Consider the following 72,089-nt stretch of genomic DNA (forward strand, 5'->3'; position numbering starts at 1 on the left):
TGTGATGATCGTAATAGAATAAGTGTCATTTGGTATAAGTATTTATTGGGTCATGTTTAGTAGAGCTATTGTTTTCGATTATTTTGGTATGTTAAGTTATGATTATTTTTGAGTTTTTAGTGAGTTTTTAATTTATTTTATTGAGAATTGTTTTGTTGTCTTAAAAAAGAATATGGATATTCATATTGAGTAAATGAATTAATATTTTATAAAATTTTTTAAATTTTATAATTGTAATATTAGAGTTAATATTAAATAATAAAAGTTAACTCTCGGGGCATTACATAGTCAATCTAGAATATCCTATGTGATACTATTAATAGTGAAAATGATCTTCAGATTTCCTTCGTACTGACAGCTATCCCACTGCTACTTTGCCGTTGACTTATACATAATTTACTTCCCACTGATGGTTGTTTTTATCTACTTTCGATGTAAACGTGTAGGAAGTTAGCTCCATGCTATTTGAGAAGCTTGTCGCTGCAGGCATTCGGAATTGACCCGTTGTGATTGTGACTGACAGTTTTTTTTTTTTTCCTTCTTAAGAAGGAGAGTGTGGGTTCATGCCAGCCTGTGCGCATTCATTTGTTTGCTTGGTCGTACTGTATGGTCTTGATATTTTCTTCATTTTGATAGGTGTTGATGTGTGACATGATTATTTGATTAGGGAGTCTTTCTTTCCCTTGATTCGTTGCATGTTGAACAAATAAAAAATAATGTCACACATTATTTACATGATGAGAATTGAAAAGGTTTTTCGGGAGGTAAGGTTGCTAAATTCCTGCAATTAGATGCACATTATGAAAGGTGCCCACATTTTGGCAGCAAACTAGCAGACATGCCTTGGCGATTGGGCCTCGTGTTTCGCCCTGCCCCCACTGTTTGTATATTGTCTTCAGAGACGAAACTTTTTTTGTACTTGAAATTGATCTGAATTGATATTAAGAAAAAATCTACTCAATTTTTTACTATTTATATAGTCTTCACATACCACATTTTATTTATTTTATTTATTATTTTTTAAATATTTAATATATGAATAACGAATAAAAAAATTGAATTAGTTTAAAAAGAATAAATTCAAAAAAAATTGTAAAAAAAATATTAAAAAATTAAAAAATTTAAAAACAGTGTGATGTGTAAAAATTGTGAGGTTGTATAGCATTGCTCTGATATTAATAGCGTTTAGCTTGTATTGTTTATTAGATAGGGGAGTTAAGAAGTGGGTCTCCTATATTAATAGAGCTCAATGACTTCTTTTGACACCTTCATAAGAAAGGGATGCTTGATGTTCTCAGTTTCTCCGAGGAAGTCCACTGCCAGTTATATTATTGTATTATTCCCGTGTCTCTCACTGTAAATTTAAGAGGTAGTTGGTGACTGTTTTGCAGACCAAGGTAACTCCAATTGTTGAAGGTTATGGGGGATGGGCTTTCCGAATGGAAGTAGTAGCCATTGAGTCTGCATATCCTGGATTTGATGATCTTGTTATAAGTATGACGTTGATAAACATGTCATTAAAAAAAAAAAAACACAAAAAGAGACTTCTTGTTTTTGTCCCGGACACCCGGTGTTAATAAAAAAAAATTAAAATAATTGGGGATGAGTTTAAAGTTTCATTGCAATTAGAGTGTTAGCTGCTCAATATCACTACATGCTCTATATCCCTCACCTCTAGCAATTGTTAGATACAATCCTCTATTGGAATTCATGTTGTATGTACTTGTTGGCACAGCAGGACTCGGGGATTTGATCCTGGCCTGCATGAGATTCTTTGTGAATACAGTAGCTATCCAGTATATCGAATAAATTTTGGTTTTAGTAGAAAGGAGAGATGGTTGGCATCTTCCGACGTATGTGAACAGCCTTTGGGCTTACCCCTTTTTTTTTTTTTTATACGAAGATGACGGTACCCCAATCTTATTAATAGCCCAATCCTTACTTATAGCGGAGGAAAACCATAGTTACAACTAAGAACCTGGAGATTACAAATATTCAAGAAAAACCAAAATCCAGGCCTAAAACAAATCAAAACACCAAGCCAAAAACAAGACAAATAACTAGGGGTTACAAATATTCAAAAAAACCCCAAACCCAGGTATAAAAAAATACCATAAACCAACCAAACACTATATCATATATATACCCAGAAACCAGAATAAGTCGACCCAAAAAAAAAAAGATAAACATTAAAACATGTGAGGCAAACAAAACAGATCTAGTAACATAATAAAACAATCCTAAGTAGATCGAATAATAGGAAGACATAGTCTTTCTATAGGCAAAGAGCCCTTAAGGCGGGACGGAATATCCATAGAAGACCACCATAGGCCGTTGCTTCCCTCCGCTCCCATCCTTGCCAGGAAATCTGCCGAAGCATTTCCCTCTCTAAAAATATGAAATACTCAGACCACGACCCCTTGATAATATCCATGACTTCATCCCAGTAGTCGTCTAGGTACCAGTTATCACATCTATGTTCCTTTACCCACTTGACCACTAACAAAGAATCTAACTCCACATCAATATGCACAACACCCATATTTTTAACAACTCGAAGACCATGTAATAAACACATCAATCCAACATAGTTATTAGTGCTTGTGCCAATAGTAGTCGAGAATTCCATAATTAATTTACCATCCGAATCTCACAACACACCTCCAGCACCTGCCAAGCCAGGATTCCCTCTTGAGGCCCTATCAACATTGAGCTTCAATCTACCAGTTTGTGGACGCTGCCAACAAACTAAGTGAGAAATAGGCCTTAATAGGCCTTTTTGGAAGTTGGATAGGAATATTAAGCTCTCTCAGAAGAGCTTCATCCCATGGAGTAAACAATTTTGTAGCCTTTAAGTTTACCCCAATTCTCGCCATCCAAAACTTAACTTGCATCCAAATTGACTCCGACGACTGGAGCATCCCTTCCATCCTAGCATGACAACCCTACGCCACAAATGCCAGGTAATAATAGAGGGCAATATGCCTAGAATCTGCCCCATTTGAGAATTTCTTGATGCCCTAATTAACCAGGCATCAACAATGTGTTTCCACGTAGAACTTGAAACTCTTCCTAACCCAACCTGAGCTGCCACATATTGCCACATTTTACGTGCAATTTCTCCAGTCGCAAGTACATTGTTTAAGTTCTCATACCCACCATTCAAACAACAACTACATTTAGAAACCACCTAAATGCCAACAGACTTCAATTTATCATCAACACTAGAGAGTTGTTAAAAGCTTCCACATGGTGACCGAAATATTCTTTGGAACACAAGGGTGCCAAACCCACTCAGCCCCATGGATTTTGGGAGCTCGAAATATTGCTTTGGTAGTGTGTGTTACCAAAGCATTGATAAATATGTTGAAGAAGTTGTGTTATGATGAGTTGCAGATGGTGTTGTGTTAATCCAAAATTTCTACCTTAAGGAGATGAAATCACATATTTAGGATGAAAATATTTGTAGGATGCATCCACTGCTAGGATAGCTCGACGCTTTCCGAGATGGTCGGTTAGGGGATTGATCTTGGTAGATGTTGTAGTCTTTTATTCTGTTTTAAACGATTTACCACACATGCTTCATTTGGTTTTAGGAACTTGGCTTCAAATTCTTACTGTTTAAACATGACAAGCTTGAATCTGCTATCTTCTTTGTCAAGCTTGTTGTTTACCACGCTCCCTTTCCATCATGCCTTCATTGATATGTTTATATCTTTCATTTAGGTTTTAGAGTCAACCAATCATATTAATTCATGCAAATTGATCAGCCGCTCTGATCCTTCATATAAAGAAACACTAGAGTTTTTGTGGAAGATGAAAGCTCGTTGAAGAGATGCTTTCGTTATGGATTCTTTGCATAAAATTTGCCGAAGTGACCATGGCCAACTTCTGGAGCTGGGTTTTGAATGTTGTATTTAACACATCTAAACACAAGCATAGAAGCTGCAGAAGAAAAATTTTGACAATTCTGATTACAATTCATCGGGCAAGTTTGGCAGCCTATTTATCAGAATACTCGAACTTCCATTGACGATGCCCTTAGACATGGTGTTGTTTATCATTGTCCAATACACAACATTTTTTTTGTAAATAAATCACAGATGTTCAGAATCTCATATCAGTTTCCCCTGTTTTTGTTTAGTTGTCTTGCTCCATTCCTAACAATTTTTTTGTTTTGTTTTCTTCTTAGTTTTACTACTGTCATTCTTTGGTGGTGCATCTGTGTGCTTGCTCCATTCCTAATGGTTCATTTGTTTTATTCATTTTTTCCTAGTTATTTTTCTCAACTCATATTGGCAAGCCTACTTCGATTAGGTATACAAAGGTGGTGCACGTACTTGAAAAGAGAAAGCAACAAGGCTCGTGCTTATTACTTTGGTGGCAGTGTAATAAGTAACTACGATCTTAACCTAGTGTTAAAAATAAAATGCAACCCACGAGCAGATAATGCGTAATATATCAGTCAAATATAATTTTATTACATCTAATTGAGTAATGTTAGATATAAGTTGCGAAGGTTGAGCGCTAGGGGTGAAAATCGAAGGTCTTGGTGCAGTTTTTGTCCAAAGTTGAAACTGTACCGATGCACTGAAAATATATTTATCTCGACCGAAACTGGCCAGAGAAGGGGAAGAAAACCTTGACGTTGGTCTCGATTTTCTTCCGATCGGTTACCGGCGTTGTCGGTGGCGCGAAGAGAGAGAGAAAGGAATGAGAAACACAGATACAGACTCACAGATTCACATAGTTACAATAAACTTGAACTCCATCATCACAGATTCACAAAATTACAAGATACACAACAAATATCAAACGATTCACAACAAATATCACACTATCACAACACTATTGGTACCCTCTCTATAAAAATTAAAAGAACCCCAGTCCCCATCAACAAACCTCAAATGAATCGTCGATGAGCTTGAAACAACACAAATGGATGGAGGGAGAGAGGGACAACAACGAAAGAGGAACCCAATGAAACCGGCAATGGATCGATGGCATTGACATCAACGAGAGAGAGCTAAGAGTAGAAAGGGAGATGAGAGAATCAGAGAGAGAGAGAGAGAGAGAGAGAGAGAGATGAGAGATGAGAGAATGGTGCAGATAATGAGAAGGGAGAAAGGGGTGAGGGGGGGGGGGGCGATCTTAACCTAATCATGAAATGATGCTGTTTGGTCTCAATTGAGTTGCCCCAAAACGATGGCGGTTTTATATAGGTATAAAATGAAAAAAAAAATATTGTAGAACTGGTTGGCCGGTTCAGCGGTTTTTCACTTGGTTGAATCGGGACTAGGCCAACTTCATTTTGAGCAAATATCTGCCACATGTCGGCCGCTTCTTCACCAGTTTGGGCCAGTTCCTGTCTCTGGCGCCCGGTTCTAGTCGGTTTCAGCCGGTTTGGTCAATTCTTGTACACCCCTATTGAGCATACGCCATTTGAAAAATGTAAAAGAAATAAGAGATTCATATGAAAAAAATCAACTTCTTTTATGGTAGATTCTGTTTTTTTTTTTTTTTTTTTAAGTGAAGTCTATGGAACTTGCACTCTAATATTATTAATTACAATCTTTTTATACTCCCCGATTTGGATTGGAAACTCAACTCAACTCATCTCATCATTACAACTTTCTCAAATTTTCGCACAAAATATAATAAACAATTCAACATTTTCAAATCCTAAAATAATAATAATATTAAAAAATAATATTTTAACAATATTTTATTCAATTCATCTAAAACCATCTCAATTCATGTCTGAATCCAAATGGGGCAAATTTTTTAATAAAATAATATTGTCGTCTAATTTCAAACAAAATTTAAAAAATAGTAGTATTTTTATTAGAGTTAAAAAAATTATATTTTAAATTTTATTAGGAATTATGCTTTCTGGGCAGAAACCTCATATTAAACACCATTTCAAGTAGCGTAGCCCAACTCGAACACCAGATGGCAAAACATAAAGCTCAAAATCGAAGTAAATTCACATCGAGTTCGAGTAGATGTTAGCGTTTTGCCCTGAGACTGCAGGCGGGCACCATCAGGGAATTTCAGACTACCATTGTCCCTCTTTCCTCCAGAACGATGTCATTGATGGAGACAGCCATGCGACAAGCTATTCTTCTTCCTCTATGACAAATACCATCTCTACCACCATTGAGTTCATCGAGAGTTGCAAGCGAATTCAATGTACGGGCAGAACAAGAACGAGAATTGGGGACTGAAAGAGCCTTAATTTTGTGTTGCTCTGATTCCTCGCTTGTAAAGCCTTTGAGCGGCATAGGGGCCAGGCGTAGTCAGTCTGGGCTGATCCCCATCCTGACAAAGGTTTCACAAAACAAAATGTCTGCCGAACTACCATTGCCAACTAGGATCCTTGGGTTGTCTGCCGAACTACCAAACTACCATCGTGGTGGGGGTCTTTCGCGCTTTGTCAGCCATAGACGGACTCCTAGGCTAGATTCCCCCAGAAGGGCTACCATGGTGATCTTCTCGTCTTTTTCGTCAATGTTTAGGCATTCTCGATTGAATTGGGAGAGATATGACTTCAGGCTTTCGTCGTCTCATTGTTTCACTGTAAGGAGGTAAGTAGCCGGACGCCTTCTTTTCCAGCTCGCCATGAACTGCGTTATGAAGAGGCGAGCCAGCTCGTTGAAGCTCTCTACGGTCCCAGGCCATAGAGACCCGAACTAGGTTCGGGCGGCTCCTTTCAGTGTTAGTGGGAAGACTCGGTGGGCGATCTCTCCCGAGAAGCCGTGCAAGGTCATGTGAGTCTTGAACGTCACTAGGTGCTCCAGTGGGTCCTTGGACCTATCATACACTTCCATCTGGGAAACCTTTAACTTGGGCGGGAGGGGTACCACCATAGCCCCCGCGCTGTACGAGAGGTCGATGCTGATGAGTAACTAGTCTACGGTGGACGGCATGCCGATCCGCTTAGTCATTTCAACAAATTTGTCCCCAAGCTCTCGGAGCTCGAGGTGCATCTTGCACCTTTCCTCCTCTACTGTGGCGTTCGCAGGGACTCGTCACGAATCCACGTGTTAGTTGCCGCTAGGTTCGCCTCCTCCTACCAGCTCCTCGTTGGTCCTCCTGAGCGCTACGTTCTCTTGGCGGAGCGTCCAAGTTTCCTCCGTCAACTTCCTTATCGTCTCATCCATTCATGCGAGTCTTGCCTCCATTGCTCCATTCTGGTTCTCCTCCCTTCGTGTAGTTTGGGACCGTGTCATTACTGGAATGCCAAGTACATGCTTTTATGGAAAATGTCCCATAGATGGCGTCACTATTGATGTCGTGTTTCATAGCCCGAACAGTACCACATCAGCCAACTCTCAGGACCTGCGGCTAAGAGGAAGAATAAGCTCCAGTGACGTTCAGGGTCACTCTGATGCCAAAGTCAGTAGAGAATATTTGAGTGATGAAGAAAGCTAAGTGAGTTGAATAGTAGAAGAGTTCAGAGAGCCTTTCCCTGGGAGGGATAATTGTATTTATACCTGGGTTGGACTTGACTGCCAATGGAGATCGTGGGGTGTCAGGACGTGCTCGGGTCAGACCTGCCACCACCCTCCTGCCATGGCAGTATGTTAGGCCGTGGTTGTGCCGTCCTACGACACCTTTGGCAGCACGTCGTTGCGTGTTGGGCTCCCTAACACGCATTGAATGCGGCATGTCTCTGACCTAGTACACCCTCGACCCGACACGCCTAGCCGCCTGTGCTCTGTTGCAATTGTCCGCTACGTACCCTATTGCAAGGCTTGGTAGCCCACCAAGGTCGCAGGAGATCGTTGCCTTATGATGGGCTCCTTGACCAGGCCGAGTCTGGTGCCAAGGCCTGTTCGGATGGGTAGGCGGGTTGTGGGCTCGGCACACCGCTTCCTGGGCTCTTGGCCTGCTTTGGGTTTCCGCCTGAGGGGCCTGGGGCCTTCACGGCTTGATCTTTTTGGGCTTGAGCCACTCTCCGAAGGGGCCCCTCACAATGGTGTTGTTAATCATTGTCCAATACACAACAATTTTTTTGTAAATAAATCATATATGTTCAGAATCTCAGATCAGTTTCCCCTGTTTTTGTTCAGTCGTCTTGCTCCATTCCTAACATTTTTTTTCTTGATTAGTTTGGTGGTGCATCTGTGTGCTTGCTCCACTCCTAACGATTCATTTGTTTTACTAATTTTTCCTTGTTATTTTTCTCAATTCATATAGGCAAGCCTACTTTGATTAGGTATACAAAGATAGTGCATGTACGTGAAAAGAGAAAGCAACAAGACTCGTGCTTATTACTTTGGTGGCAGTGTAGTAAGTAACTACGATCTTAATCTAGTGTAAAAAAATAAAGGGTAATACTAGGGCCACCGTTGTTAGACACCGTTTTGAGTCCCACTTGACGTGTGCACTCTACTGTGGCATTTTTTTCCTTTTTTTATTCATTTGCTTCCCACGCCTGTGCCCAGCTTTATTCCCCTCTGCACCCATTTTGTTTCCCCCAAGCTAGTGCTACCCCCGATTAACTGCCCCCAAACCTAGTACAAGACTAATTCTTTGTGAACGGTGTGATCCTTTTCCTTTTATGTTTATCCTCCAATCACAGGAATGATGAACCACTAGACATAAGCCAAAAGAAACAAACCATAGGACAGTAAGAATGAAAGTAGAAGCACCTGTAAATCCAACAGACTGCAGATGGTGGTTAAAATATTAATGAATACAAATCAACAACAACAAAACAAGAAGACGGTTGAAACATGCAGAAAATACAAACTGAAAATAGAAGACTTGAAACCAAAGGCGATCGGCCCTTCTTAAGAGATATTGTGGATATGCTTGAGTCTTTGATTGGAACCAATATTTTATACACCAGTGGATGAATTCTAGTTGACAGGAGAAGAATACCAGAAAAAATAAACAAAGTAAAAACAGATGTATTCCTCTTCAAGTAAATTTTAAAATATTGGATGAATTCTGCTAAATTACTAATTAAAATATCATTAAATTTTAAAATCCTATATAAATAACTATATATTATCACTATAATACTACGTTCTATAATATATATATATAGTATATTATATAGTACTATATAGTATATTATATGTGCTATATACAATATATCGAAAAAATCGGACCCAAACTGGTAAAACTGGAAGGGTCGGAGAATCACTACCTGGCTCTGATACCAACTGTAACGTCCCATACCCGGAAGGGTCGGAGAATTACTATTTGTCACTTACAAACTTGTCTCTCCAAGCACCTAAAACTCCAAATATTTCATAAATAACACACAATCCCATATTTCCAAATAACCATATTTCCAAATAACCATAATACAAACTCCATGAATCATCATTACAAAATAGCATAAACCAAAGGGGTTCACAATTTTCCAATAATCTCAACGAAATAAAATGATACATATTTAAATCCCAATGGTCCAAAGAACTCAAAGTACTTCAAATACTCAAGTTATACCCTTCTACTAACAATGAGACTCGACCTTCTATTCATATCTAGTCAAGCTCCAATTTCTAATCTAGACCCCCAACTGGGAAATCAATGTCATATGAAAATATATGAAGATAAGGAGTAAGTTATCTACAACTCAGTAAACAGAGAACAAATACTAGTATGTAAACATGAGCCCTTCTTTTTAGAAAGAATGGTATGCAGAAATAAAACATTTCATTTTCATATGCACATCTCGAAACATGTTATTAGAAAAATCAGAGCAACTTTTCAATTTTTTTAATATTCATAAACCATTTTCATATTCAAAAACCGCTTTGGCATAACATAACTGCACATCTTCATCTTATCATGTCATATCGTATCATATTATGTCATATACCATGTTTAACCCCCGTGATAGGGTTGTGCTATCCCATGTGGCGAAACCAGGCAGTATCATGTTATGAAACTTCCCCTTTTGTTCAATCTTGTAGTTTATGTTTGAACAATTAATGCTAGATACAGTCATAGGTTGTGCAAGCATATGCACACTCATTTTGAAAAAAATTAGGATCCACTATTAAAAAATTAATTTTTCATCTAGGTCTCATATTTACTTTTTTTTTATTTATTTAAAAAGAGTGTGCGGTGCTTAGGCACTTTATCATGACTACAAATATTATTTTTCTTTATGTTTCGTTCAATCTTACAGTTGGATTAGAACCCTAGATCACTGGCTGATTAGGAAAGAATCTCTACAATTTTATTTGCGGCAAGCATAGTAACGTTGTATTTTAGCTAGAAGTCCTTGACAAAGAATAACTACAATTAAGTATCTAATGGAGAAATTAGGTTGATTCTTCTATTTTTCTGCACTCTCCCTCTGTTGCTCGTATTGTGCCTTTGGTTTCTTCGATCAGCGAAATGATTGATAATTCTCCCAAAAATGCTCATGCACTTGCTTTATTTTCAACAGTTTGCAGCAGGAAACACAAATGCTCTGCCACAACCATTAGTAGTGGTAAAAAAAAATCGGTGAATCGGTTAACCGAACCAACCAGTGAGTTCGATCCCATTCTAAATCAGTTTCAGTCCGGTACCAGTTCCATCTTTTTCAAAATTGGTCGAAATCAGTCCAGTTCCGATTTTCCTTTTTCTAACACTGGATTGGACTAGACCGGTTGTGACGCCTCGACTCCCACGTACAGAAATAAGGGAATCGTGACGTCAGGATAATGACAACACGGGTCATGCATCCCAACGAAATGTGCTCAAGTGTGTGCAACATGCAAAAGTGCACAATAAAAATCGCAGTGGATAATATAAATAAGTCATCTAAGTACCAGAAGTTTAAATACAAATATTCAAAATAAATTACCTTTAAAAGTTATACAATCATCCCAAAATATATTACAAAGGCATATACATAAACAATTGATTAAACGAGTCTCCACACACGAGAGCAATCCCAGATCACTCCTCCAACGGAGCCAAGCTTAAGGCTCATCATCCATATCTGTATCAAAAGCTGCAATACCATAAAATGGTACCACAGGTAAGTAATAATCCAAATAACTCTTGGGATAAAACGCATTAATACAATCAACAAACAGATCCCAAAACCTCATTTTTCTCGAAAATTATTATTTTCCAACATACGCCAAAATCCCAATTTGGCCCAAAAATATAATTCATCATTTTTCCAGAAAATGATTCACACAAAAATCAACCATTTATCAGACACTGTAAGTGGGACTATACCACCATCCCTGCTTACCACCATCCATACCGCGTGCACCGTAGGCGGGAATCACAGGCGGGAAACAACCATCATCCCTGCTTACCACCATCCCTATCGCGTGCACCGTAGGCGGGAATCGCAAGCGGGACTCCACCACCATCCCTACAGTCTCTTTTCCTTTTTCTCAAACCAGTCTATTTAGTCATTTCAAACACACTCATAATCATTTCACATGAAAATCCAATTTTCAAATAAACATATGAAAACTCAGTTTTCAATAAACACATGAACATGAATGTATGTACACGAAAACCCAGTTTCATTTACAAACATGATCATGCGTGCAATATGCCATGTACATGAACAATGCCATAACAACAACCAACAATGCAAACCAAACACACAACAATTCCGTCCACAATCCACTTGACCCCCAAACTCCTCGGACTCAGTCCAGTATAACCAACCAGTTCACAGATAAAATGAGTTAGTGTAAAAATACATTTAAATCACGAAAATTCTTTGAAAAAATATTTACAGCGCTATATAGTGATTTCCGAAGGATCACGGAGATGCAAAAGGTGGCAACATAGCAACGTAACAGTGTAAAATACACTGTGGTCGTGGGTCTCAAAAACTCACTTTTGAATGAGGACAAACCAAGACTCGAAATTGATAGGATAGGGCTTAGGGATGTCGGTGAAGCTAGTGGTGGTGGTGGTTTGCCGTGGGTGGCGGCGTAGGAGGCGGTTTTAGGCCAAAAATGTCAAAAACAGAAATGGAGTTGGATGTACTTCACCGGTGACGGATCGGGGCTAAGGATGGTGCTTTGGGTTGCTAGGAGGTTGAAGATGATGTGATGAAGAAATGGTGGCCGGAGGTGGCGCGACGGCGGCGCAACGGCGCAAGGAATGCCGCGGCTTTGCATCGTGCGTGGATAAGAAAGACGGAATGAGAGGAGCTGGAATTTGGGAGGTGGGGTCGCCGGCCAATGAGGAAGCGAACGGTAAGGGCAGTGATGGACACGAGCGGCGCACGACGGTGTTGTGGGTGGAGGAGAAAACGGACGGGGGAGAGAAGAGAGCAGGTCGCGCGTGCGGGGGAAGAGAGAAAGAAGAAAAAGAAATGGAGAGAAAGAAAAGAAAAAGAAAAGAAAAAGGGGAAAAAGAAAAGTGAAGGGAAAAAAATGAGGTTCAATCCTCACATCTTGGGTCACAAAAATGAACCAACGAAAATAATTTCAAAACAATAAGTTAAATAAAATAATTTAAACGTAATGATAAAATGAAGATAAAATAATTAAATCCAATAATCAATTAATTTAAAATAAAGAACAATTTAAATGCATCACAATAATAAATATTAAGAAAACAAAGCAAATTAATTTTTACAATTTAAAGATCATAAAATAAACCATTTAAAATATCCGATAATTTTAAAACAAAAGAATAAATTTTTGAATTAATAAAAATAATCATTCAATAAAAATACACTAAAATACGGGGTGTTACACCGGTTCATATAATATATAAACATATTTTAATTTTTTTTATTATATAAAATATTTTTATTTGATTTTTTATATTATATATAATTTTTATATCTAAAATATATAATTATATATAAAATAATCTTGTATTATATGCCAAATTACCAATTACAATATCATTAAATTTTAAAAGCCTATATAAATAACTATATATTATCACTATAGTCTATAGTATTAGTGGTTATACTAATGCAATATCACTATATATTATGATATAATGTAATATATCACTATATTATATCACTATATTATATATTATAATTACTACAATATATTATCACTATATTACTATGTACTATAATATATATATATATATAGTATATTATATATGCTATATATAATATATTGGAAAAATCAGACCCGAACTGGTAAAACTGGAAGTACCAGTTTAGGGGTGTAACCGGTACAATTTCGGTTCTAAAAAATTCGATTTTAGATATATTTTAAATTTTAAAATATATTTAAAATCATATTGAATCGGACTGATTACACCCCTAACGATTGGCATGTAAATCATGTGCATATACCAAGACAACAAATTTTGATATTGATGGGACATCTCTCTCATGATTTTTTTTTCCTTCTTCTTACTACTTTTGTCTTTATCGGCAGGACAGAAGAGATTGTGTAATTGTTATAATGCACCAAAAACCAGGAAATTATTAGGTAATTATTAAGTACTATATAATGCCCTCATCTTATTACAAAATGTTATGGATTAAAATTGCTTATATAAATACAAATTCTTATCAAGTGGTTGTATTTTGTGACCACCTAATTAGAGCATTGGCAATGGCCTAGCCATTAGCCAATGCAAGTTCAAATTAGAAAGAAATATGAGAAAAAAACTCCAGCATTGGTCTAGCTAAACTTCATAAATTTTACATTTCTGCTACAGTAAATATTAGCAGCTCTCTATACTTGGCGAGGAACTGTACACAGGCCAAGGTATTTTTTTTATCATTTCTGCCTCCCGCTCTTTCTTTCCCTCGGTTTTATTCTTCTTCATCCCAAAACCCTCATTTCATCTATCTTGATTTTTTTTCTCCCAAAACTCTGTCTTCGCCCTTTTTCCCCCGAAGCTCCCTTCTCTTCTTTGCCCTTTTCTTCTTCAATCCGCAAGCCATAATCTCCCTTTTCTTCTTCAACCCGCAAGCCATAATCTTCTAGCCCCATTCTTGCTGAGACGTCGCTCTTCCCCAGCCCGCAAGTGTCCCCTTCTCTCCAGCGGTCGCCTTCTCCAGCGGTTGCTGTCGTCTTCGTTCTCTCCAACGTAAGTCCCTCTTCCTCGCTCTTCTCTCCCTCTTCTCTCTGATTTCTTTTTTATTTTTTGCCCTTCTCTCTGTTCCTTCTTCTTATTTTGTGCTTTTGATTTGTGGGTTTTGTTTTGATTGTATGCGTTTTGCTGGAAATACTGCTCCTGCTTGGTTTGTCAAGAAAACACAAAAAAATAGTGAAGTTTCGTGGTGCTTTCCAAATCCAAATTAGTAAAGGGATGGGCTAGATGGCCTTGCCTTATCTTTCTCGTAATAAAAAAAAAAAAAATTAGGCTGCAAAACTTTGATTGCTCATAGTCCATGGGTTTTTCTTTTTTTTCTATATGCATTCTGGTTTATTGGAGATGTATCGATTTCTATGACTTTCTTGATTCTGGTTTTGATTTCATGTCGATTCTGGTTTTGATTTGTTGGGGAATGGTTTCCTTCCAATTCTCCAACAATCTAAGCAGATTTAATGTTTGGGTGAATGGCTGAGAGAACGAGGCTAAAGAGATGGCTGAAGTATATTTTCTTAATGTTTGGGTGAAGTATATATTTCATCACAAGACCGAGTACATGAGGGACATGCACACTAAAACATGATTCATTGTGCATAATCACAAAAAGGAGACAGCAATGGTGGAAACCCAACTCTCTGAGGCCTGCTGTATGGTTGCTGGGAAAACTGATAAATAGACATCTAATTTTGGGTTTTGTTAGTTTTGGTTTCAAATGCATGAAGTTAGTTTGTAGTTGCAGAGTAAAAGCTGATCTTTTTATTAGATTTATTTATGTTGGTGGTTCAACTGTACAATTATCGATTTGCCATAAACTGAATCTTAGTGCATGTTGTTTAATTAAATTGCAGCCAATGATGAAACAAACGGTATTTGTACAACGTATGACAGTTCATGATTGCATTAATACCTACTGCCTTCGTTCTGAGGCATTGCATTTCTTTTTTAATTTTGCAATTACTTCCTTTAGTTTTCTTTTGAATGAGGGTTGATTGATATGTTTCTTATATTTTATGGATAGCATATGGGTCGTGTGATGATCAGTAGCATAGTTCAGATGATACTCTGTGATTATCACATTGCACGTCTTTCGCTCCTATCTGATGACCCATTTCTCCATTGCCGTTTATATCTTTTTGCCAATGGGAAAAGTCGTTTAACATTCCATTTTATACGGTAAGGTTCCTCTTGGTTGTGAAAATAATTGTGTTCATATGATACCTCCAATCCTATTGGATGTATAGGAATCATTGTTTTATTTGTGTACCCTTTTGTTTTGTTCTGGATGTGCTGTGGATTGGCCAATGATTATTTACCAATTTAGACAAGCATATGTCTGAATCATTTTTTGTTGACAGACTAATCTTCTCTATGAGGCCAAATTCTCCTTTGACTCTTCTCTTCCCTTGAAAACAACCCTATTCTTGTTATAGATGGATTTGATGATGCATCATGCTCATATGAGGGATTCTCTGCCTTTGTTTTGTTTGGTTGACTTCAGTCTTATTCTTTACAACTTCTATAAAGCACTAACTAGGTATGGTTAATGTAGATGATTTCCTTCAACACGTTTTATAATGCTCTACTATTGCGTTATTCATAACAAAATGTTTGCTAATGCTCTTTTTCTTTTTATCGTATTAAATCTTATCATGTATTCCAACCGCACATTGTGCTTAATACACAACATTATGCAAAACTACAAGGCTATGATCATGTAGAGATGATATCCAATGCTCTGCAACATGGTGCAAACTAGTTTGCTGCTGAATTTGTCAACTCTGTGACTCTTGGTTCACAAAAACTGAGTGAAAAGGAAAATGTTTTGACTGACTTTGTCAACTCTGTGACTCTTTGTTTTGATTTCTTTTGATTACACTTGCAATTTTAGGCACGTTGCATAAGAAATAGGTTGAGGAAACAATAATTTTAAGTAAACTATAAATTATTAATTAATATAAGAAGTGTATTTGTAAAATATAAAAAAAAAATTTGTAAAATAATATTAAAATATATAATATTATATTATTATTTTTACTTTAAGATTCAACTAGTCAAAAGTTAATACTATAGCTAAAACTTAAGATTCTAGTCAAATTTTAGATTTGGCCATGGCCAATACTCTTAGTAGATACTCCCCACACCCGAACTGGCTTCTTGATGAATACCAAAATGATTATTACTCGAATACAAAATACTGGCCGATTTTTATTTATAAAAAAACTTACATTGAACAGAATATGAATAGAAATAGGCTAATTATTGTAAAAATCAAATCAAGATAATAATTAAATCAAATTCATGATTTGATATTATCTCTAACAGTGTAGTCATCAAGAACTCTTATCCCTACCTAGTAGGAGAGCTCCAGAATTAAGATAACCCGAGACTAAGATAACAAAGACAGAAGGCAAAATGAGCGTAGGTGCAATAAAGCTTCGTGAATGTCCATGTTTCCACGAAAACGCATTATTTAAGGATTATTGAGGTGGATCATGTCTTGGTGATATGGTGAAGAAGCGAATACAATTTCGTGAAAAGACTTTCCCCTGGAGGGGAATTTCTCCTAATCCATGACGTATTCGATCGTTGAATGACGAATTCGTCAATGATCCTCACAGTACTTAACGGGTCCTTGTCCGGATCAGCTGCTTCCCATTGGCTGGGAAAATCTCTATTGTAGCTCAACTTGTTTGGGTGTTCATTTTGCTCCGTCATCCATCGACGATCTAAATTCCAGTCCAGTGGGACCTATATATATGACACGTGTAAAGTTTGTTGCGATGACGTGTATTATTTGAGTGATTACGTTGGAACTTGTTTTCCCTATGGACTAACAGGAAAAATGATCATAAAAGTGAATGAATATCGATGCATGCATGCATGCATGGTTCTTTACCTTATCAACTGCAAGGGTGTAAACATGAAGATCGCCATTAGAGTCGATGTGAAATCGGGTGAAAGCCTTGTAATCGGCAATCCTAAGAGAGGAGAAGGCTTCGTCATAATGCAAGTCTAACCAGTTGACACAGATGTATAGATAGATTCCAAACACATATGAAACTGCAGGGGTTGACAAGAGCCAGAAATAAAGGAACACTGAGCCATAGTAAAAAATGGTGTCCAATCGAGCGAGAGATGCGATCCCATTCTTGCAAATATTGATCCGTGTGACAGCCATGAGCTGAGAATACATGATTTCCAATGAAATCATGATCATGTGTCTTAGTAATAAAGAAAAAGAGAAAAGCAGCATTTATTTTAAATATTTCTGCAACAGGAAGACGTTTTCTTACCTCTGGCACATCAAATGCAAACATGAGATTCTTGACATATGTAGAATAAAGGTCAGAACTCCATTGTTCTATACCAGCTCGTGTTCCATTTGAAAGACCAAAGTTCCTACTTTTTTCTTGTGATTCATACCATCGATATAAAGAGTGATACCCTGGTTCAAAGAAATAACTTTTGTTTCACAAAAAACTCAGATAAATAAGAGATCCTTATGATATTGAAAATGACCAATTGTTATATATATGTACACACACATATATTCCTCTTTTTACAACATATAAAACTATCAAGAAAGAAAATAATGGAAACGAACCTGAAGTTCCCAATAGTTTATGGTGGACAAGCACCCCAACACCCAGTTCCAGCACCAGCATAAGAATTAGAGCTGCAGAGAGATGTGCAGAAACATGAAGAATTCCAATCGCTACCCTTTTCTTCCATGACACTTTGGACGGTGTGAATGCCATTGCCACGACTACCAACATCATAGCAGCTCCTAGAGAAACGTAAGAGTGTTCCAGCATGTATATAAAAGCATTCCACAGCGTACGGAAACAGGTTCTCCAAAAACCCAACTTGGAATCTACTTCAAAGACGTGATCAAGCTCACACTAGGCCCCAAAAAAGAAGACCAGATCAGTCATATGGATGCTAAATTTAGGGTAAATTCCATTGGTTTAAATAATGGGAAATTACCTGTGGGATCATAGAAAAGACCAACATATAGTACATAATGCCCCCAACAAAATCAAATTGCGAATTCTCCTTTCGAAATTTCCAAATATTTCTAAATCCAAGCTGAAGTAAATGAAAACGAAAGTTATGAACAAGAAACAAAAGATAAAGATGTTATCAAACTCGAAATTGGTATTGACGAGGGATCCATAGAAGTAGAGAAAATTAATTACCCTCCTTGACGTTTCTTTGTCTGGATAACTAGCTCCGCACTGATAGGAAACCCCATGCGATTCTTTAAAATCACCAAAAACATGGGTGGGATGCAAGAATGCTCCGCCACAACCATTTACAAGCAGATGCTGTGCATAAACTAAATCATTCGATTCAGGTACCATTGAGTGGCGCATATAGTGATGTATGTCCCCAGCAATTCGAAGCTTACACCTTTCTTTCAAAATGTTACAGATCAACTCTGACAGATTATCCCTTTCGACATCAGTACCAGTTTCGTACCAATCAACAAGCCAGTCCGGTTGGTGTGTCATTACGATCACAGCGTCGTTTTTTCCGATCTTATTAATTACACATGATGTTTAGACATTAATGTCGTGAAATCAACAAGATTATGAAACAGAATCTGAACTGTCAATGTCTACCTATTTGGGTCTAATCATATGGCCTCCGAAAAGTTAAGAATTTTAACTAACAGTACCCTGGCACAGGTCGATCGTATTAAATCCAAAATGACCATTTGCAATGAGAATGTGTCCGTTTCGTGGCAAATGGTTATTTTGGTCACAAATATATATATACTTTGTAAAAAATAAACAGGTTTTTGTACTACAACTAATTATCGCAAAACGATAAACACCTGATTGGTGATCATTTTTTCATAACTATTTACGTGATAATCATGGGCTTTAAATTAATGAAATTTTTATAAAATAACTTATAAAAGTGTCTTAATTTTACAAAAATACTCTCATTTTAATACATGAATATTCTGCAAATTAGATCAGTTGTGAAAAGAGCTCGATGTCTATTAATTAATTATTTCTACAACAAAAATAATAAAACAGTGATTGAGAAAGAGAAACAAGAAAAATACCTTTTCCCTTGCAAGATTTGAAAAGAATTGGAATTGGTAGGTATCGATATCACCATCGAGTGCAAGATCAAGACCGAAAATCCACCATCTTTGAGGAAGTTTTACAGCGAAATAAGACGTCTTCTGAGGCATATACCACCCGCCCAACCACTTCTTCTCACATATATACTTCGTAAAGGTTTGAAGACCATCAAACCAATCTGTCACCCCCAAAATCGAGAAAATAATATTACCATAAACACAATAACGTACGTACAGCAAGAAGCATGCATTATTGGGGATGTGCATGTATATTTGTAGTGCATGTTTATTTTGAGAATGTAATACAAATAATTAAATAAAAATAATGATTTATATTAGAGAAATGATAGTTACAGTCGTGAGTGCGCAAGTGTCGTGCAATCACTTTGAAAAAAATTAATAAATATGGCATCCACATAAAAAGATAATAATTTTTTAATAGTAGACCCCACTCTTTCAAAGCGACTGCACGACGTTTGTACACTCCACATGAATTGCATGTAGCATTACTCTTTATATTATATCCTTAACTGTTAAATTACGTACGTACTCACATGCATGCATCTTACATCGCCCAAAGAAATATGGGAAAGACAAGCAGTTAATATATAAAACATGCATAAACATGGAAAGAATTTCAGTAGAGTCTCAAAATCATAAGAGCGAGCTAGGATCAACCATGGTTTCCGGGAATAACAAAACACTGAGGTCCAACATGACCATGATCCCGCTTATGATTGTTAGGCAGTTGAAGAGCATACTCGAAAGGACGTAAGAAGCGCCTTTCATATGTGTATTTTGACGGATTAGGGTACCTATAAATAATAGAAGCAAATTCTTTATTAAAAACAAAATGAGGTAATCATGTCCCTAACATTGATGATATCGTGCGACAAAATGTGTACATACAACATATATATATATATATATATATGAAGTAATGTTATATACAATCTTAGGATATGTAATTATGCCCTGTGTACTGTAACACCCCAATAGAAAGTCTAAATCACATGACTTATACTCCAAGAGCAGTGCTACTCTACCGCCAAAGTAGCATTGCTCAAAGTGACCGCTAGTTGAAATTAGCTTTTTTATTTTTTTTCAATTTTTTTATTCATATTTTTTATCATTTTAAAACATTTTAAAAAATATATAAAAAATAAATAAATACACTAATAGTTACTTCCTTAACCATTAAGTAAAAATAAAAATAAAAATAAAAATAAAAAAGTGTCAAAATGAGGTGTCAAACTGGCATTTAATTTCATACTCCAAAAAGAGCAAGAACTTCTCATTCCCAAACAATATGGGATCTCATACAGCACCTACCCTTATCCTTATCATATTGCATGGGTATCACACGCACTCCCTTTGAAGATATACAGATTCACTTAATATGTGCTGGATTTTATATGTGCTGAATTTTATATTTAAAAAAGAAATAATCTATACAATCTTAAAGTATATACGTACGCAAGTCTCGCGCACTGCTTTTAAAAAAATGATAAATTTATGATCCACATGAAAATATCTAATTTTTTTAAGGATAGTGCATTTGGGTGAGACTTGCACAATTTAAGACCATATCTAACCTTATTCATCCTACCAATTGATTGGTAAAAATTTTTTGAATGGTAAGTACCAAAGTGTCGAACTTACGCAAGATCCCCTCCAATGAGTAGCAAGTCTCCTCGTTTTAAGGTAAGCTTAGTGCCATTAGTGCCATTACAACGAATGGCACGCTTAGCAAGTAGACGTGTCACAGTGTAAGCTGAATTCCCACCATCGCCAGTATCAGCCATGAAATCGAACCACAGTTCATCCTTTTTACTAAAATCATACAAAAGATTCTGTTGATCTCGGGCTCCACGATTGTGTTCTCGAGCTCCATCTTGAACTTGACTCGTTACTGCCTGCAGATTAATATATAGAGGAGAAAGGGGGCGGTAATGCTCAAGACAAATTAATATTGAAAAGAAGTGATAATAAATTTGTTGCTGATTGTTCCCTACACTAAGTAGCTTATATAAATTAACAAGCTTAACCTTCTAGTACTCCTATATATGTATTCAGCTTTTTTTCAATAATCTTGATAAAAATATTGGTTATTAATTTGATTTTGGTTATTCATATCAAATCTCCACATTAGATTATATATTTATTCATTATATAGTAATGAATAACTAATAATTTCAAAAAGATTTAATTTTTTTTTAATTATTAACTTATTTTATTTCATCATATTTTACTATTCTACCTATTATATATTAATTAGTAATCATATTCTTATTAAATTAATATATCACTTAACTCAAATTAATATACCAATTATGATTAAATATGTGATAGCAAGAAAGGGAGAGAGAAATAATTAATAAAATATGTATTTGATGTATGTACAGTAACCTTCAAATTTAGAAAAACTTTTGAAAGTCACTGTAGCTAAATTCTAAATATATTTAGAATTTAGCTAATCCATTGTGAGCATATTTTGCTCTCTAATAACTAAATACTCAATAAATTTAGCTTTTAGTTGATCTAATGGGAGTGCTCTTACATAGAGATGTGATATGCATGGTAAATATATTTGAAAATCAGATCTCTTGATTTGATAAATATGAAAATCAAATCAAGATAATATCAAGTCAAATTTTTGATTTGATATTATCTGATCTAACATCACTCTCAATAAGATCATGAAAATGCTGTTGATGATGAAGTCAATGACAATCGGAATATTAAATCTTGAGTTATGGCAATATAGGAAACAAAATATAGAAGATGGAAAGATTTTATTACCAAGAGCTAGCTGCTTCGTAAGGAAAGAAGTTACATATACCTGCATTATACGCAAGTCAAAGCGACCTAGGAAGATATTTACCGACACCAGGAGGTCAAAAACAGTCTTGTAAAGGTCAGCTGAGGTTCTGCGATAAATAGCAAACACCAGAACAGAGACAACAACCACTTGAAAATCTTATTAACAAGGCCAACCTCGGGAAAAAGTGTTCTTTTGGGAGCAAACAAATAAGAAAAGATGGCATAGATCTGAGAATTGTTACCGTCACAAATAGGTTTTATAAAAATAAATTTATAAATTGACGTAGTTTCATATGATCATACGTTAGATTTATATATTTATTTTAAAAAAATGATAGTTAAAGCATACGTACCCTGAATACCAAGGAACCATATCTAAAAAATAAGGCTTCCGACAATCTTGATCCGATGATCTGTCCAACAAATTGATTATATTTATAAATCACTCAATCCAGGACAGTCATTAAGGCAAGATGCCTTAATAATATTCCATGTATTATCTACAAGCTGACAGTACTCACGTATTTGATTCTCTCTTTTGGTAATAATGCACGTAAATATTAAGGCCTATAAACAGGGGCCATGAGACGTGGGTGTCATATGATATTTGACTCTCTGTATTTCTTGCAGGCCCCTGTAAAAAAAAAAAAGGAATATGTACGTAGAGTAATCAATACGATATAAATCGACGTATATTATATATATATATATATATATATATATATATTTATATATATGTATAATAAATAGTTTTCTTAACTAATAAACGATCTATTAAATTGGTGATGTGCTGTATCTTCAATTCCTCATATTTTCTGTTGCTGAAGTATATATGATGATGACAAATTGAGTTCGCTTATAAATTATATGGCATATTGATTCTGTGTTGGGTCTAAATACACACGGCAGACAGGGAAAGCTGCAGGCGACTAATAAGAAAACTTGACTGCATAACGAGCGAGGAAAGGATAGCGAGCCGCTAAATCGTGGGCTGTAGCCGTACCTCGATATGAATTGTACCGTTCGTATACCGGATCCAACCACAGCAGGCTATACTGAAAATCTTCAAAGCATGCAAAATTATTCAGAGATACTGATAGAGGAAAACCGTACGTACGTAGAACTCAATTATCTGAAATCAAGATCAGTTCTGATCCTCTTCAGGAGTACTTACTGCAGAATGTTTGAAAATGTTCCCTAGGTTCCACTTTGGAGCCTCAAGTTTAAAGAAGTACGCGAGGCGATCATAAATAAAGAGGAAGACGAGAAGACGCAGAACAGAAGAGGCAAAAGTTGTCAAGAAAACAGACATATCGTAAAAGTTATCCCTCGGCTGAGGAGAGAGATGATAGAGAGCTGCTACTAAAAGCCAGTACAAATACCTGCAAGACCACAAATCACGGTTGTAAATATATTTTCTCATCTATATATATGTATGTATATATATGTATGTATATATATGTGTATATATATACATGTGTACCGTGAGTGCACATGATTTCCACGAATGCACATGAAAGACGTACCTACTTCATGTCTTTCATCTAGTAGTCTATGTTTTGAATCGAAACATATATATATATTTAGCTTTAATGCAAGTACCAGATCCATATTAGCGCTAGGCAACAGACCCTTACGAGCGAACGACCTTCGAGTTCAATAAATATATAATATGTGTGTGTATTGGTGCATGTTGTATATAATATATAGAGATAGAGATCAAGTGTTACAACTACAAAGAGATCCCACAAAAGTAAATCTACAAACCGACATGATTTCATATATATGATACGTACATTAGATCTATTTTCTAATAAAAATAACTCTACATTCTAACAGATTACATCAAGTACTTACGTTATTTTGTATATTTATTTTTGTAAAATCTATTTGTACCCAAAGCATTTTTTAAAGATATATATACACACACGTATCTGCACATGAAATGAAGAAACACATACATATATATATATATATATATATATATGCATAAAATACATACAAACACACATATATAATTAATTATAACCCATGTCTTTCAATGTAAGTCATATATAGAAGGGAGAGTGATATTTACCACTTATTGGACCGGATCCAAGGCTGTAAAAAGTAACCCATAGATATGCTTATAAAAAGTGACAGCCAGGATATCTGCCTGCAAAAGTGTGCATTTTCAAAGAAAAAAACAAATTATTGGCTTTATTACCTCCCCTACTTTATTAGTGCATGTACACACATTCATAAGAAAAGGACACAAACATCACATGCAAATGCGTATGGCTCTTCACTCTTGCTCCGAGGATACACACATTTTGGGGTAACAACTTTTGTGTGCATCTTTCACCCCTATGGTCCATTTTGAATAAAACAGGTACTATATATATATATATATATATATATATATATACTATGAATTGAAATGTATATTAAGAATGCAATCAAATGTATACATAGAAAAAAGGTTATTTGTCAATATCGATCCTTCTTATAATCATTATCATTCTTTATATGGTATCGAATTAATGATTAGATAGAAGATAGATAATTAAGCAAAGATTGATAAATAATTTTCCAATCATTTGACTATCACGTTCCGTGAGAAAATAACGTGACACCTATGTATTCGGTGCGAAGAATGAATTAAACCTAAGTATCAATAAATAAAAAAAAAAAAAAAAATGTGATCAGAGTAATAATGTTTACGTACCAAATATTGTTGGATGCGATCCATGGCAGGCGTAGGGAATTGAGGTTTGCAAACAGAACTTGAAATTTAGTCTCGCATAAAATTATGTTCACCAGAGGATAGAAGTGATACATCAACGAAAACGCAATGAAAAGAGAAAACACATGTTCGCTTAACCAGATCAGGTTTTTCATAACCTTCTTGATCATGATCATCATGATGATCTCGATCAGCGTACACTAGTAGTAGTCAAAGCTGCTTCGATCGATGTTGCAACAAATGAAGTCAACACCATAATTAATTAGTTCACATCTAACTTCAGAAAAGAATAGAAATTAAATTAAAAAAGCTAAAATATTTGGATACAGATCAGTAATTAATCATGAGAAGTTACTAAACAAGAACACATATCATCAATATATAATATTATATATAGTTTACAATTGACTGAGATCATGTTAATTACTTGCATTTTGTTTCTTCGGAAATAGATGATCATATTAAATACATGCAATCCAACATCATGATCAGAAAAAACAGAACCTGAAATAAGTTTATGAGATAGAGACAAGAAATTAGGTATACCTGCAGCAGGCCGTATCTGGGGAATTAGGAAAGAAGATGAAGAGCAAGCAAATTGTAAAGAAAAAAAAAATAACAATTGGGATATATTATATTTTAATTATGAAGTGTTACGTTCACAAAAAGATTTTACAAAAGTAAATTTTATAACAAAAATAATTTCAAAATCTAATGTTCTATATCAAGTTATATCAGTTTGTGAGTTTATTTTTTTAAAATCTCTTTATATTAATACGTAAAAGCATTTCTGTTCTAATCATCCCCGACGCTAGGGCAAAGATTCCCGTGTTAAAGGGAGCTTGAAATAATGCACACATTAACGAAATCATCACACGGATCGAGAAAAAAAATTTGAAATTCATTCTGGAACAAAACATTGCTCAGTCCACAAACGAAAAACAAAACACTTACGAGGTAGAGAGATCAGGAAGGTACGTACCTGCCGGCCGTAGCTTCGAAGCCAAGCGAACACAGAGAGAATGAAGAGCAATGTTATGGATCGAAACAACTATACATATATATATACATACGAGCGCGCGAAGAAATTAACAACGTGAGACAATGAGGGAATAAAATAGTACTGTTTCTCTCTCGCTCCCTAACATTTTTCAAAGCTTTGACTTTATATCTGGAACTGGGAGCAACACATGCATGCCACCGAGTGACCAACCTTGCACAATCCTAACTACGAGGAAGCAGCATTAAGGTTAGGTATACTTCAATGGCATATTCCAATCATGTTTGTGTCTGAAGCTGGACTTACGCGTAGAAGACTACAGTGGATGTTTGGGAAATGAGATGAGATGATTATGAATAGTAGTAAGATAGTTTGTTAATAGTAGTGAGATAGTTGAGAAAAAATTGAATAAAAAATATTACAAAGTTTAAATATTGTTAGAATATATAATTTTTTAATATTATTTTGTTTTAAGATTTGAAAAAGTTGAATTTTTTTTGTTTGAAAGTTTGGAAGTTTGAGAAAGTTGTGATTATAAGTATAAAAATATTTGTATTTAAGTGATGTTTGGAAAAAAAATGAGATAAAATTAGATGAAATGAGATGAAAATTAGATCGCAACATCCCCAACGAAAGGAAGGCTTCTTTTCATTCTTTTTTTTTTTTTTATATATATATAATCTGCTCGAATGATATATGATTGCCGTGGAAAATCATTACGCGCACAGTCTTCTCTCGGGTTTCCATCTAATAAAATGAGAAATGTTTTAGATATATATATATATATATACAAAGAGATTCAATAAAAGTAGATTTATATATAATAGATATAATTTGATATGATACGTTAAATTGTAAAACTACTTTAATTTTATTATAAAGTAAATATAACGTATTATATGAAATTATATTAATTTATAAGTTTATTTTTATAAAAATTTTGGTGATATTAGCAACTCTTTAATAGATATCAATTGGGGAGATTTCACGTCATATGGCTGACGATGAGGTATCCTTTCCAGCTGAGTCATACAGATCGAATAAATAAATAAAACTCGTTCAACGTACACTTGTTTTGGGTGTTGTTTTAATTTAATAATGATGATTAACAAATTCCACAACACACACACACAATATATATATATTTAATATATATATATATATATATTTGTCATTTGGATCTAATTAGCTAGACTTCTGATCATGAAATGATCACACCCATAGTCAACATTTTCACATCGACCAACCCAACATTTTCCGTATTATATAATGCTTATCATCTTTAGCAAGTCTAAAACTGATATAAAGCTTATCCTTTTAATTAAAAAAAACAATAATTATTGACTATAAAAAAAAAACAATTAATGGCCGATTTTATACAGTTTTCATTGAAAAACTAACTTGGAAATTATATATAAATTAGCAAGTCTAAAAAATGATATAAAGCTTATCCTTTTAATTAAAAAAAACAATAATTATTGACTTTAAAAAAATAACGACTAATGGCCGATTTTATACAGTTATCATTGAAAATAACTTGGAAATTATATATAAACTGGCGTTTTTCTTATAGATATTTTTTTAAACGACACATCATGAAAATTCATATTAAAAATAGTCACACATGATCATTACCGTATTTGTATATTGACCAATGTTATTATAATTCTTTCTAATTTTCTAATTACATTCACACCCACGCATTTCTGAATTAATCATGTGGCTTATTAACACTTATCTGCATCTCAGTTTTATTAGAAATTATTAGAACCATGCACCGTGGATCATGATTGAAAAAATCAAAGCATTCTGTCGACATGTGCATGTGATTCCTTCTATGTTCTACCAGAAGACAAGAGAAGTACAGGGGTAAAGAGACAAGCAGAATAACGACAATGTTTTCCAAATTCTACTGTTAAAAAATGTGCCAAAGGTAGTTAAATCTTCTGCAATCCCACCTCTAGTGGGACACAACAATTAGGGGACGTTTGACATGTTGAGTTGCATGTAGAGTCTGGTCTATGAACAGAAAAGGCACAGAAAGAAAGTTTGCTCGACTGTCGTTCGACCTTGACTCAAGCGAAGCTCAACCCGTCAGTTCGCTCGAGGTGCACTTAACAGTGGGCTTGAGCGAAGGTTATACAGATTGTTCGCTCAAGGTTTGTGCAACAGTAGGCTCGAGCCAAGGACAATTAGATTGTTCGCTCAAGGTTTGTGTGATGCTGGGCCGAGTGAAGCACTAACCCTAGTGATCGCTCGAGTAGTGCTTGTTAGACCGCCTGAGCTAATATTCAATTGATTGTTTGCTTGAGGCACGCTCGACACCCGCTCAAGTGAAGAACCCAATTTTGCCGTTTAGGATTTTCATCATCATTTTTTCTCTCTCTCTCTCTCTATATATATATGTAATGTTTGTTCTCTTGTGACATGAACTCAACAGATCAGAGTGAAAAAAAGAAAGGCAAAGATGTGAAAACATATTGAGAGAGAAAAAGCCCTGGAGAGAGTTGAAATTATGTGAGTAGAGTGGCGCTCTTATAACTCACTATATGTGATTGTAATCTCCTTGGGAGTAAAATTCCATGTAGCTTTGTTGATGCAGTCACGTTGCCAAACCATGTTAAATACTATATCGTGTGTAATTTGCTTGATTCCTATATTTTCACATTTATTTTAATTTCTATCTCATTATCGTTGTGTATGGGTGTGGTTGCTCTAGTGCTTTATTTCACAACATGACAATGAAATTAAATTTTTTAAACTTTTTATAATTTTCTCTCTAAATATTACTTAAGCATGAAATATTTTTCAATTTCAAATCTTAATGCATGTTTGGGATTGCGGTGGAAAATATAGCTTATAGCTTAAGTAATAAGTTCTTCTATTAAAAAGTTATTTACTGATTGGTAACCATATGTTTAAAGCACTTTCAAGCATGTTACATTTGTTTGGAACAAATTAAAAAAGTATTTTCTAATGTAGAAATGACGATTATTTAGGTTTTTAAAGATTATGACCTTGTATTTGAAAATTTGAAAGTTGTAATTATCTGAAAATTGTATAAATTATTTTGCCAAGTTGAAAAATTTTTTAAAATTCGACTTACATTCCACATTATCCAAAAAGTTATTGGATAGGTTGCATTTGGATATTGAGTTATTCTTAGGTATTCCGTGAATAGTAGTAAAAAAATAAGGAAAACATAATGATAAAATATTAAATAGTAGTGAAAAGTAGGTGAAAAGTAATAATAAAATAATGAATAGTATTGAGGTCTTCTGATAAGAGTTTTGATACTCATCATCTCCACACACCATACGAAAGTATTGAATAGTAGTTAGGTATTCTGAGAAAGGCTTTGGGTTTTATTCTTCATAAACTAATTGGTTTCTCCTACTCACCATTCATACACCATACATTTGGTAAAAGAAAAAAAAAATTATGTATGGTGCATGATATGAAGATGATCAGTAGAATTTTTCTTCTAAAAGTACATATACCCAAACTTGGAATTAATCTTCAAATTGAACCTTCTGTTTACTTGTATTTTACACTCTTGAATAAAAACTTGACACAGGAGATTTACGGAAGTATGGTGCTAGTGAATCTTTTGTCCCCTAATCCTGTCCCTTAGCTTTGCTGACATCACCTCATCCGATCCCTAGTTACTCTCTATCCGGATTGGATGTTTAGGAAAAATATCAAAATATGTAAATTTGAATTGTTTTTCTATTTTTAGCTTATTCGAGATTGAAAAATGTTTTAATATGTAACACATAAACAACCTAATCTTTTTCATGGGTCAAACACCTCTTGTATAACGTAAAAACATAGTGTGTGCTCGCATGCTCGTTAAATGTGTATATACAATTAATCCATGGCAGGCGTAGGGAATTGAGGTTTACAACCAGAAGTACTTGAAATTTAGCCTCGCATAAAATTATGTTCACAAGAGGATAGAAGTGATCATGATACATCAACGAAAACACAATGAAAAGAGAAAACCCATGTACAATGAGAAATGGGAATAAAATTAGGCCTGTGCAAAATAACCAATCAACCGACAGATCTGATTAAGTTGACCCAGCCCGCTCGAATCGATTTTATCAGATTGTTATCTGATCGGGTCTCCAACCCGACTAGGAACGGGTTTTTTTGTCTTGGTGTCAACCTGTATGTTTAAATACAAATAGACTCATATTTCAATACTAGGGTTATGGGTAAGGCTGTGCAAATCACCCGTAAATCTGATGGGCCTGCTCAAAGTAACCCGACTTGACCCGACTTGAGGAATTAGTAGTGACTTGAATTTTTTGAGACAATACTTATAGTTGAAGATTAATCATTTGGTTGTGCAAAATTTTTTATTGATGGTTAACTTTGGAAGTGGCCATTAGGTTACCAAAGGTAGAATTCAATGGAGGTTTAGAAGTTATATCATAGGAGTCGATTGAGGTTAGCACAGATTATTGTATGGAGCTATTAATCATTGAAATTTATTGGATTTGTATTAAGGTTCTTGTGAAAAATGGAGATTTTGGATAACATAGCCACTCTAGGAATATTGGACATGAGATACCACTGGGAGTCTAATGTGAGTATGATGGAATTGCTTATGAGAATAGACTTGAGATAACATTACTTACGCCTATTTGGGTGTTGGTAATGGTATGTTGTCTCAAGCGTGTTCTGGTTGTATCTTGTATCCTGTTTTAGCATGATGTATGGCCTTACAAATTTCGAGGACTAAAGTTTTTTTAAGGGGGGAGAGAATGTAACACTCCGTATTTTAGTGTATTTTTATTGAAGAATTATTTTTATTAATTCAAAAATTTATTCTCTTGTTTTAAAATTGTCGGGTTTTCAGTGGGTTTATTTTTATGATTTTTAATTTGTGAAAATTAAATTTGATATGTTTCCTTAATATTAATTATTGTTATGCATTTAAATTTCTCTTTATTCTAAATTAATTTATTGTCGGACTTAATTATTTTATTTTCATTTTATCATTACGTTTAAATTATTTTAATTGAGATGCTGTTTTGAAATCATTTCCATTAGATCATTTTTGTGACCCAAGATGTAGGGATTGTACCTCATTTCTTTCCCTCCATTTTTTCTTTTTCCCTTTTCTTTCTTTTTCTTTTCTTTTTTCTCTCCTCTCTCTCTCTCTCCCCGCGTGGCCTCTCTCCTCGCCCATTTCTCTCTTCTCCCAGCCCAGCTGCCGCCGTGGTCGGCACCACCCACCCCTCCAGCTTCCCCTCCCTCCGGCGACCCCTTCCCTCCAGTTGCAGCCTCCCTCGCGCCGCCGTTAGCCACCACGAACTTCTCAAAGCCGCGGCGCATCTTGAGCTCCAGCCCCGCCGTCGCGCCACCTCCGGCCACCATTTCTTTACCACTTCATTCTCGACCTCCTAGCAACCCAAAGCACCTATCCTTAGCTCCAATCCGTCACCGGTGAAGCTCCACCATCAACATTTCCGTTTTGGGCATTTTTGGCCTAAAACCACCCTCTACGCCGCCACCCACGGCAAACCACCACCACCATTAGCTTCACCGACATCCCTAAGCCTTACCTTATTAATTTCGGGTCTTACTTTGTCTCCATTCAAAAGTGGGTTTTTGAGACCCACAGCCACAGTGTATTTTACACTGTTACGTTGCTGTATTGCCACCTTTTGCACCTCTGTGATCCTTCAGAAATTATTATATAGCACTGTAAGTATTTCTCTAAGGAACTATCGTGATTTAAATATATTTTTGTACTAACTCATATTATTGTGATCTGGTTGGACATGCCGGACTGAGTCCGAGGAGTTCGGGGGTCGGATGGATTGTGGACGGAGTTGTTGTGTGTTTGGTTTGCATTGTTGGTTGTTGGTATGGTGTTGTTCATGTACATGGCATATTGCACGGATGATCATGTTTGTAAATGAAACTGAGTTTTCGTTTACATACATTCATGTTCATGTGTTGATTGAAAACTGCGTTTTCAAGTGTTTATTTGAAAATTAGATTTTCATGTGAAATGATTCTGAGTGTGTTTGAAACGACTTGATTGACTGGTTTGAGAAAAAGGAAAAGAGACTGTAGGGATGGTTGTAAGCAGGGATGGTGGTAGAGTCCCGTCTAACACCCCGTATTTTAGTGTATTTTTATTGAAGGATTATTTTTATTGATTCAAAAATTTATTCTCTTGTTTTAAAATTATCGGATATTTTTAAATGGTTTATTTTATGATCTTTAAATTGTAAAAATTAATTTGTTATACTTTCTTAATATTTATTATTGTGATGCATTTAAATTGTTTTTTATTTTAAATTAATTGATTGTTGGATTTAATTGTTTTATCTTCATTTTATCATTACGTTTAAATTATTTTATTTAACTTACTGTTTTGAAATTATTTTCGTTGGATCATTTTTGTGACCCAAGATGTGAGGATTGGACCTCATTTCTTTCCCCTTACTTTTCTTTTTCTCTTTCTTTTGTTTCTCCCCTTTTCTTTTTTTTTTTTGTTCCTTTCCTCTGCTTTTCCCCCAGCGCGTGCGATAGCCTCTCTCCCCTTCCCCATGCGTCGGCGTCGCCTCTCCCAGCCCAACGCCGCCACGCCACCGTGACCCACACCGCCCCTCCCGTTCGCTCCCCCACCGGCTGGCAACCATTCCCCGTCAATCCTATCCCCTATCTCACCATCGTTAGCCTCCACGAACCACCCAAAGCCGAGGCCTTCTCTTCGTTCCAGCGCCGCCGTTGCATCACCTCTAGCCACCATTTTTTCTCCACTTCATCCTCGACCTCCTAGCAACCCAATGCACCCAACCCCATTTCCGATTTGGGTATTTTTGGTCTTCAACCACCCTTTGCACCACCACCCACGGCCAACCACCACCACCACTAGCTTCATTGACATCCCTAAGCCCTACCCTATCAATTTCGGGTCTCAGTTTGTCCCCATTCAAAAGTGGGTTTTTAAGACCCACAGCCACAGTGTATTTTACACTGTTACGTTGCTGTGTCGCCATCTTTTGCACCTCCATAATCATTCGGAAATCATTATATAGCACTGTAAGTATTTTTCCAAAGAACTATCATGATTTAAATATATTTTTGCACTAACTCATATTATTGTGATCTGGTTGGACATGCCGAACTGAGTCCTAGGAGTTCGGGGGTCGGATGGATTGTGGACGGAGTTGTGTGTTTGGTTGGTATTGTGAAATATTAGTTGTTGGCATGGTGTTGTTCATGTACATGGCATATTGCACGCATGATCATGTTTGTAAAGGAAATTGGGTTTTCGTGTACATGCATTCATGTTCATATGTTTCGTGAAAACTGAATTTTCATGTGTTAAAGGATTTTGGGTGCGTGTGTGTCACGACCCCAAGCCGAGATAGGGTATTATCTCGGTGGAGCTACTCTAGTCACTCGGGAGTGGAATATACTGAGTGACGTCCCCTGGGTTGTCGCTGGGCGACAACGGGATTAGACGAGATGATCTCGTGCCGACTCTGTGGCCCCTCTGCTGGCGGGGGCTAGAGGATGCTTGGCCACGAACGCTCTGGGTGCGGAACTGGACATCGCTTGTTGCGTTGTGGGTGCTTGGCCACAAACGCGCTGGGCGCAGAACTGAGCATTGCTACGAAGTCAGAACGTGCGGATGATCCCTAGGGGAGATCATGGTGCATTGGTTAATGGATTAATGGACTGTTTTCTGGGAAAATAGCGTGTGTTGAATAAAAGGATTTTATGTGATTCATTTTTTGGGAAAATGATGTTTTATTGATTTGGGTCATTTTCTGGAAAATATTTTTGGGCCAAAATGAGATTTTGGCGTGTGTTAGAAAATATCAATTTTCGGGGAAAATGATATTTTGGATTTGATGCATATTTCATGATATGCATGCATCTTGGTTGCATCAATATTTTTTTATCTCGTGGTTGTTTGGTTTATACTTACCTGTGGTACCATTTTATGGTATCGCAGATTTTGATGCAGATGAGGATGACGAGCCTTAAGCTTGGCTCCGTTGGAGGAGTGATCTGGGATTGCTCTAGTTTATCGAGATTCGCTTTATCAATTATTTCTGTATTTGTTTTGTAATATATTTTGGGATGACTGTATAACTTTCTAAAGATGATTTGTTTTGAATATTTATATTTAAAATTATGGTACTTAGTAGACTTATTTATACTATCCGCTACGTTGTTTATTGTACACTATTGTATGTACACACACATTTGGCACTTTTGTTGGGATGCGTGACCGTGTTGTCATCATCCTGACATCACGATTCCCGTGTCTTTGTACGTGGGAGTCGGGGTGTCACATCCGGCTTGCGATTCCCGCCTACGGTGCACGCAGTATGGATGGTAGTAAGCAGGGATGGTAGTTGTGTCCCGCCTGTGATTCCCGCCTACGGTGCACACGGTAGGGATGGTGGTAAGCAGTGATGATGGTATAGTCCCGCCTGTGATTCCTGCCTACAGTGCTCTGATAATTATTCATTGTGTAGAAATGAACTGTAGGGATGGTGGTAAGCAAGGATGGTGGTAGAGTCTCGCCTATGATTCCCCCCTATGGTGCACGCGGTAGGGATGGTGGTAAGCAGGGATGGTGGTTGTGTCCCGCCTGTGATTCCCACCTACAGTGCACGCAGTAAGGATGGTGGTAAACAGGGACGATAGTAGAGTCCCGCCTGCAATTCCCGCCTACAGTGTCCGATAAATGGTTTGTTTTATGTGAATCATTTTCTGAAAAAATGACAGACTATGTTTTTGGGCCAAAATGGGATTTTGGCATGTGTTGGAAATAATCATTTTTTGGAAAAAAATGGTATTTTGTGGCTAAGTGTATTTTGTCATATGAATGCATGTTGGTTGTATTAATATGTTTTTATCCCGAGAGTTATTTGGTTTATACTTACCTGTTGTACTATTTTATGGTATTGCAGATTTTGATGCAGATGTGGAGGACGAGCCTTAAGCTTGGCTCCGTTGGCGGAGTGATCTGGGATTACTCCTGTTTTTCGAGATTCGCTTTATCAATTATTTATGTATTTGTTTTGTAATATATTTTGGGTTGACTATATAACTTTTTAAAGATGATTTATTTTGAATATTTGTATTTAAAAATTATGGTACTTAGTAGACTTATTTATATTATCCGCTGCATTGTTTATTGTACACTGTTGCATATGCACACACTTGGCACTTTCGTTGGGATGTGTGACCGTGTTGTAATCATCCTAACGTCACGATTCCCATACTTTATTTGTACGTGGGAGTCAGGGTGTCATAGAAGTGTTGACGGGTCGAGTCGCCCCCAATTCTGGTTTCGATGGATCAGGTTGCAGGCCTAGTTACGGGAGTAAATAATGTCCCTTATAAGTTAAGATCAAAATATATGAAGAAGGAAAACTCTTGGTCAGCAGAAACTTACCCCTAAAAAATAAACAAAGCCACTGTAGAGTGAAGGAGTGATGGGACCTAGTGTTGGGCACATAGCAGAGTGACGCGGCGTGCGGTGGTGCAGCGTAGAAGTCATCGGTCTGAGAAATGACTTGCGGCTGTGTTTTCATGGGATGAGGTGGTGGCCAGTGTCGGCAATCACTGAGGAAGAGTGTGCAACAGAGAGAGAGGAAAAACAAAGTGAGGAGCGTGGGCAGAAAAAAAAATGGAGAGAGAGGCAACTGAGAGGAGAGAAATACAGAGAGAGTTGCGATGCTATCTGGAGGAAAAATTGAAGAGAAACAGCTAGCATCCACCCAAAAACAGCAAGCAGAAAGAGAGAGAGAGAGAGAGAGAGAGAGAGGAGGTTACTGAGTGTGTTTGACGTTTGTTATTGCCTCTTGAGGAAGGAGAGAGGGGAGTGGGTCACTGGCATTGCATAGAAGCGTGGGGAGAGGTTCTGTTGAAACTATGAAGTGAGGGATAGGGATGAGTTTTGCGAAACTCCAAACGCAGCACGTTGATGATGGTGATGGTGATATTTTTGTTTCCATTTTTCTCTCTTTATTTTTATTTTTTCCTTTGTTTTTCTTCTGCAAGAGGCTCTTACATTATGCAAGTATTTTTTGGATCTTTTCTTCAATTTGAGGATGATTGTAGATCTGAGATTCAGATTATGGAAAGATTTTGTAAATTGATGTGCATAAAGTAGTTTTTTATCTTTTTTGTTGGGTAGTATGGGTTTGACCCGATTTTATTTTGTTCGAATTGGGTTAGGTCTGTAACGCCCCTGTCCTGCAGGGGTCGAATAGTTACTTCCTGTCACTAATACTCACATTTCAACAATATAATTATAGACACAAAATTCCCAATATCATAAAGAAATTTCAATTCAAACTAATTTCCTCAATATAACCAATTTTTCAAAATGCTAAGTCATCATAACACAATAAAATTTCTTAATAAAAATCGCCAATACTCATCGAAAACTTTTTAGACTTAATCTACTACTCTTAAATCATCTCACCCAAAACTTCAAAATCTTGATCCCCAATTGAAATATCCAAAATCATTTGATAAATATTATGGAGATAAGGCGTGAGTTATCAACAACTCAATAAGTAGAGAACTTATAATAGCATGTAAACATAAGCATTTATAAAGTTCAGTATACAAAACAATACATTGACCTCCAAAATGCAGAAACAACATATTTTCTTTTAGAATACATAAACAAAACTTGTCACAAAACATCAGAGTGAAATTTTTAGAAAAAACAAACTTGTTCCCACAAAGAAAATCCTTTGGCATATCCAAACTGAAATATTATATTCATATCATCTCATAGCATCACATCGGGACAAATACAATGTTTAACCCCGTGGTAGGATTTTAAACCACCAGTATACCTGTGGCTAGGCCGTATACAATGTTTCACCCCCATGGTAGGGTTATGAACGACCATTATACCCGTGGTTGGGCCGTATACCATGCTTCACCCCCGTGGTAGGGTTATAAACCACCATTATACCCTTGACTGGGTAGTATACCATGTTTCACCCCGGGATAGGGTTATAAACCACCATTATACCCGTGGTTGGGTCGTATACCATGTTTCACCCTCGTGATAGGGTTATAAACCACCATTATACTCGTGGCTGGAAATAAACAGAAACAGAACGGAACATCATCGGAACCAGATCACATTTAGATACAGAATCAGAACTTTATGCCAAGATTTTCAGATGACACATCATATCAAAACAAAATATTGAATAGCTTCAGATCATTTCACATGTTTGAAATAAACATAATCAGAACATCTTCATTTATTCATAGCAAAAACTTTTAAATTTTCACATTCGCTCTTTTTGCATAGTTCAGAAATAGAATGCACAAAATTAGCTCATGTCTACACCAGTCATGACACAAAAAATACTTTCTCTTATATAGAATTTATGCATATGTAGAACAAACATCTAAGGTCGTTTTCAGATTTTTTTAAAAAACAAACATGCATATTTTCAAAATCAACCTCATTTCATTTTGTTTATGCAAAACTAGTATATGAACCCTGCTTATCTGGACTTTTTAACTATTATGAATCTTTCCACAATCGTGCTGAATGAATGCCAATCGTCACCTATACAGAACACTAAGTGTTACTAAACTTCTAAAAGAACTGCTAAAACTCTCCATCTACTTAAATTTCTACTACGGAAAATAGCTTTGATAATTATTAAGATATTAGAAATCTAATATATAATATTATTATTATATATATTCTTAACTTATCATAATAGAATTTTATCAAATATGGTAAAACAACTTAGATTCATGTTGAAAATTAACTTAATCATATTTAAAACTCATATATTTATAAACTATTATTGAAATCATAATTTAATACCACTAACATATAACATAGGAGGAAATCATAGATTTCTTTAAACAATATTAGTTCATACAATATATTTAATAATATTTATCTTAAAAAATCATTGCAAACTACTAATCATATGTAATTTAAAACCATACAAGGTTTATTTCATATAATAGGCTTAAAGTGCTTAAACAAAAAATAAGAGATTAAAATACTTACTGTTTACTACCAAAACCAAATTGTAAAAATATTTAGTAATTTAACTTGAATCCGTAAATGTAAATTCTTATACTTCAAACAAAGCCCACTTAACACAAGTTTAATATAAAATCAGTCCAATATAAAATCATCTAAATGAAAAGGGCGTTTTGGAAAAAAATAAAAACATCAGCATGCATGCTCGTTGGGTACGGCTAGAAACAAGAAAAAATGTGGGACAAAATAAAAGGAATGCCTGGATCAAAACTGAGCATCACAGAGGCATACTCACCAAGGGAGGCTGAGAGGCACAACGAGACAGTGAGCTGGGTAGGGATCGAAGGTGGTGAGCACGGCGGCATGGCACTGGACGAGAGAGAGAAAGTGATGAGAGAGAGAGAGCAAAAGAGAGAGAGTCTGAGAGTAAGAGAGATGGAACGTCCCGAGAGAGAGAGGTCGAGGGAGTTACGGACTATGCAATGGGGGATGTAGTCCGACCATAGAATCTTGCTTCGTGATCTACGGTGGCTCCACTAGCTGGTTCACGGCTGGGCTACGGCCCACGGACGACAAGTAACTGGAGGCTTACATGGAGGCAAAGTTAGAAGGAAAGCATGCTCTGTTTTTCGCAAGTGGAAACAGAGGCCTTTTAGTGTGCGATGGTGGCTTGAGTTTCACGATGAAGGGTGGCGGCAAAGTGGAGCTCTCGTCGTGAAGTGGTGGCTGGAACCGTGGGAACGTGGGAGCCTTGCAAGGTGGTGGTGTGTACGAGGCAGTGGCTTGCTGGTCCATTTATGGAAGCCACAGGTTGGCGTGATGGTGGTCGTGCGGGATGGTTGGCGATGACGCAGTAGTGAGTGATGGCCCCGGCCTATGGTGTATGCATGGAGGTTTGTTGTGAATGAGAGAGACTCTGAGAGTATGAGATACACGAATAGAGAGAGTTTGTCAGATTGGATATAGAAATGCACAACAAGTATAAAACAAGAAAAAGTAGAGAGGGAGAGACCTGAGTGATGGACGGAAACGAAATAAAAGAGGACTTAAAAATGGAAATGATGGGAACCAAAGTGGGCCTAAACTTAAAGATTCTTTGCAAGTTCCATATGTGCCAATTAGAAGATCAAGAGCTAAGAAGATCAAAGAAGCAATGCAAGGACTGGTGCAATCCACTTCGGACGAGTCTAGCAAGGGCTAAATATTCAAGATGGGCTTGAGAGAAGCAGATTTAGTGATCATCCACGTGATACAAGCTATGGAAGAGTGAAACATAAATTAGGGCCTATTATTATTATGATTATGTGATTGAAGGCCTTGGATTTGTTTATTTTATTAAAGGGGCTTATTTTATTAATTATAGGAATTAGTCTAGAATAATTGGACTTGAGGATGTTTGGCCCACATATGTTTGATTTATTATGAAATAGGGTTTTGGGGAAGACCTTGTATTTTGGCCAATGGCTAGTTCTGAAAGTTACATTTTTGGAACTAAGGTTTCAAGAGGTCACTATAGCGTTACTGTAGCCGCGACACTGTTCATCCAGGGGCATTTTGGGTAAAATGGGCTTTATTTTAGCTAGGGTTTTAATTAGGTTTTCATTTAAATACTCTTTGTAGCCTCATGTTAAGAAGTTTGTGAAATTTGATAAATTTATTCATTATGAGTTGAGTTTATCTCCTCTTGTTCTTGATTAAACTTTTGAACTTATCAAAGGTAAATCACAAGCTTTGTTGCATTCCTCCTTGTAATCTGGGTTCCTGAGACAGGTTCTTCAGCAGGTCTAGATTTTAATATAATATATATTCTTGAAATGAGTTCTTATCGGGTCTAGATTTTTCATCCATTGACTTGATTTTGGCTTTCGTGGGTGAGTTTTCAAATTGATTGTGAGTTGAAAAGATTTTATTCCTACGGGTTCATATTATTTGGTATTCAAAGCAAGGTTTCCAATGAGGTTTGATTCTATCTTTTAATTTCTTGCATCCTTAAATTTAATTCTAGGGCTTCATTGTTCTAGGGTTGCAAAAAAAAAAAAAAAGATGCAGAAACAAAAAGTAGGCTGCCGAAATTTTTAGGGTTTTGGGTTTGGCTGAAATTTGCATCACATCAGATTTCAGAATTCTAGGATTTCTTGCATCTCTAAGTTTGTCAATTGCTTGGGGTACCTTTTCATTGTTTCTCATTGTCAATTCTTGTGCGCTTGAATTCAATTGCTTTATTTTCACAATTGAATATTGCTGTTTGTGATTGAATTAAAGAAGAAAAAGGAAAATAAAAGAAAGGAAAGGAAAAATAAAAATAAAAAATAAAAAATAAAGGAAAAGAAAAAAAAATTGAAAAATAAAAAGAGAAGAAGAAGAAGAAGAAAGAAAATGTAGCATATTCAAAGGTTGTTACATAGTTACAACAAAGAGAAAAAAAAACATTTGTTGATTGAGCTTTATCATCAAAGGGGCTGAATATATCTTTCTAGTTGCTATCTTGTTTTATAATTACTATTTTCTTCGTATAAATTCCTTGAGTCTCGTGTCATTTTATTACTTCCTTGTTTCTTGTTCTTGTTTCTTGGATCTATGTTACTGGTTGGAATAATACAAGATTGTATTGTCTTGATTTTAGTTCAACTAGTTCTTAAAGAACTTGAGCGAGAAAACTATTAAGGTAAAAGGCAAGAGAGTGTGAGACGATTACAGGGAAAAAGTCAATTAAGAGTCAAACACGAGTGGAGTGTCATTATTCGAGTGTAAACACGTAAGGGAGTGTTTGAGGTTTTCCACTAACATTCTTTTTGTGCAACACATTACGATGTCTCATAGGAGTGACTCATCACCAAAGGGGATGGCAGATAACTCATCCTTTGTATTGCAAGCCATGCAACAATAGTTTGAGCGGTTGAACTTAGTGTTGGGTGAAGTGAAAGATCGGACAGATCATCAAGATGCGGTAATTACAAATCTACAAGGCATGAGAGATAGGAGGCGACGTGAGTCTAGTGTTGAAAATGTGTATGAGAAAGAAGAGTATGGTGATTCTCTTGTTACTAGGTGTACACTCAATACACAAATTGAGATGGATGATACAGAGCAGCAGAGCGAGAACATTTTTCATACTAGATGCCACATCAACAATAAGGTATGTAGTGTGATCATTGATTTGGGGAGTTGTATTAATTTGGCTAGCACTACTTTAGTTGAGAAATTAAATTTACCTACCTTGAAACACCCTAGACCATACATGTTGCAGTGGTTGAGTGATTGTGGGGAGGTTAGGATAAATAAGCAAGTGCTAGTTTCCTTTTCAATTGAGAAATACCAGGATATGGCCCTTTGTGATGTAGTGTCTATGCATGCTGACCATATTTTGTTGAGAAAATCGTGACAGTTTGATAGGAAGGTGATCCATGATGGGTTAAGGAACAAGTACAGTTTTGAAAATGATGGAAAAACAATCAAACTTGCTCTTTTAACTCCAACACAAGTCCATGGGGACCAATTAAAACTGAAAAGTGAGGTTGCTAAAAAAAAAAAGAGTGAAAAATGAGAGTGATCAAAGAAGAAAGACTGAAAGTGAGAGTGATCAAAAAAGAAAAAGTGAAAAAGAGATTGAGCTAAAAAACAAGAGTGAAAGTGAGATTGTGCTAAAAAGCAAGAGTGAAAGTGAGATTGAGAAAAAAAGAAATAGTGAGGCCGAAAAAGAGAGAGAGAGAAAAAAAAGATGAGGCTGAGGCTAAAATCACAAGAAAAAGATTGAACGAGTTGAAAAATAATTGTGATTCAGAGAGTTCAAAAAAAGAAGAGAGTGAAAGAAAAAAAAGAGTGAAAATGAAAAAGAGAGTGAGAGAAAAAAAGAGAATGAGGGCAAAACATCAAGAAAAATGGAGAATGAAAAAGAAAATAGGGAGGTGGCTGAGAGTAAAAAAAAAAGAGTTGAGTAACGAGAGGAAAAAAAAAGAAAGATTGTAAAGAGAAATAGAAAAACAAAAGTGAGCTTTTATGCTAAGGCAAGATTTTATACTAATTTAACGACTCTTTGCCTAGTATTGTTGTTTCTTTGTTGCAGGGATATGAGGTTAAGATTCCTAGCGGTGTGTTTAGTGGATTGACACATATTAGAGAGATAGAACATTACATTGATTTTGTGCCTGGTGTGACAATCACTACCCAACCTTTCTTTGAAGAACATGAGTCCTTGACGCACTTGAAGGGGCAAGGTAAGTTGAATAGAATGCATGCCAAGTGGGTGTAATTCATTTAGACCTTTCCTCATGTAATCAAGTACACACAAGGTGAGGAAAATTTTGTGATTGATGCTTTAGCAAGAAGGTATATCCTTGTCATCAATTTAGATGCAAAGTTATTGAGACTTGAATATGATAAGAAATAGTATGCTAATGATGACAGCTTGGCTAGTGTGTATGGAGTACGTGAAAAACCATCGTTTGGTCAGTTTTATAGACTACATTGGTATTTATTTAAAGAGAATACACTTTGTGAGCCTACTTGTCTTATGCGTGAGTTTGTTGTGTATGAATTTGGTTTGATGGATCATTTTGGTGTAAAGAAAATTTTAGACATAGTGCATGAACGTTTGTGGGAGTATCATTTGCCATGTATTAACATGTTGCATAAACGTTTGTGGGAGTATCATTTTCCATTCATTAATGTGTTGCATGAACGTTTATGAGAATATTGCTTGCCATTCATTGAGTTTGCATATAATTGAAGTGGTCAACAAAGTCATTTTGGTGCAAGGAAGACTTTTGATGTGTTGCATGAACATTTGTGGAAGTATCATTTGCCATTTATTGACATGTTGCATGAACGTTTATGGGAGTATCATTTGCCATTCATGAACGTGTTGCATGAACGTATGTGGGAGTATTGTTTGTCATTCATTGAGTCTGCATCTAATTGGAGTAATTATTTTGGTGTCAAGAATGGGATGGAATATATTGAAACCTTTCCATATGTCATCCATTACAAGCAAGGTAATGAGAACATTATTGCTGATGCTCTATCCCGGATGTATATACTTTTTACTTCTATGAGTGCTAAAATACTTGGGTTTGAATATGTGAAATACATATATGCCAATGATTTTTTTTATGTCCATATGGCATGTGATAAGGCAGCATTTGGTAAGTTTTACAAGCATGATGGTTATTTGTTTAAAGAAAGCAAACTCTGTGTGTTAAGTTGTTCTATGCATGGGTAATTGGTGCGTGAGGCACATGGTAAGGGATTAATGGAACACTTTGGTATCAAGAAAACTTTAGACATTTTGTATGAACATTTCTTTTGGCCTAAGATGAAGAGAGATGTCAATCACATTTGTGGCAGGTGCATTACATGTAGAAAGGCCAAATCTAAGATTTTGTCACATGAGTTGTATACACCCTTACCCGTTCCTAGTGAGTCATGGGTAGATATATTTATGGATTTTGTTTTGGGGCTGCCTAGGACAAAATGGGGTAGAGATTCTATTTTTGTAGTTGTGGATAGATTTAGTAAGATGGTACATTTCATTCCATGCCATAAAACAGATGATGCCACAAACATAGCTGACTTGTTTTTCACGAAGATAGTGCGACTCCATGGTGTACCTCGGAGTATTGTTTCTGATAGGGATGTTAAATTCCTTAGCTACTTTTGGAATGTGTTGTCGGGAAAATTGGGTACTAAGCTATTATTTTCCACTACTTGTCATCCTCAGACTGATGGTCAGACTGAAGTAGTTAATAGGACTTTAATTCAGCTTTTACACACTGTTGTTCATAAGAATTTAAAAACTTGGGAGGATTGTTTGCCATTTATAGAGTTTGCATATAACAGGACCGTGCATGCTACTACTAAATTTTCACTTTTTGAACTTGTTTATAGACTTAATCAATTTACTCTTTTAGATTTAATGTCTTTACATGTTGATGACAGGAGTAGCTTGGATGGACTTTTCTAAATTCTTGAACAAATTAATGATAACGCATATAAAGTGGATCTTCCAAGTAAGTATCATGTTTATGCTATTTTCAATGTTACTAACATTTTTCCCTTTGATCCAGGTGGAGATTCGAGGTCGAATCATTTTGAAGAGAGGGGGAATGATGGAAACCAAAGTAGGCATAGACTTAAAGATCCTTTGCAAGTTCCAGATAAGCCAATTATAAGATCAAGAGTTAAGAAGATTAAGGAAGCAATGCAAGGATTGGTGCAATCCACTTTGGATGAGTCAATATTCAAGATGGGCTTGAGAGAAGCAGATCCAATGATCATCCACGTGATATAAGCTATGGAAGAGTGCAACATAAATTAGGGCTTATTATTATTATGATTATGTGATTAAAGGCCTTGAACTTGTTTATTTTATTAAAGGGGCTTATTTTATTAGTTATAGGAATTAGTCTAGAATAATTGGACTTGAGGATGCTGGCCTACATATGTTTGATTTCTTATGAACTAGGGTTTTTGGGAAGGCTTTGTATTTTGGCCAAGGGCTAATTTGGAAAGTTACATTTTTTGAACTAGGGTTTCAAGAGGGTACTGTAGCATTACTATAGCAGTGTTACTATAGTCGCGACACTGTTCATCTAGGGGCATTTTGGGTAAAAGGGGCTTTATTTTAGCTAACGTTTTAATTAAGTTTTGGTTTAAATACTCTTTGTAGCCTCATGTTAAGAAGTTTATGAAATTTGATGAATTTATTCATTGTGAATTGAGTTTATCTCCTCTTGTTCTTGATTGAACTTTTGAACTTATCAAAGGCAAATCACAACCTTTGTGGCATTTCTCATTGTAATTTGGGTTCTTGAGACAGGTTCTTCAACAGGTTTAGATTTTAATATAATCTAGGTTCTTGAAACGAGTTATCATCAGGTATAGATTTTCCATCTATTGACTTGATTTTGGCTTTCTTGGGTGAGTTTTCAAATTGATTATGGGTTTAAAGGATTCTATTCCTACTGACTCATATCAAGAAAGGAAGTTCAAACTGCCTAGACATGGAGATAATGGAGATTTCAGTGGAGGAAATTTCGGGAGTGCAAAAACTAAAAGTGAAAAACCGTCGGAAGGATAAAATGCATGCAGAAAGATGAAGCTCACCTCAAACGGCATCATGGCTGCATAAAAAAAAAATATAGGGAAGAAAAATTGGGGAAGTTTATCGGGGCTAGGGGAGGCAGGACGGAAAAAAAAAGAGAAGGAAAAAAAATCCAAAGGGCCAGGGTGTTACAAAGTTGGATTGGCAGCTTAAACTAGGATGTTTGGGCTGGGCCGGACCTGTCACAAACCCGGTTATACCAGGTCGGGTTGCATGCCTAAATAAAATAGTACTATTTTTCTGTCCCTCCCTACCATTTTTCAAAGCTTTGACTTTATTTCTTGAACTGGGAGCAACACGTGCATGCCACCGAGTGACCAACCTTGCACAATGCTAACCACGAGGAAGCAGCATTAAGGTTGGTATAATTCAATGGCATATTCCAATCATGTTTGTGACTCAAACTGGACTTGCGCGTAGAAGACTAGTATAAGCTGCAGTGGAAGGAAGGCTTCTTTTCTACTTACAACTATTTTGCAATTACTTTATAATTGTACATAAAATGAAAGGTAATTTATAATATTATTGAAACTTATTTTTGGTATAATGCCATGATTGTATTGGCTGATTGGACATATTTTTTAAAATAATTGTAAATAAATTGTAAGTACATTATTATCCTTTCTTTTTTATATAATCTGCTCCAATATGATTGTGAGATTGTCGTGGAACTTTACCCGCACAGTCTTCTCTCGTTTTCTAAAAGGAAAACTGGTTTTCCCAGCACAGTAATGTCGCCGCAATAACCTATTAAATCGTTATAATAGTTTATAGCAACGCCTTTCTCTTCGCTGCACGCGGGTTGCCAAAACTTGGATACAACAAATTACTATCATCGATTGTCCATAATCGTTGCAAATAATAGTATTACCGGTGTTACTAATTCAGCCGCAAAAAATGCAATTAACCGCTGCAAATAATGTCCTCCACTTGATAAGCATGGTGATGCAAATGTTTATTAATGCCGTAAGTTACTCGCTGAAAATAGTATAAATGTTCGCCGTAAAACAATGGGAATGGGGTCTAATTCCGTCGAGTTATTTTGCCGGAAAACCTTCCATCATCGCCGCAAAAACCCCTTGTACTTTTCCAGCACTTTCGTAATGTCGCTGGAAAAAGAGCATATTTCTGACGATTTTAAGTCATCGTCAACATACAAATCAGTGGCATCGAACCACGAATAGAAACGGATTATTCCCAGCGAAATTTACTTATCGCTGCAAATGTCACCCAAGGTACTCACACACGGCTTGATTAATATGGGTGGCCGACGAGTTGATCCGACGCAATTACTAGCTGATTTGGAATAGTTGCTAATTATTCTGAAAAACATTTTTCTAATTAGGAACCTTACTGGCCACACTGCTCGAAGTGGAACCTAAGAACATTCCCAAAAGATTTATAAATCCATTTATACTCAGCAGCATTTTTAATAACTAATCCTATCTTTCATATAAATATTCCTATATGAGAACCTCTACTCAGAATCTTTCATATTAATTCATTTCTACTAGCAAATTCCAAATACAATACATATTTACCTTGTTTGTTTTCACAACTACTCTCAATTCATCTCATTTCATCTCATCTCATCTAATCATTAGAACTTTTTCAAATTTCCAAACAAAATAAAATAAATTCAATTTTTTCAAAATCTAAAACAAAAAACAAATATTAAAAAAAATATATTCTAACAATATTTTATTCAACTTTTAACTTTAATCACAACTCATCTCATTTCATCTATGAAAACAAACGAGATAGCTTTCACTAAATTCAAAATTACATAAACCTTATGGGCAGCAATAGTAATGGCTTGGCTGGGGTGGGTGAGACAGGAAATCTTCACATTAACGGTAGTTCTCCACTTCACAAATGATCTACCACCATGCATCTTCTTGTTGAATTGTATCCCAACAAAAACTGTTGCATAGAACAGAGCCCTCTCTAACATCCAGGTTCAACAACTCTGAACCTTCATTCACAACAAATCCTCACATCTAGCTAATGCTCCAGCCATCTACGAAGGCAGAAAGCAATATAGGCACACCTGTAGAAACAACCACCTAGTAGGGAATTGGGTAAGTTAGTGCAATAAACCTGACGACATTCAAATTCCCAATCTATTTGATATTTGTGAATCAACTATATACCTGCCCTATGGAAGAAACACACTGCCATACATTTTGACTCAAGAGAAAGAGGGAAAACTTGTCTTTTAAACACATCAGCACACGTCACAAATATGAAGTCATCAACCCTTAGTAAGGTCTAACCCACTTAAACCTTCATCATTAGATTTTTCATCAATTCAGCTGTCTACACCAACTAAAATTCGATCTCATTCTCTGCCACCTTTACCTTCCCTATCCCCATTCCATGTCGTAAGTAGAAACAGAAGTTTTACTCTTCAGCAGTAGTTAAAAATGAAAGATAATCAAGTGCAATATGTTTTACAAGGATTAAAAGGAAAAACTGGAAGTTAGCTAGGCCTTATGTACTGAAACTGAAAACTAAATTACTAAGCTAAAACTAGAACCTTGTCTCCACAACATCCCAAACTGCATGCATAGTCCACCAAGAGCCTAGTCTCAGAGTTGTTTGAAAAACACTAATTAACTACTTGTACCTGTAACTGTAAGTAACATCTGTAATGAGTGTTAGTATGTCAAGAGGTATACTTATTTACAAACTATTCCATAAAAGGGAAACATCTGATTTCATTACCTTCAGGGCACGTACTATATGTGCAGAATATGTTACAACTATTACTATGATCATGCCCCAAGGCAGACAACTCCAAGAGCACCAAAACAATTCTGTAAGGTGACGCAACCACCTATAGATACACTACTTACAACCACATACTATATCTTCTAACTACTTCATGCACTGCTTTGAACATCCTATTTCATCCCCCAAAAAATTAACCATGCCCAAAAAGATCATGCCAGCATATTACTTAAAAAAACACCACAAAAAAGGTCTTAATGGCTGTCCCTTTTAGGCTCCCTGAGTCTCTCCTTGTGACTGCATTCCTGACATCTCACACTGCCTCTCCAAAAGTACTCTTAACATCTCCCCTCAATTCCTCAAACTGACTCTTGTAATACTCAACCTCTTTTTCGTGTCTTTTCACTTCTTTAGCATAATGTTTGTCCCGTTCACGCTCATGTTTACTCGTAGACTCCGATATTATCATCTCGCCTAGACCTCTAGCATACCCTAGTCTATATCCTAGTACCTCCCTAAATACAAAAGTTGCTGCCTCTTCAGTACGTTGCTCAGGTTCTATATCATCCATCTTGCCAATCATTTGCGTCTGCACAAATATAGAGTTAGTCTAAATTAAACAAAAACCTGTAGTTTAGCACAATGAGTGCATTAATGCTACATACACATATGTACAGTCTAGGCCATAAAGGGGGGCTGTTTTTATTAAAATTCTCACATAAAGCTCTTACGTCGTGGATGTCATGAATTCATCATTCTTCCTAGACCAAGAGACTTCCTTGTAGAACTCCACCAAGTTCGTTGTAGTCGAACACTATGCAACAATGAATAAATATTACACCTTAGACCATCCTCAATGGATTAGCTAAAAGCTAAATCCATTAAGGATTTAGCTAATAGGACATAAAATGGCATCACAAGGGATTAGCTAAATTCCAAATAGCTACAGTCACTTGCAAAATAATTTCTAAATTTGAAAGTACCTATTCATACATCAAATACATTTTATATCAATTATTTCTCTCTCCCTTTGAAATGACAATTGAAAAAATTTAATTAGAATATGATTACTAATTAATATATAATATTATGAATAGTAAAATATGATAAATTAAAAATTTTTTGAAATTATTAATTACACATTATTATATAATAAATAAATAGATAATCCAATGTGGAGATTTGATGTGAATAGCCAAAGCCAAATTCATCTTATATTATTTTATTATCATATAATGAAGAAATGGCTATTCCAATATGGAGACTTATGTGAATGGAATAGCCAAAAGTTAAATTCATCCTACATTTATCAAAATTGTACTTTAGTTTTAACTAATCTATTGAGAGGGCTCTTACACATGTATTTAGTTACTCCTAATGTAACCATCTTTTACAGCAACTCAGTAGAATTTTGCATGGGACATACATTGATTATTGTGCAATATTGAAAACGTAATGTAGGGGTGCTACCCGCACCCCGCTTAACCCAGTGATTCACTGTGTCTATAATTTTTTTGGGTCTAAAATTTTTTTAGACCCAAATTATAATATATTATAATTATAAATTTTATTCAAAAAAATATAAACTCATTAGAGTTGTATTGTCTTGACCTTCTATATAAAGGTTGGCCTAGGAAGCCAAGAAAATCTATTAACTTGAATTCAAGTTTTTAACAAATTGTATATATTTAAATTTAATATATATTTATATAAATATAAAAAATAATATTTTTTATTATAAATTTGGGTGAATGCGGAGCGGGGTGCGGGGCGGGGCCCCACTAGGGTCAGCCCACCCCCTGCCCCTATTAGGGGTCCTTCATGCGGGGCGGGGGCCCCTGCCCCCGCATGTGCGGTGCGGGATAGCCCACCCATACGTGATGAAGATTTTCTTATTGGATTGGGAATTGGAATAGTGTGGTTAAATTTGTAGTTAATTAAATGCATAGCTTCTCTAAGATTCTCACAAATGACTTCCTCCCAGTAGTGTGATTGGTTTTCAGCTTGTGATGGTTCTCTTTGCTTTACTTTGACATTTTCTACGAATAAAACAAAATAATTGTAAACTTAATATAAGATCTTTGTAATTGAAAACTATCTTTTTCCAGACCACAACTATCCTAAAAACATACAGGAATGTGCACCAACTTTAACCTTGAATGCCTCGCATACCCATTTATCACATAACTTCACCCAAACAAGGGGCCCGACCGCCCGTCCAACCCAATCCCACCAGCCAATGCTTCTTCATGGCTACCATATGACAAATATTTCTTGTATAGCTCATTGTAGGAAGCATTTCATCACTTATGCAACTATTTCCACACCGTCTTGCGATGATTGTCCAATTTCCAATCTAATTGAAGTCACCCTAAACGTATGAAGTAATTAGTTTCAACAACATAATCATATATGACAAGCTAAAGCATATCATAGCAAGTTAAATTTAGCTTACCCGAACACGGTTGATCAGCTCATCCTTCTCAACCATGGGTACATCAGTCCATCATGCATAACTCATGTCCGTATGATGCTTCAATATCCACGTGACCCGTGTCGTAAACATTGTAGCGTTCTCACTATATTGTGCGGTTTGTCTATCATTGATTTTCTAAGTATTTTCCCGTGCTTCCGAAGCTTATCAAACTCAATGCATTTGATGGGCCCACGTCCATGTCTTTTTGGTTAAATGTTTGATGGTATTGGCTCCGGAACATTTTCTACTACAGGGAATATAAAGATATTTAGTGCTAGTATTAGGACTTGGTATACACATTTTAAACCTTACATGTATCTATACTAGTATGCTTGGAGGCTGAGGATATTCACAAGCTTAGAGATATTCACAATATTCACCACATGAATAACTGATCATACCATTTAGATTATCATTGTTTTCTCTACTTGTGGGGCCACCCAATATTGGATTCGCAACTTCTATCTCAAGAACTATGCTTGGAGGCTACGTTGAGCCATCAGAGCTAGCCTCGCTGTCATTATTGTTTGGGGTCCATGATGAAAGTATTGGAGGATGTGGTTGTCCTCTCATTGACTAAGACCCAACACATTTGTACCCTCCACCTCATCTGAACACTCTTCCTCATCCAATTTGTGCCATAGATGTTATACTACAACCTTGATATTAGAATCAATTTCAACTACAATTTTACATTAATTGAAATAGTTAACTAACTCATAAAGGTATAACATCTTCGTTAAGCAACAAATTCCCTTCTCGATATAAAAAATACTATACTTTGAAGATCTATTGATGATCCCATTAAATAGTACTATTAGAAAAAGAAGTTTCTAATATACAAATTCTAAATTAGGTATAGTTAATTTACTAACATGCTGAGTCCATTGTTTCAGAGCTAATAGTAGTGAACCGATAAATCTTTTTTTTAACAAAGTTCTGTTGTTATTGAAATGTACACTCACATAATGGATATAAAAATCTATTTTTTGAACCCGCCTTGAATACTATTCAAAATTCTTTAACAGTGTCACCAAGAAGAGTTAATATTCTTGGGGTATTCTTTGGTCTTCCATATCATTATTTGAAATGCAGAAGACCTATCAGCCAATGAATTGGGTTTAGTATAATCAATGCAAGTTTAACTGTGTCAAGTATACGTAACAGTTACTGCATTTCTTGCATATAATCATGTCCACCATCACTGTTGGAAGCTTAAACTTATTTTACATAAGCCAAGCTTATATACAGTACATAAGCCTCTCCCATACAGATGAAGGTTAAACAAGCTTAACAGCAAAGATGGTCTTCATCATAAAGACGAGAGATATATATCTCAAAAAATTTCCCTTTAAAACATATATTTCCAAGGTTTATAAAAGGGTTCTCATTTTTTTTTTGTTAAGTTAGAACTTTATTAAGCACAATGAAATAGGCGAAGCCCGAGTACACAGGACATATACACAAGAAACACCTAGTTACATTCTAAAACTTAGAAAAACGACGACAAGAACTCATTTACAGCCCCACCCTTGAGTACAATAGCAGAGAACCAGCAAAGTAGAGTGCTTATAAAAAACTTCCATAATGCATCTCTATTGCGTTCCCGATCATTAAAGCACCTCTCATTTCTCTCCAACCAAATACACCACATAATACACAAGGGTATCATTTTCCATGCAGCTGCCACTTGGGAGTAAGTATGCATTTGAAAGTTGGTCCAGCTTTTTAGGAAATCAACCATTGCTTCTGGCATAACCCAGCACAGCCCAACCCTTCCAAACACACCATCCCACAACACTTTAGCCATTTCACAATGAAGTAGTAGATGGTTCACTGATTCCGCTTCTTTCTTGCACATAAAGCACCAATCCAAAACAATCATTCCGTGCTTTCTCAAATTATCTATAGTCTGAATATTCCCTATTGCTGCTGTCCAAACAAAAAAAGCCACCATTGACGGAACATGAGCCTTCCAAATCCGCTTCCAAGGAAAGCCAATATGGTGCTGATTAAGTATCACCTTATAAAATGACCGAACTGTAAATTTTTTAGAGGTTGTTTGTCTCAACATAGTTGGTCCCTGCCCTGTCTTCTTATCTCCACTGAATAAAACTGTCTAAAAAAATCAATGACCTCCTCTACTTCCCAATCTTGGACAGATCTGGAGAAGCCTACATCCCAAAGCACCATTCCATTGGAAAAACCCATCACCTCGAAAACCGCAGCTTGCTTATTAGTCGCCAATTTGAAAACAACCGGGAATGCTGGAGACAATTCAATATCCTCACACCAAGCATCATACCAAAATCTGATTTTTGAACCATCACCAACTGAGAAGTAAACTTGTTTTAGGAAACGACCCCAACCTTTCCTAATAAACTTCCATAGACTCACTCCATACGAATTCCTGCTCTCCTTGATACACCATCCTCCCCAATCACTACCATACTTATAATCAATCACCCCCCTCCACAACGCTTCCTCTTCCCCTTGGTATCTCCATAGCCACTTCCCCAACAATGCCTTGTTAAAACTACATAGCCTATGAATACCCAGTCCTCCATCAGCAATTGGGCAACAAATTTTTTTCCAACTCACTAAAGGAGTTTTAGACACCTCCCCTAGGCCACCCCATAAAAAATCTCTATACAATTTTTCAATACGGTTGGCCACACCAACTAGTAAAGGGAATAAAAACAGGAAGTAGGTAGGAATATTAGAGAGAGTGCTCTTTATAAGAGTAATCCTACCCCCTTTAGATAAATAAGTCATTTTCCATGCTGCCAACTTCCTCTCTATCTTCTCGATCACCCCGTCCCAAATGTGTTTGGCCTTAAAAGATGTCCCTAGCGGTAGTCCCAAATATTTTATGGGCAGAAATGCTACTTTACACCCCAGAAATTCAGCCAAGTGATGAATATTATGGACTTCTCCCACCGGTACCAACTCCAATTTACATAAGTTCACTTTTAATCCCAAGACGGCTTGAAAACAAAGCAGGACAGCCCTCAAAATTTGAATTTGTTCCCCAACAGCCTCACAAAAAAATGAGGGTATCATCAGCGAAAAGCAAGTGTGATATAGTAGAAGGGCCACTAGAATTAGTACCCACTGAAAAACCTGAAATAAAACCTGCTCCTACCACTGCCTCCACCATGCGACTTAATGCTTCCATAACAATATCAAATAAGAAGGGAGATAAGGGATCCCACTGCCTCAAACCTCTAGAACTCGGAAAATACCCACAAGGCTATCCATTAACAAGCACTGAAAAGCAGGCGGTGGAAATGCAGTGACTTATCCAGCCACACCACTTATCACCAAAACCGCATCTTCTAAGCATATACAAGAGAAAATTCCAGTTTACATGATCATATGCTTTTTCCATATCCAACTTACAAAGGACCCCTGGAGCGCCTTCCCTCATACGGCTATCTACACATTCATTTGCAATCAACACCGAATCTATAATTTGCTGTCCTTTAACAAATGTGTTTTGAGATTTGGAAATGATCTTCCCCATCACTTTGCTCCCTTAGTGAGGGTTCTCATACCTGGACAATAATTCTTCACTGGCAGCAAGCAAAAAAATCCCTCACCTTTGGTACCAGCACTAAACTAGAAGAAAAATCCTTTTAAATGCTTCATGCACCAACCATTACGCAACGCCTCCAATGGAAGAAATCAAGCTTTCTCTTCTCTCGAACCTACAGAAATTCAGAGTAGCAGAGGCACCACTGGAAGACAGAGTAATCTTTAGGCATGAACTGCATCAGACTAGAGAAGCGACGAAGTGTAAGCTGCACCGACCCTCTTAAAATATCCTATCTTCGCTGTCACATCAAAGATATATTAGCATCAGTCCATATTTACCCTTTTTCTGCTTAAGTAGAAGTCCACATTTACACTTTATCGGTTTATCCCTCAAACTACAGTGAAAGGCGCCAAAGTGTCCCGCCCAATGGAGAAAGATCCCAAACTTTTTCCAACGGCATCGCAACCAGCATTTTGCATGTGGACAAATCATGTATCAGTTTTTTGAAGTAACTAAGTTGGTTTTCTTAAAACTAGATGCTTTCCTGATTGGGCCAGTTATACTTATTTTCAGAACTGCATATGATTTCCTTTTTACCCCTCCATCAGCTCATTTCATTCTTGTTATTTTTGTTCAAGGTATTATTTTTTGATGAAAGCTAGCAGTAAATTTCGACCGTCGCTTGGTCAACAATTTTTAGTCTATGCACACCAAATGAAGAACCACCTATTAGATGCATCAATTGCTTTGCAATCCTCATATCAGAACAAGTGCCCAACCAGCATGGCTAAATTAATAAGTTTTTGACCATCATATTATGGAGGCATTTATCACCTATATATTGCCATCTCATACATCTGATTCTATTGATTGGGCCTTTGATGGTTAATGTACAAATCATTCATGTATTAACAATAGAAGAAGCTGATTTGGAATTAATAGCTGCTTTGGCTGTGTTGTGCGGGATGTATCAATAAGAAGCTGGCATGTAATTTTCTCTTTAAATCAAGTGCATCTGATTTGTAGAAAATCAAGTGCATCATAATTCCTATATCCTAATCCATCATAATCACAATCATAATCTTGCATCTATTAACCTGAGAGGGACCCGCATAGGTGGAAAGCCAATTTCCAGATATATATATAAATATATATATATATATATTACAGGTGCTACAAGCCAATTTCACACAAGTCAAGAAGACTGCAGTATGAGAGTGTGTGAGTGAGAGAGAAAGAGAAAGCTGAGAGAGACTGCAATGCATGGCAGGTTAAATTGTGGTGAGGGTATATATGTTTCCTTCATTATATCTGTTTGTGCAAATGCCTAGGTGATATGTCCACCAACTGACATTTCTAGATTACCATCCAATGTCTCAAAGGGAAAGGACCTGCCACAAGTGGGGAATACCACCAAATGTAAATCATAAAGGGAAATCAACTAAGCTAGCAATTGAGTTTTAAGCCTCTACTGCAATATCCATCATATGCAAGAAGAGTTTAAATATCAGGCAATACTAATCATAACACGCCTTGTCCAAGCCTTTAGGCATATATATTACACACCGTTCAGTGTATTTCATAAAGTATTCATCCAAATGTTTTTCCAATGCACCCAGTTTCAAGTCCCATTCACCAATTGCCTTCCGACCATCCTGTAGCATAAATTGTCTTGAGATATATGTGGAGGAAATTGTATATTAATCCGCCTATATCGGAAGACCAAGTCGTGTGTTAGTAAATTATGATGGGGTGCACAGAAAAAGGAGAAAATTTACAAGTGTAAGTCAAAGTCCAGCAACTTAACCTTAAGGCATATTACTGAAAATGACTACTGCTAGTCAGACACAAGATCTTCATTTGTGGATAGATCCTCCAGGTCATAGCAATAATGATCGCCAGCGCCACCGTCTGAGCTGGACTCAACCTCCACGTTGTTGATAAAATCCCCACCTGATTGGCGCTAACTAGACGAATGTATCATTGTTGATGCATCAAACTCAATTGGTTCTATATCAGGCCTAAATTGGTTCTATATCAGGCCTATGTAGTGGAGTTGCCACACCGACATCAACACATTCAATATTTCTATGTACACTGTCAGATTCCTCGTCAAGATACGCATCACAGTCACTTGATGGCGTTTCATGGTCCTTAGACAAATGCACTGGTGGGATGTCATATACATTCCTATTCGTGAACCTTTGTCTAACATACCAACTACCTTTAACCCTTTTATCTTTGATGTAAAAATATTGTTCAACTTGGCAGGCCAAGACAAATGGTTCATCTTTGTACCATGTCCGGTTGACATTGACACTAGTCATATGCGTATCCACTCGGAAACCTCGTTTTCAATCGCCAACGTCAAACCATTCACATCTGAACAAGTACACTTGACATCATCCCATGTAATGTAACTCCACACAACATCATTTAGAATACCGTAGAAGTCTAAATTGTTTGATTGCTTGTCACCAGATACTAACACACCAGAATTTTGAGTTCATCGATGTTGTTCCCGATGCTTTGTGTGGAACCCTTTTCTGTTCACTATGCAAACAGCGTATGATGTAATCTCACAGTCAGGGTCACACGCTAGAGCATATAGATCGGCAGGCACTTCATCTTTACGTAGAGTTTGAACCTGTCAAATTATTCAAAAAATGTCGCCACAATCATTTCTCAATAACTTTTAGGTGTGTAACATGGAATGGTATGCATTAAAGGTAAGAGCAGCGGGGCAACCTACACGTTTCTTGAACTAGGCAAGGAACTCTATTTCATGAGTTCGATCGACATGCGTTGGGTTCTTTTCCTTACATATTCTATAGTGTTCACTACACATGGAAACAATTTACACGTGGTCTTCGTTTGAGTTAATAACCATAAAATACGTGCAGTGAGCATAATAACACTAAATTGGTAAAATTAGCATATAGATTTGAATTTGAATGTATATAGAAAGATGCATACTCTATGTAGGCAGCAATCTCGGTGCAATTGTTAAGCACGTACCAACCATCTATGGTGAATAGTCTTGGATCCAATTGCACAGATGATGGCATACCCAATGGATGAATTTTCTGGGTGAAAATGCTAAACCTATCTCTCACATCCTCTTCCCCACGATGAGTGTTGCGGTCAGCTCGATTGACCCTCGTCTCAACGTTTTCGAGATACATCGAGCAAAATGTCAAGCATTCTACATGAATGTAGGCTTTCACTATTGATCCTTTTGGACGAGCCTTATTCTTAACTTACCACTTGAATTTTCCGAGATATCTCTCAAATGAGTACATCCACCTATATTGAACTGGGCTTCCAAGCAACACCTCTTAGGGCAAATGGAGAGCTATGTGGACCATCATATCAAAGAATGAAGGAGGGAAAATCATCTCCAACTTGCATTGAATGAAGGCAATATCACATTCGAGCCATGCTAAGCAGTATACATTTAGCATTCGTGCGCAAATCTCTTTGACGAAATTGCTGACTTCTATCAAAGGCAAAGCAATGTCGTTTCTTAAGCACTCCCAACTGCAAGAGGGAGTAGTCTTTGCAAGAAAGCATGATAGTCATGGCTTTTCAACCCAGAGATTTTGCAATCACGAACAGAAACACATCGTGAAATATTGGTCGTAAACCAATCTAGAAATTTCACATCGGCCAACCACTCACAGAAAGTTTTTCTCTCATTGCCATTTAGCGTAAAACATGCATGTAACATTGAACATTGGTCACCTATGCATCAGATGTAATTCCTTTCTTATACCCAAAGTGCCCAGGTCACGACGAGAGTTAATATTATCTTTATTTTTTTCAGGAATGTTCATTAGTGTGCTGAATATATTGTTATGTTCTTTTTAATATGCATAACGTCAAGATTATGTTGAAACTGAAGTGTTAACCAATACAGTAGGTTGAAGAATATGCTTCTCTTTGTCCAGTTCAACTATTAAGCAGTGCGTTTTCTCTTCTTATAGCATTTTCCAAATTTCACATCCCCAAGAAGAGTTAGTTGACTTACAATATTCGGTCCTGATAATAAACTTGGCGGCATGCGGTGATCTTCATTACCATTGAACATAGATTTTTTTTTCCCGCCATACGTGGTTTTCCAATAAAAACTGATGATGCCCCATGTAGTTGTGCTTTTGGCAAAAGTTCAACCACAATGAATCCGTACCAGCATTGCATGGAGGATATGCCAATTTCCCTTTTGTTGGCCATTCTGAAAGGTTATCATATGCAGGAAAGTCATTTATTGTCCATAGTAAAGCCGCATGTAATCTAAATGTTTCCTTCTTGTATGCATCATTTGTATGCACCCCATTTTCCTAAAGATCATTCAATTGATTTGCAAACAGCTGCAATTATACATCAATATCATTTCTTGGTATTTTGGACCAGGAATGATAAGAGACGTGATGAAGAATTGCTCTGTCATACATAACCGCGGAGGTAAGTTATATGGCACGAGGATGACAGGCCATATACTATTAAGGTTTTGCATGATTGTTGAAAGGATTGAAACTGTCACTCGCTAAACCAAGCTTGACATTGCGAGCATCTTCAACAAACCAACTATGATCTTTGCCAAATGTCGTCCACATTACTAAATCGATAGGATGCCACATTGTATTACCATCACTCGCTCGTTGTTCTTTATACCATCTCATATCAGCTTAAATCTCAACTGACATATATAGTCGTTACAACCTCAGCTTCAAAGGGAAATGACACAATGCTTTCTAAGGAATTAAATGGTTCCTATGTGTGTTTGAGAACCACCTAGGCGCCTTGCATTTTGGACAGTCATTCATATCGGCATTGCCCTTCCAAAATAGTACGCAATCGTTAAGACAAGCATGGCTTTTGTGGTAATTGAATCCTAACCCCCGCTCTAGTGGTCATGACTCCTCATATGAGTGCAGCAATTGAGCCCCAAGAAATGCAGACCTCAACAACTTCAACAGAAGGTCAAATGACTTTATTGACCAGGCCCCAAAAGTTTTAATGTGCAACAAACTCACAATGAATGAAAGCTTTGAAAACTGTTCACACCCCTGGAAAAGTGAACATCGGGCATCATCTAATAGTTTGTCAAATGACAAGGAAGGGTTTGCCTCGGTTATAGGTGGTTGAGCCCTAGGTTTGGTGATTTCTGAGTGTGTATCAATGAACGTGCCTTCCCTAATGTCATCTAACATCTGCTCCATGTCATTATTGTATTCGTCTTCATCACTAGGTGAGGCATCGTGATGGTCATCACTAATATTCAAAATTTCCTCCTCCCCATGAAATATCTAGTGGTTGTAATTTGAATTAATCCCATTTATGAAAAAAGTGGGTTTCCACCTCGAGTATAGGTAGGAATATATTATTATAGCACAAATGGCATGGACACTGAATGCGGTCAGTTCCCACTGCGTGGCTTCATGCTAGTGTGAGGAACTATTCAATCCCTTCAGCATATTGTGTTGACATAAGTCTATCGTTTATATGCATCCAACCTTTATCCATTTGGATAACATAGAAGTCATTTCTTAGTGTGACATATAGAAAACGGCGCAACTTAAAAATTGTCTTGCTCAGGCATCAGTGTCACTGGTCCAACATATATGATAGGCAGTTATACTTGATAGTCAGATTAATTTCCCATACCCTCCCATAGTAGAGTTAATGCCTGGGAAAGGTAGTTTCATAGTCTTGTAATGTACTACATAACCATGCATCGTTACTACCAGACACTACACACGCCTACAAGTGAAGAAACAGAAGATAGAATGACCAGTATGATATGAACACTATACTTCCAAATCAGACAGGAATGACAGCATGCATGTGTGACTTTCCAACTGAATAATTTTGAGAATTTTACCCATAGACAAATATAACCATACTTATAGCTAAAGCATATTGTACAAAATATACTAATATGCACGCAAACACATGTGGACAAAAAATGCAAAATGGATAATGCCTTCCAAGCCATGAATTACATTAGCTATTGCAACTAGCATTCTGCTTGTCTATGCAAACACATTAGAGTATGCCTTAGATTCTTCGAAGTAGTTGCAAAAATGTCTAAGAGCTACATTTATAACTACATACCTACCATTTTTAAGCTATATAGACATGTAAACATTTGAGCAATAAAGTAGAAGATGCTTTTACATAATGAACTGGGCATTATGGGGTGCATGATTTCTTCACTCCCTTTGAGGTATCTTGGGCTTCCTTTTGGGGCCTCTTTTAAATCTGTTAATATTTGGGATGGGGTGATTGAAAAAATATAAAGGAGGTTAGCTGGTTGGAAAAATGATCTACTTGTCTGAGGGGGGGAAGATTAACTCTTATGAAAAAAAAAAGTACTTTGTATAACCTACCCACTTATTTCCTTTCGATTTTTCCACTGCCAGTAAGGTTTGAAAAGAGAATTGAGAGTTATTTCAAAACTTCTTATGGGGCGGTAAAGGTATGGAAAACAGTTTCATTTGGTTAGTAGTTAGAAGAAGATTTGTCAACTGATGGATTCTAGTGGTTTGGGGATAAAAGATTTAAGGGTTTTTAATAGAGCTCTAATTGGGAAATGGCTTTGGAGATATCAATTAGAAAGTAAAGCTCTTTGGAAAAATTTTATTGGTGTGAAATATGAAAGTTTGTGGAGAGGTTGGTGTTCTAAATAATCTAGTGGAGTATACGGGTTGAGTTTGTGGAAACTTATTAGAAAAGGATGGGGTTCTTTTTCAAATCATTTTAGATTGAAGGTGGGTGATGGGAAGTGGATACTCTTTTGGCATGATTTGTGGTGTGGGGATGCTACTCTTAAGAAGGAACTTCCTGCCCTTTTCAAAATTGCAATGGATCAAATGCAGCTGTAGGTGAGTCTTACTGCAGCAGTAATAATAATATTGAATGGAATGTTAATTTTATAAGGGATGTTAACGATTGGAAAGTGGATGAAGTTAAGGCATTGATGGTTAGACTTTACAGCTCAAAGTTGTTGCCAGATAGAGAGGATAGCATGATGTGGACTCCTACTGGAAATGCTAAGTTTTCAGTCTCATCTTATTACAAAATTTTGTCAAGTCATAGTACCTGTGTATTTCCTTGGAAATATTTAGAAAGTGAAAGTTTCTTCAAAGGTTGCATTTTTTTGTTGGGTGGTATCTTTGGCCAAAGTGTTGACAACTGATAATCTTAGAAAGAGAGGAATGTATATTGTTGATTGGTGTGTTATGTGCAAGAGGGATGGGGAATCAGTTAATTACCTCTTTCTTCACTGTGAAGTGGCAATATTCTTGTGGAATGAGGTATTGAACTAGACAGGTTTACATTGGGCAATGCCCAAAGAAGTGGTAGATTTATTGGTAGGGTGGAAGGGTTTGAAGGGCTGTAAGAATGCGGTGAATGTTTGGAAAATGATTCCCCTTATCTTATGTGGTGCATATGGCTTGAAAGAAATGGGGGATGCTTCGAAGACAGAACGATCATTGGGAGATCTTAGGGACTTTTTATTGAGTGCTTTGAGTTTTTGGGCCAAAACTTTTGTAATGTTAGAAAATATTCTTAATCTGTTTTAGTCTTCTTTTTGTTTCTGGAAAGTTGTAGGTATTTCCTTTGTATATGTCATGTGTACTTGGGCTTATGCCTATTTCTTTGGAATAAAATCTTTTATTACTTAAAAAGAAAACATTATGAACAGGGCAATTAGGATACTCTCTAGATTATGGTTGCCAAAAAATCTAGCCACGACCAGATCAAACTCAATAAGTGATCCACATACTCATGTTATGGGATCAAGAGGACATGTTGTGTGATCCAATGTCTTCCTCATTCAAAAAACATGAATATACTTGCCTATGGGGAAGTATATTAGTAGGACCTAGAGACTAACTAGACCAAGGGCCCTCGAAAAAACTCCCTACGAATTTCCAAACCATCTTGTGCAAACTCATAATTATGTATAGTCCTATAAGGTTGTAAAGATATATCTAAGTTCTGTACACCCTAGTAATAATGCCTGAAGCTTATATTTTCAACATAATGGAGTTGAGTGGCATTTCGAAACATCATATATCAATGTTGTTAAACGGTCTTTACATACTGGTTTTTCTCAAGAATTCTTGATCATATTGATCAACTGACATTGTGATACCCCGTATTTTAGTATATTTTAATTGAAGGATTATTTCAATTATTTAAAATATTGGTTGTCTTGTTTTAAATTTATTGAATTTTTCGTTGGATTTATTTTATAATTTATAAGTGGAAAAATTTATTTTGATGTGCTTTCTTGATATTAATTATTATTTGCATTTAAATTGCTCTTTACTTTAATAAATAATTTTATTGTTGGACTTTAATTATTTTATTTTATTAATATTGAAATGTAGTGTCTTTATTTATTTTTATTGCGTCTTTTTCTTTTGTTGGACTCTTCTATTTTCGGACTGGGCCTGTTTAAGTGTGTTTTATTTTCTTTTTGGCCCAACCCATTTGGTCCCCAGCCCAACCCGTGAGCCTTCAACCCAGCCCACTAAACCCCCCAAACGACGTCGTTTGGTCTAGCCCTTAGGGCTTCTTCATCTCTCTTTTCTTCTCCTGCGCGCCATTGCTTCTCCACCTCCTTTCCATTTCAATTTTCATCCCCCTTCATCAATCCGTGCTGCTACTGCTTCTCTTCTTCTCCTTCTTCATTTTATATCATTTATTTCCTCTATTTTTCATTGGGATGCCGTCTACTGCGTTCCTTCTTCCTCTCCATCTTATTTTTGGTTCTTCCCCTCTGCAAGTCAGCGAACACCACCACACATTCCTCTATCTTCGGCTGGTAATGGTTCCATTTCCATCTCCTTAATATTCGGTTTCTCTTTTGCTGTAAAACCGCGTAGATCTCTTCCTCTTTAGCATTTATTTTTTTCATCTATTTTTCTCTTCATTTCCAGGTCTGTCCTTGAGCCTCCATTGTTGTACTTTCCCTTAAATTTTCCTTACTAATTTTGTGGCTCATGCTTGTGATTTATTCCCATTTCATCCCCTTTTTGTTTGGTCTTTCATTGCTTTGTTTTGCCCTTTTTGTCGTGCCCTATTTTGCCCATAAAAGTCGTGAGTTTCTCTCAGTTTCTTGGTATTTTGGTGCTTGCCGCGACTTGCATCTTCCAGTCATCGCATGTTACCTCTCGGTTTCCCTTGGGTAAGTCTTTGCCACCGCTCACGTCTTGATCTATTTTTGTTTTGTGGTAGTTTTCTTAAGAAGGAAATATATATATATATATATATATTTGTGTCTCTCTTTTACCCCAATCATATGAGGTGTTATTACCCTTTTGCCTTCTTTGAAACGCATGAGATGATACTATGTACATTGAATCTGAAAGCATGAGTTTTGTATTACGTGGGTTGCAGTCTGTTTTGGGCGTAGACTGTGGCACCCCCAATCCCCCTTATATAAATACACAGGGATTGAGGCACCAGGATGGCGACAACACGGTCACACATCCCAACGAAGTGCCAGTGTGTGTACATGTAACAGTGTACAATTAAAATAATGCAGCGGATAGTCAACTAAGTACCAGAATTTATTTACAATCAAACATCAGTAAAGATTTAAATAGCAGTTATACAGTCATCCATAAAATAATTTAGAATAGTTTCAAATAAACAAACGAGTGATCCCAGATCACTCCTCAGGCGGAGTCGTCTCCTCAGGCTCGCCCTCCTCCTCCTCATCTACATCAAAATCTGCGTTACCACAAAATGGTATTGCAAGTAAGTATGACCCCAAATAACGACGTAATATAAAATGCATTAAATGCAACTAACATGCATGCACATGATGAAATATGCATTTTTCCACAAGACATCATTTTCCCCGAAAATGATAATTTTCCAACACAAGCCAAAATCCCATTTTGGCCCAAAATATCCGTAAAACATTTTCCCAGAAAATGATTTATCCAAAAATCCAACTCGCACTATTTTTCCAGAAAATAGTAAAATAATTCCAAATGCACCATGCATTAATTCCATATGCACCATGGCCTCCCCTATGGACCATCCGCACGTCCTGGCTTCGTAGCAGTGCTCAGTTCCGCGCCCAGCGCGTACATGGCCAAGCACCCACACTACGCAACGAGCGATGCCCAGTTCCGCGCCCAGCGCGTATGTGGCCAGACATCCTCTAGTCCCCGCCAGCAGAAGGACCATGGAGTCGGCACGAGACCATCTCGTCCAATCCCATTGTCGCCTGGCGACAATCCAGGGGACGTTACTCAGTATATTCCGCTCCCGAGTAACCAGAGGAGCTCCACCGAGTTAATACCCCATCTCGGCTTGGGGTCGTGATACACACGCACCCAAAATCCATTCTCACATGAAAACCCAGTTTTCATAAACACATGAACATGAATGCAATACACGAAAACCCAGTTTTCTTTACAAACATGATCATGCATGAAATAATGATATGAACATGCACCAACACTGATCCAACATCCATCCAGAACCAATCCCAACAAATCCAATCAAAACAACTCATCAATAACTAAACCAAATAAACCAAACCAACCAAACAACTCCAATCACAAATCCATCCGACCCCCGAACTCCTCGGACTCAATCCGGCATGTCAAAAATACAGTGAAATGGGTTAGTACAAAAATACATTTAAATTACGAAAGTTCTTTGGAGAAATACTTACAATGCTATATAATAATTTTCCGAGGATCACGGGTGCGCTCGAAGTGGAAAAATAGCTGTCGAACAGTGTAAAATACACTGTGACCGTGGGTCACAGATACCCACTTTTCAACAGTGACAAACGAAGACTCAAATTTATAGAGTAGGGCCTAGGGAGGTCGATGAAGCTAGTGGTGGTGAAGGTTGGCCGTGGGTGGCGGCGCAATGGGCGGTAGAAGACCAAAATACCCAAATCGGAAATGTAGATGGTGGAGCTTCACCGGTGGCGGATCGGAGCTGGGGTTGGGTCCAATGGGTTGCCAAGAGGTCGAGGATGAAGCGGTAGGAAGATCGTGGCCAATGGTGGTGCGACGGCGGCGCAGCGGCGGAAAGAGTGCAGCGGCTTGGAGAGGCTTGTGGTGGCTAACGGCGGCGCGAATGGAGCTGGAAACGGAGGGGTAGCGTCGCCGGTGGCTGGGGAAGCTAGGGAGCAGGGCGGTGTCGACCACCGCCGGCTCACGGCGGCGCTGGGTGGAGAAGAGGCAAACGGACGGAGAGAGGGAGAGAGGCTGGGTCGCGCGGGAGATGGGGAAATAAGGAGGAAAAAGCAAAAAAAAAAAAAGAAAGAAAAGAAAAGGAGAGGAAAGAAAAATAGAGGGAAAAGAAATGAGGTCCAATCCTCATAACTTGGGTCACAAAAATGATCCAACGGAGATGATTTTAAAACCTCAAGTTAAATAAAATAATTTAAACGTAATGGTAAAGTCAAATTGAAATAATTAAATCCCACAGTAATTAATTAAATATGAAAAATAATTTAAATGCATAACAATAAATAAATATTAAGAAAGCACATAAAAATTAATTTTTACCAATTAAAAATCCTAAAAATAATCCAATTAAAATCCAATAATTTTAAAACAAGAGAATAATTTTGAATAAAATAAAAATAATCATTCAATAAAAATACACTAAAATACGGGGTGTTACATAGACGTATGGGCTTATACACTAAGCCAGTATACTGATGCTTTTAACAGAATAATTATAAGTTGATCATGTTTTAGTTTTTATATGTTAAATTCACTTTGTATGAGTTTTGTTTTAAATATAGATTAAATAAATATTTGAAATATATTATTAGTATTAATATTCCTTTAGAAGTACATAGTAGTGCAATATTTTTATTTTGAACTCTTCAAAGAGAAATTAATTAGTCTACTTTTATTAAATGAAATATTTGCTCTCCTACTTTAATCAGTTTTGTGTTAATGAGCCTTTAAACCAGAAATGTATTTTATGGCATAATTGTATCTATTACTAATATTATTATGCATTTTTAGAAATATTCTGAGTTTAATAGTTATGTGGATATTGAGGAATTTAGGAAGTGATGATATTTTAGAATTAAGAGAAATTTTAAGTTTTTGAGGAATTAAAATAGGTACTCCAGGTGTAATATGAGATTTATCTGTTCACTAGAGATTTATTTAAGTTATATGAATTTTTATAGGTGACGATTGATAATTGTTCAGTACTGTTGTAGATAATTTCTGAATAGGCTAAGAAGTTCAAGTGAGCGGGGTTCTTATGCAAGATTTTGCATTAAAATAAAATGAACTTAGGTCAATTTTGAAAATATGCATGTTGTGTTATGAAAATAAATGTTAAACGACCTTAGTTATTTGTTATGCATTGCTCATGAGATTATGTATAGGAATAAAGTATTTTCTGGCATGACTGGTGTAGACATGAGCTTATTTTTTACATTCTGTTATTGAACTCAGAAAAATATGAGTGAATATGAAAATTGGTAATTTTTGCATGTGACAAGATATTCTGAATCTGTTTTGGAAAATGTGAAATGATCTGAATTTTAGTAATCTTTTTTGATATGATGTGGCATCTAAAAAACCTTGGCATGACTTTCTAATTCTGTTCTGACTCTGATTCTATTCTGATTATGCTTCTGTTCTAACTCTGATTCTATTCTGACTCTGATTCTGTTTTTGTTTTGACTCTGATTCTAATTTTGTTTTGACTCTGATTCTGATTTTGATTATGTTCTGACTCTGATTCTGATATGGTGATTCTAATTTTGTTTTGCTCTGATATGTAGCCCTATCACGGGATATAATAGTGACCTCTGGCCCAGTCACGGGATATAATAGGATACAATAGTGACCTCTAGCCTTGTCACAGGATACAATAGTGACGTCTAGCCCTGTCACAATATACAATAGTGACCTCTGGCCCTGTCACGAGATGCAATAGTGATCTCTGGCCCACCACAGGATATAATAGTGGTTTTCTGTTCTGAGTGCAATCGCTTTGATATTCATAGTGATTTATGTTCTGCTTGGCTTTCTGTAGAATGCACAATCCTACCACGGGGTTTAAACATGAAATTATGTTCTGATATGATGTTTCAGTTATGCTATGCCAATGAAATTTTGGATAAGAATGTTTTCTGAAAGTTTCACTCTTATATTTTTGGTAACATGTTTCGATTTTGCATTCTGAAAATAAGTTTTCTGATTCTGTATTCTGAGAGAAAATATTATGTTCAGCATTTCAAAGTCTAATACATGTTCATGTTTATATACTAGTATATGTTCTCTGCTTATTGAGTTGTTGATAACTCACCCCCTTATCTCCAATATTTTCAGATGATTTTGGATATTTCAATTGAGGATCAAGACTATGAAGCATTAGGTGAGATGGCTTAAGAATAATGTATTAAGAATAGAAAGTTTCAATTAGCATTTGTGATTTTGTTAAGAAATTTCATTGTGCTCTGATGACGTGACATTTTTGAAGAATTGATTATATTGAGAAAATTAGTTTCAATCAATTTCTTTATAATATTTGGAATTTAGAGTCTATAATTATGTAACATCCCGATCCTATATCATTAGAGATAATTACACGGATATTTTATTAGGTTTGATAATTAGGTTATTATTATTATTATTATTATTATTATTATTATTATTATATCAGATTTTACTGGAATTTTGGTTTGAATTTAAATCTTAATTCTTCCTATCTCCACCGAACCTCATCTCTTGATTTTTATGATCCTAACCTCATACTCATCTTTATCCCCTAATTTGGTAAATCCAAATCGAAACCAACTCTAAAATCCTATCAGCAAACGTTCCTTTTTCCATCGTCTATAAGAATCCCCCGAAGCCCTCTGAAACAAACATGTCGAAGACCCAATCCTGTCTATATATATTCACCTTCCTCCCTCGCAAAAATTTACAACAATCTTCTTCAAATCGATACTCACAAAATCTCAATCAAGCCACCTCACTGTCGACCGCAGGGAAAGTCAGATCTAGGAGATCAATCTCTTCTCTCGGTAAGGCTCTCTTTCTTCCTACCGTTCTTTTCCTCTCGCTAGTTATGAGATCTCTCTCTCCCTTTCTCACAGTTTCCTCTCACCAACTTTCTTTTCTTCTCAGTTTCTTCGTCGTCCAGACCTCTATTTCTTTGTAAAATAAAAAAGGGGCCATTAGTTATGACCTATAATCATGGGTAGGTTGTTTTGAAATTACAGAACCTGTCGTCAAAAAGTATTCACATCGTTACTTTTTCAAAACATTCAAAAAGTCTTTAGCTCCTGTCCATTATACTCATAGTTACGTACCTTATTAGTATTTATTTGATTTCTTGTTAAATTAAATAATTATGTTAGTTATGGAAAAGTAAATCTATTTCAAGAATTGAAGTTTTTATGACTTATTTAAAATAGTCCAAGTGTTCTCCTAAATTTTAATATGTTATTTGTATTTAAGTAATTTAAATACGAGGATTTATTGATTATAGTGTTAAACAAAAGATTTATTTGACTATCTTTTATATTGTGAATTTAATTAAGTAGGATATTAGTATATATTATTCCCAAACAGATCTAGTGATAGTTATTATTACGTATAGGTGACGAGCTATGAAGTGAGATTCAAGAAATAGCACTGCAAGGTAAGTAATTTGATCATAAATTAGGATCATCACAGTTCAGCTGATATATTAGTATTATTCAAGCATGTTCATTGACAACCATTATTTATGAACGACTCGTGTCATATGCAGCCATGTCATCCAGCATAGTATACGATCATGTTATTCCGCATCATATTCAAATTCAGAAATTATAATTATGTATATATTATGTCATGCATCTCATGTGTATAAGACACATAAGCTATCTTAAGTTCAAGTGTAAGATAAGATCAGATCAGTTAATCAGATGGCCATTCAAATGCATGGTACCAATGTAGTTCAGTTTCAGGGTGGATGTGCAAGCCACGAACTCAGTCGTGGTCCACCATAGTATGCCAGAATACTATCAGCAGCTCCCCTTGCTGCAACGGGACGTGGGGTCGGTGCACAACCTCGCACACAGGGTTAAGTGTGTTGGCCAGTCAGATAAATTAGTTAAATCAGATAAATCAGTTAGATCAGTCAGTTAATTCAGTTAAAACAGTCATGCATAGCATAAACATCAGTATGAATAGTCATGAATTTAAACTCTCAGCATGAAAGTTTTTATGAAAATCTTATGTTTATTATGTTTACGTTGTGATGGATTTCTTACTGAGTCTTCGACTCATTTTAGTTTGTTTTTATGTTTTTAACCACCCAGTGAGGATGATGAATACGAGCAGGCAGGCCAAGAATAGAAGGAGCAGTTAATTTTAGTTTCAGACTTTCTAAAATAAAACATGCTTTTATGACATGAATTTATTCAGTTTATTCATTTAATGTTTTTGGAAGACATTTTATTAGACATTTTTCTACAAAATAACTTTCTAATTTTCATTTATGTAATTTGAGATCTCTTTCCAGATTTATTTTTATGAAAAGTAAGCCTTTGGGAAGGGGGTGTTACAAATTATATTGTTGAAATGTGAGTTTAAGTGACTTGTAGAGAAGTTTATATTTTTTTGGGTTACTATATTGAGGATTTGATAAATGAGTTTGTGTGATTATTTAAATTGGAAGTGTTTATGTTTGATTTGGAACTTTTGGAAGTATATTAGTAGTATTGGAGAGTTGATGATCAGGTAACATGAGTTAACTCTCCTGACTCTTGGAGACGGGGTGTTACAGCTATAGAAAGCACAATTTTATGGCCTACCATAAGTATTTTTGCCCATCACAGCCATCTAAATTAGCCTCCTCTACACATATTTGTCAATATAATCCCCCCAAAAAAACTAAATCACTTGTACTGTAAAAGGTAACAACAATGTATATATTTAAGGAAACAAGTTCATCAACAATGATCCCAAAGAATCAGCTATGGGTAGAGTTTCTGAAAGTGGTGTTAACAATTATTAACAACTCTTCAAGCAATTATCAGAGCCTTTTTCTTTTAGCTTTCATTGTCAAAATTTGTAAATATTATTTATTTCCCCAACCATTTTCATCAAAAGTTATTCGATTATTACTTTACAAACATGTCATAGCCAAAGACCATTAAATCAACTACAACTTAACAATTTGCATAGGTTGCCTTAGGAACATCATAAATAAAACAACATTGATTAACTGCTTTCAAATAGAGAAAGTGATTAAACCATCATCTTCGACCTCCATAACTTCTCGCATGCTATGGGCCATGCATATAGATTCCTTCGATTAGGCTAATTAACACAATTAGTCGGATTATAGAGGTATAGATACACACAGGATACATAAGTAGTTATTTGGTGCTCAACAAAATAGTGTTTTCGGACATAATGAGACTGACCTGAAGAAGAAGTGTTAAAACTAGATGATCCTATATATTAGCCACATACAATTCCGTCATTTTCTTAAGAATTTCAGGAAACCAATATCACATGTAGTCCCAAACCTAGCTGATAGATGATCCCGTCTGCTTGTTAACAGAAAAGATCTATTCATGGGTGATTAATGGATGCATGGAAAGATTAACAGACAAAATAGATGAAATCAGTTTTTAATAGGGTTGATTAGGGATTTTTGTATTGAGAAGATCAATACCTTAATTCAAAGGTACTTCATGGACGTTGTTCATGATTGAGCACCAAATTGATTGTAGAATATGGTGGTCATCATAGCTTCATAAAATACAAGCAATGAAGACGAAACGTTTTTCCTTACGATGCATTATGAAAAGACACGAAAGACGTTTTTACGAAAGAATGCTAAGTGTTCAAAAGTATAAGTATGTACGGCCCCTCCTCGGTAGCCCTTTTTTACGCAACCAAAAGTATTAATTGTACGTATGTGAATGGATGACTATACGCTGTATCTATTGTATGTATTTTCCAAAGAAAAGAAAAGAAACGCCGTGGCCTATGCCTCGAGCTTTAAACCGATGCTTTCAAAGACGTGAAGAATGTGTTTTAAAATGGTCCCTATGAACCGATGTTAAAATGTCCCTACAAACCGATGCTTTTATGGATGCTATGAACTGATGCTTTTATGGATGCCATGAGGTGATGCTTATGGATGCCATGAAAGTCGACGTTTAAGCTCATGCTTTTTAAAGATTTTTTTCCATGAACAAACTGTTAAATGAAATGGCCATGAGAGACGATGTTTAAGCTCATGCTTTTAAATGATGTTTTTTCCATGAATGAACTCTTAAATGAAAAGGACTGAAAAGGAAGGACTGAACTGAAAGAAATGACTGAATGTTTAATGTATGAAAATACGTAACGGCCACATGAATGAATGGAAAAGGGTACCAAGGAATGGGCAGATTGCAATGCCGGGTAAGTAGTACTGGTAGTGCACCCAGTGCTACCCCCCATGAAAGGGATTCTCAACCCTTGGCCACGGACGGAGTCCGGGTCCAAAGGAAGACCGCTAACCCCAACACATGGGGCGTAATAGTGTGTACTGGCCTATGAAAGTGATAAGAAATAAGTATGAATATATGAATGCATGAATAAATGAACGCACTGCACTCTTGAAGAAATGAAGGCACTGACAGGGGACACGTTTTACGAAAAGGAAGTCCATGTTCAAAAGAAAAATCCCGTCCAGTGATGTTTTCAAAAGAACACACGTATGCATGTATGCATGTACATATAGTATGTATGGTATGATGAATGCATGAATGAAAACCTATGTTGTTATATTTTAACTGTATGAAGTAATGCTTACGGGTCATCGATTCATTTTAGTTTTTATGCATGCCCCTCCCCCATAGGAACTGAATGGTCAGGACGGACAAGGCTCATGGGGAAGAGCACGGAAGTCTAGGCATGAGTTGTTATTGCACGAGAGACCTTTTTATTGTAAGATTAATGTTTTTCGCTGTAAACCTCTTTTATTATCAAAGCACTTTTTATTTTATAAACATAGAGTCTTGCACCCTGGATATGGAAGTAAAACGTTTTAAATCAGATGGTAATTCCCGTCGTCCTTTCTAAAAATATTTTATAAAAAGTCCCACCAGAAGGACGAGTGTTACATGGTGTGTGCTCTCCTGGCATATTTATATTATTCTGGCAGACATCATAACCAACTTTGCTATAATGGGTAGTGCACTGGAGTGCACACCAACTGCTTGTAAAAATGTCAGAGTTTGTTAGGATCTTTCTTGTATAAAATACATGTACCAAACAAATTTCAATCAATGAGAATTACATTTTATTTTTCTCATCTTGAATATTCTAACATGGTATCAAGAGCTGGTTGTGACTAACGTCCCTCCCTCATGGTCGATGAAAACCCATCCTCTGAAAAAGAGTCCCTCCTAACCACCACCTTCCAACTCGTAAGTAATTTTTCCCACATCGTTTCCGTCAAGCTCAACTAAGGCAATTATCTCCTCTGACATGCTCAAATAACTCCTTACCTCCATGGCCAAGAACTCTTTCATTTC

At 36.3% G+C, this 72,089-nt stretch overlaps 1 protein-coding gene, 2 non-coding genes and 1 pseudogene across 3 annotated transcripts; 3 read left to right on the forward strand and 1 right to left on the reverse strand.

Moving 5' to 3' along the window:
- The first annotated feature begins 1,815 nt into the window (after positions 1-1,815).
- On the forward strand, positions 1,816-1,894 carry LOC121245158 (annotated as a pseudogene).
- A 12,962-nt stretch (positions 1,895-14,856) lies between these two features.
- On the forward strand, positions 14,857-14,939 carry LOC121245160. Its single transcript, XR_005936567.1, has one exon. It is a non-coding gene; the product is annotated as a small nucleolar RNA U83 (small nucleolar RNA).
- A 92-nt stretch (positions 14,940-15,031) lies between these two features.
- Positions 15,032-15,119, forward strand: LOC121245147. Its single transcript, XR_005936559.1, has one exon. It is a non-coding gene; the product is annotated as a small nucleolar RNA snR60/Z15/Z230/Z193/J17 (small nucleolar RNA).
- A 1,381-nt stretch (positions 15,120-16,500) lies between these two features.
- Positions 16,501-50,010, reverse strand: LOC121244175. Its single transcript, XM_041142204.1, has 14 exons — positions 49,975-50,010; positions 47,837-48,108; positions 23,106-23,313; positions 22,874-22,986; positions 21,951-22,038; positions 20,771-21,024; positions 19,787-19,923; positions 19,088-19,287; positions 18,210-18,551; positions 17,998-18,099; positions 17,615-17,912; positions 17,304-17,455; positions 16,907-17,191; positions 16,501-16,758 (listed from the first exon to the last, which is right to left on the reverse strand). Exons 1-14 carry the CDS (start codon positions 50,008-50,010, stop codon positions 16,501-16,503), a joined length of 2,745 nt encoding a protein of 914 aa, XP_040998138.1.
- Between the last annotated feature and the right edge of the window lie 22,079 nt (positions 50,011-72,089).

The sequence above is a fragment of the Juglans microcarpa x Juglans regia genome, chromosome 8S (genome assembly GCF_004785595.1).
Source record: "Juglans microcarpa x Juglans regia isolate MS1-56 chromosome 8S, Jm3101_v1.0, whole genome shotgun sequence".
NCBI classification, from domain to species: domain Eukaryota; kingdom Viridiplantae; phylum Streptophyta; class Magnoliopsida; order Fagales; family Juglandaceae; genus Juglans; species Juglans microcarpa x Juglans regia.

Excerpts from the sequence above, each read along its gene's own strand:
- LOC121244175 (XM_041142204.1), bottom strand. The coding sequence starts at position 50,010 with ATGGTTGAGAAGGATGAGCTGATCAACCGTGTTCGG. Across the intron at positions 48,109-49,974 it reads AGCTGATCAACCGTGTTCGG|ACGCAAATGATTGGCAAGAT; the intron begins GTAAGCTAAATT and ends ATATTTGTGCAG. Across the intron at positions 21,025-21,950 it reads TTGACTTGCGTATAATGCAG|GCAGTAACGAGTCAAGTTCA; the intron begins GTATATGTAACT and ends ATTAATCTGCAG.